This window comes from Rutidosis leptorrhynchoides, chromosome 5 (genome assembly GCF_046630445.1).
Source record: "Rutidosis leptorrhynchoides isolate AG116_Rl617_1_P2 chromosome 5, CSIRO_AGI_Rlap_v1, whole genome shotgun sequence".
Classification (NCBI taxonomy): domain Eukaryota; kingdom Viridiplantae; phylum Streptophyta; class Magnoliopsida; order Asterales; family Asteraceae; genus Rutidosis; species Rutidosis leptorrhynchoides.
Window position 1 is genome coordinate 44772172 of NC_092337.1, and position 72089 is coordinate 44844260.

The 72089-nt window shown below is 34.0% G+C and overlaps 2 protein-coding genes and 2 long non-coding RNA genes across 5 annotated transcripts; 1 reads left to right on the forward strand and 3 right to left on the reverse strand.

The window, feature by feature from the left end:
* Positions 1 to 11048: 11048 nt before the first annotated feature.
* Positions 11049 to 14374, forward strand: LOC139846530 (histone deacetylase 6-like). Of its 2 annotated transcripts, none has more exons than XM_071836012.1 (6): positions 11049 to 11707; positions 12245 to 12685; positions 12778 to 12920; positions 13214 to 13304; positions 13399 to 13536; positions 14032 to 14374. In XM_071836012.1, exons 1-5 carry the CDS (start codon positions 11174 to 11176, stop codon positions 13525 to 13527), a joined length of 1338 nt encoding a protein of 445 aa, XP_071692113.1. In that variant the 5' UTR covers positions 11049 to 11173; the 3' UTR covers positions 13528 to 13536; positions 14032 to 14374. The 2 variants fall into 2 exon arrangements, with proteins under 2 accessions (XP_071692113.1, XP_071692112.1); XM_071836011.1 differs by having other exon boundaries at positions 13399 to 13523.
* Positions 14375 to 16570: 2196 nt separating this feature from the next.
* Positions 16571 to 21526, reverse strand: LOC139846954 (ATP-dependent Clp protease ATP-binding subunit ClpA homolog CD4B, chloroplastic). Its single transcript, XM_071836541.1, has 10 exons — positions 21379 to 21526; positions 20103 to 20685; positions 19899 to 20014; positions 19696 to 19818; positions 19427 to 19612; positions 19131 to 19346; positions 18807 to 19024; positions 18603 to 18678; positions 18436 to 18525; positions 16571 to 17945 (listed from the first exon to the last, which is right to left on the reverse strand). The coding sequence occupies exons 2-10, from the start codon at positions 20665 to 20667 to the stop codon at positions 16764 to 16766; spliced, it is 2772 nt and encodes a 923-aa protein (XP_071692642.1). The 5' UTR covers positions 20668 to 20685; positions 21379 to 21526; the 3' UTR covers positions 16571 to 16763.
* Positions 21527 to 23060: 1534 nt separating this feature from the next.
* LOC139848409 (uncharacterized) lies at positions 23061 to 26517 on the reverse strand. Its single transcript, XR_011759946.1, has 4 exons — positions 26418 to 26517; positions 25942 to 26175; positions 24895 to 25095; positions 23061 to 24752 (listed from the first exon to the last, which is right to left on the reverse strand). It is a non-coding gene; the product is annotated as an uncharacterized lncRNA (long non-coding RNA).
* A 73-nt stretch (positions 26518 to 26590) lies between these two features.
* Positions 26591 to 27803, reverse strand: LOC139848410 (uncharacterized). Its single transcript, XR_011759947.1, has 3 exons — positions 27616 to 27803; positions 27218 to 27280; positions 26591 to 26894 (listed from the first exon to the last, which is right to left on the reverse strand). It is a non-coding gene; the product is annotated as an uncharacterized lncRNA (long non-coding RNA).
* Positions 27804 to 72089: the final 44286 nt, after the last annotated feature.

The window sequence follows — 72089 nt, forward strand, 5'->3', positions numbered from 1 at the left end:
TTGTTATAAAGAAAAAAAAAGATCCTTAAGTTTGTTTTTATCTCATTAGTCATACAAGTTGTTAAATAATGGTTCCACATGTTTTTGACTCTAAGATGGCTGCTAAGAATGAATGATTAAAGGTGTATATACCAATAGTAAATACATCTAGAAGCTGTGTATTGTACCAGTACAAATACGGGTGTACACGAGTAGAATTGTTGATGGAAACGAATGAGAATGTAATTTTGAGCATTTTTGCTAAGTAGAAATACTTTGATATATGTCTTGAAGTATTTCAAAAGTGTATTAATACATCTTAATACACTACATGTATATACATTTTAACTGAGTCGTTAAGTCACCGTTAGTCATTACATGTAAGTGTTGTTTTAAGACCTTTAAGTTAACGATCTTGTTAAATGTAATTAATTCATTATTATTATACTTAAATGAGATATTAAATTATTAAATTATCATTATATTATAATGTATTAATATATCTTAATATGATATATATACATTAAAATGTCGTTACAACGATAATCGTTACATATATGCCTCGTTTCGAAATTCTTAAGTTAGTAGTCTTGTTTTACATATGTAGTTCATTGTTAACACACTTAATGATATAATTAATTATCATTTTATCATGTTAAACATAGTGTATCAATATCTTAATATGATTCATATGTATTTAGTAAGACGTTGTTATAACGATAATCGTTATAAATATCGTTTCGAGTTTCTTAATTCAATAAACTCATTTTTATGTATATCACTCATTGTTAATATACTTAGTGAGATACTTACTTATCATAATCTCATGTTAACCATATATATATCATCATGTAGTTTTTACAAATTTTTAACGTTCGTGAATCGCCGGTCAACTTGGGTGATCAATTGTCTATATGAAGCACATTTCAAATAATCAAGTCTTAACAAGTTTGATTGTTTAACATGTTGGAAACATTTAATCAAACAAATATAGTTTTCATTTAATATATAACATGGAAAAGTTCGGGTCACTACAAGTTCAAGTCACTCGGATTTCGAAATGGAATCTCACTCAAGCTCCGAAAATAGTGTGACCGGAATGGATCAACCAATCAGCCACAATCTATTCTGGATGAATTGGGGATGGGTTTGTAGCCTCCTCAATCATTGGAGATAAGAAGAAGGTGATCCATTCCATCCACCACATTGCCCTCTTGGTGATGAACCTGAAGCACTTACCGGCGAACCTGTTCGAGACACCATTTTCTCTCTCATTTTCAGGGTATCTCGTCACGATTACATACTACATCAAATTCTAGATTTTATTTATCCACTCGTCTGAACTGACAATCACCCGGGTGTAATAGAAGAAGTCAACGAGCTTCGCGCTCGGGTAGTGGCTTTGGAGAATATGGTGCAGAGATTACAAACACCAGTAGCATAACCAGTACCACCATCATCAACGCCAACAGTACCATTACCACCTCCAACCACAACCGCGTCGTAAACCTCAACTTCACAATCTGTCCCACGAGCATCAATGTCATACGCACCATAGATACCAAGGAGTACCAACAACAATAACTGACGAAGTATTAACTCATAACTTCATTGGAGAAACATTCCACGGCAATTATGTAATCTCTAAAGTCTTAGAGATTATCTAATCTAGCCCTAACCATAAATCAGATGAATGAACCAATATGATAGGAGGAAGAATAGAAACTCTAACAAGAATGGTGAGTGATTTACAAGCTAGACTTATTTTACCAACAGTATCAACAGTAACGTTAGCATCACCAGTGCCGTCAGCAACATCAGAATCAGCAGTACCTATAACATCACAAACTCCGTCAGATCAAGAATCACCGTGAACACCATTACTAATCAACAACAAGTATGTCATATCAACAAGTTATGAAGTATTAACTCATTCCCTGTGAAGAAATTATATGTATATTTTATATATATAAAAATTTTGAGATCAAAATAAATCTTTCCGTACTAAGCTATTATGTATGGATCTTAACTACTCGGTTAATTCATATTACTAATATGCTATGATGTACATCTTTCGTCCGCAACTTAACTATCGTTAATTACAATCTCTGTTTTAATTCAATGAATTCTATTCCATAATGAATCAAGTGTATTATTCAACTATATGTTTGATTTTACACTTTCATCATCGATGTACCCGAACTTTTTCAGATAACATCATTCGCACTTTGCAAAGTTCACAAGAATTTAACAAAAACCAACATCACACCTCAACAAATAACGAAGTATTGATTCATAATTTCTATATTATTGAAGAAATACTTATGTAATCTCTAAAGCCTTCAAGGGATTATTCAATTCTAGTTCCAACCGTAAATTGAATGAGTTTAATTTAGTATTAACTCATTAAAATCTATGTTACATCTGAGGAGAATATATACATACATATTTTCATAAAGACTGCAATAAAATTCTTATGTACAAAATATTAATTGTGAAATTTTTTTAACGGGTAGGTAATACCCGAGGGATATATATATTCACAATTAATATGTTACATTCTTCGAATCAGATTAAGTAAATTATCAACTATACTTCCTACTTTCACAATAATATACATTCCTTTATAGAAATCAAAACAACCATACTAATTCAAACCCAATTACATATTCTGATTTTGAAACCTCAAAATTCAATTCAAGATATAACTGGTACCATCACTTTTAGATTCCTACATCTTTCAAAGCTATACTTTGACTTCAAAACTATGTTAGAACATCAAATGTATATTAACGATTACAATCTGTGTTCAAACCCTTCGAAAATTTCTGAAGACACTTCAAATAATGAGCAATCGAGATGATGATCCAACCACATATTACCCACAGTTATGTACTTAAAAAGCTCTCGAAACCAAAGTCATAATTCAACACATATCTGTGTCAGATCTTTTGGCATTTATTAGCAAAAATAACTTTGCAATTCCTTTTCAAAGTAGCAACTTCTATCACAGCTCCAGCAAGACAACTTCGATTTTTCATTCGGAGTAGCCTTATCATAATCTTGATATATATGATTACCCTTTTGTTACCGGAGAACCTTTCATGTTCCACCACATTAACAATAAACTTATTCACAACTTCACTGATCTTTGACCTTCCGAAGAATCATTATATTTACCGAAACCCCATCATTTACTCATTCGCATCTTGTAACGAGAATTGTCATACGAATCATCGGGAATTAGCAATCAGTATTTTGAAATCTCGCAGCATGTCTACGCCCACAGTTATATGTATATATATAACGTCTATCTTCTGGACTTAATTTGAATGTGAAGTTTCTGAAAAACACTCCGAACTACGAATTGGTTCTCTAAAAATGAAAAAAAAAAATTGCTGATGAAGCAGCAAAAACTATAAACGACTTTAACAGTAAAAGTTTGATGATAATGAATAAGTGTGCTGGCAAAGCGCAGAAAAAGAGAAGTCTTGGAACTGGAAACCGGATTGAGCAAAGTATGAAGGAGGCTGTGGACAAATCACAAAGACTTAACCTGACTTCAAAGGATCCAAATGATTCAGTACCTGCTGAAGTCATTAACGAATACCTTGCTCCTGACTCTAAACTCCTGCGGACAATATTCTTCATCATCCTCTGATATTAGAAATTCTAAGATATCATTGTATCTTTCATTATAAATATCCTCCATATTTCTGAAGATATTTTCTTAATTATTCTTATCTGAAATCATTTACCTCTTCGCGCTATCTATTTTACATCATAAAAGAAACTATTTTAGTTTCTAAATTCTGAAACATTCAAGTTTAAAATAGGAATATTTTTTTGAAGTAGTGTTGGGAGCTGAAGCATGAGTTAATATAATATAATGACACTTGATCAACGTGATTATATTACAGTAAGTCATGCTGAGTTTCTAAATGGAATGTGATGATTCACAGATCATAACATCATCATGTGCCATGTTATACGACTCTTGTATTTTATTTAACCTCTAAAATATCAAGAAAATATTTCTTGATGATTCGGCTTTTTTCGAGGTATTCTGGTAATTTGACAAGTCAAGATCGTGCCATTACAATTTCCTTCCTAGAACATTAACAATGTTCATTCCAAAATTCATATCTGCGAATTCTGGACCATTACAAGCGGTGCTTAATCGCAAGAAGAAGAAACGAAAGGACAAAATTCCGATATAGAAATTAGGGTATAAATCGCAGCAAATAAAAGAAAGCATTAACTGGAGATGACAATGATTATGGGAAACCGAAACAGGGACATCGAAATATAAGAGAAGATATAAAACCCAACAACCACCCAGAAATTATAAACCGTATATATCAATACATATAGCAATATAAAGACACGGGAGAACTAAAAACACTATAAAACTAAGTGTATAGTAGAAGTAAATAGATTCTTCCGGCGGTAGATGAAAAAGAAGAATGACCGATATGAAGGTTAGGAATATATTAAGAAGCAGAACTGGATGGAGCATAATGATGAATGCTTTAAAGTATGAGTTAGAAATAATGGAAGGTGTGAGTTAAAAGGAAACAAAGGAGGTGGATTTATAGTAAAACATCCGACAGAGCAATCAAAATTGATGATCGCATTTAAAGCGGATCCTAAGTTCCTTAATCAAATCTTATTACAAAGATTTTCTCCAAATCTCTTGAACTTAAAAATCAATCATATCTACGTCAAAAGATATGACGAATCTATACCTACTCATTTCACTCTTTTGGTGATAGCTTCACTCGTACTCTTCATAAAAATCAAAAGGTTTTATCCATATTACTCAATCATAATAATACCCTAATTTTCAGCCTATATGCGTCATGAAAACATATTTATTGTCAGCCATGACCATCCCAATCAAATTTCGGGACGAAATTTCTTTAACGGGTAGGTACTGTGACAACCCGGAAATTTCCGACCAAATTTAAACTTTAAATCTTTATATATTCCCGACACGATAAGCAAAGTTTGTAAGTTGAATCTCAAGAATTTTAAACTGTGTTCATACACTCATTTAACCACGACCAAATTCCAATGATTCACGAACCATTATATGAACGAACATGATTATATATGTATATGTGTATATATTATAACTTGAAAACATTAACAAAGTATTAGACGTATAATACTTTATATAAATGTATTTATTTCAAAATATATTCTAATAGTTATCAATGGAATTAAAAGATGATAACAAATGATTGAATTATTAGATACATTGAATTATAATTACGAGTCTCTTTTAAGAGGTCCACTATAATTTGAGAAATCTATTCTTTTTAACGGTATTCGAAATAATTGGTAAAGTAATTTATTAGAAGGAACAAAAGTGTCAATTAATGGGAACTAGACAAGGGTTAGTGGAGATTTTCGTTTGATTTTTCATTTTATACTTTACAATAATTGTCTCGTGACTTTTGATAAGATAAACTATTAAACTTGTATATTAATTAACGTGGAAGTAAAATTGTAGAATAAAGATAACTTAGAAGATGAATATCGACAAGTTAAGTAAATTAACGTTTTACATTAAAATGATTTTATATGTTTATCTAACTTTTAGACGTTATATCACGTTGCACCAACAAACGTTAAAAACTTGAAATCTATTAAAAGTATATTTAATCTTACTTTTCAAAAACATTTTTACGATATAACAGCTTCTTCTATTTTAACCTTTAATTAAATGATTATTTTATATATTTAGTTTTAGAAAAACAAAGTTATCATATTTGATTTAAATGTATAAAAACGATTCAGTTTAAAAAGAACTTTATTAATTAGGACGTTTTATAAGATAATTTGTATATGACTTTTGAAGAATTTAAATAAAGTTTATATTATAAATTACAAGTAGATAAAGCGTTTCAAAAATGTAAACGTGATTGATATAATATTTTTCTACTATCTAAACGATTCCAAAATAAACTTTAAAAATATAATTAGTTTTGAAAAACTAAATATTGTATTATTACATATTTCAATATGAACAAATATATATTTTAAATAAGGATATACATATATACATATATATACATATATATATATATATATACATATATATATATATATACATATATATATATATATATATACATATATATATATATATATATATATATATATATATATATATATATATATATATATATATATATATATATATATATATATATATATTATACAAGTGACAAAATATAATATTTTAACAGATGATTTAAAATGATACATTTTGATAAACTACGAGACTCTGATTTATTGAAGCAAATGACCACAACGCTCAATTTTATAGGTTACATTTATCATAAGGTAAATTTTTGATGAGTAAAGTCAAATTATTAATAAGTGTACATGTTGCATAACACAAAAGGCTAGTTTTCTAAACGTACGAAAGTGCGCTTGAAAAACAGAAAGTGGTACATGAGTCGAGTGACAACGTTCGTGTCATTTGAGTAAAAATTATATTTTTACCATGAACGTAAATATAATATAATATATAAGTAATTATATAAATTAAATATAATATATATATAATAATAATAAAAAGTGTCGGCAAGAAGTTGTAATGCATATTAGCTGGAGTGAAGAGCCATGCGATCGCATGGCATCCTCTCCCAATACCCATGCGATCGCATGGTGTGTTTGGTGAGGTGAAGTCCATTTAAAGGTTGAACGTTCCTGGTTTCTGATTCACTTCTCTTATCTATCTATCTCTAAATATTACTCCGTATATATTTATATTTATATTACTTTTATTATTATTATTATTATTATTATTATTAAGATTAATATTATAGTTAGGAGTATTATTATTAGTAGTATTATTATTATGTATTATACATAAAATACTACGACGAGGTTCTGCCCGCGTGATTTCAAAATGAGTTTTTCTAGTAGGATAGGGCTAAGGAAATTATGGGTTATAGCTATGGAGGTGATGGGTATGGTTCATGGGTATGCTCGTGAGGTCAAATTAGTGTTTATCATCTCCGTTGCGTCTACGTACCTTTTCTGCAATATTGAATCTCAATATTGATACGTGAGCACTCATAACTTAACTTTTACATACTAATAGTGTATCCCTACCTAGTGCTCGACTATATAGGATTATGCATGTTTGTACTTTTGATATTGCCCTTAGTTAGGTTATGTTGAATCCTGAATTAGTTATATATGCGGTTGAGATAAAGTATAAGATATGCATGTCGTTGGAAAGCTAGCGAAAAATTAAGAACTTCTCATTTAGAACTCGAATGGTTTCGATGAACAGATTAGAAATTATCGTCCATTGAATTTTAGTAGTGTTGTTAAAATGATTATTATTACTATCGTCATTATTATCGTCGTTACTATTTTTATCTATTAATTATTATTATTATTATGATTATTAATATTATCATTTTTAATATAAGCATAACTATTAAAAGAATTTTTATTGTTATTATTATTATTATTATTATTATTATTATTATTATTATTATTATTATCATTATTATTATTATTTTTATTATTATTATCATTAAAATAGTTATTAGTATTATCATTAATGTTATTATAATAATTATTATTATTAGTATTATTATCATTAAAAATTGATATTAGTATCATCTAACTATTATGACTAATATTATTATCATTTTTATGAATACGATATAAAAGGCGACTAAAAGATATTAAATAAATCAATTAGGAAATAATGAGTATGAGTATCATGATGAAATTAAAATATTGAATTAGATAAAATTATCGTTCTTATTATTTTTATCATTGTATTATTATTAAAAGTATTATTAATATTAAAACTATCATTTTTTCTAAAATTATCATTTTTAATAGAAATGTCATTGTTATTATAAAATATCATTATTTTTATCATTTTAAATAAAATTATTATTTTAAAGTTAATATTAAAAAGTATCGTAAATACTAAAGTTATCATAATTAGAATTATCGTTTTATCATAATATCACTTTTAGTAAATATAAATATTGATATTTTTATTAATAGAATAATAATAATTATTATTACAAAATAATACAACTTTTACTTATTATTATTATCAATGTTATTTTATCAAATAAATATGTAATACAAAGATATTTTACTATACGTAATATATTTACATTAATAATACCTATCATTATATTAAATGAACTTTATAAATTTATTTACTTAAGATATATAAAAGTATATCTTTATCATATACAAACTTTAAATATAAATTTTATTAACAAATGACTTATAAAAATATTAAATATATAAACGACGATATTCAGGTTATATAATAATCATGTATAAATTTTAGAAATCATTTTGAGTCAAATTGACTTTTGTTGACCTTTGCATATTAGTCTCGAGCATTAGGATTGTGGTACACTATGACTTGACCTAAATTGATAGACAAATATATAATTAATATATGTTCGTGAATCCGAGGCCAACATTGCACTTGTTCAATGACGTTATATGTATTTTTACTACGAAATACAATATGTGAGTTTCATTTGCCTTTTTACCCTTTATATTTTTGGGCTGAGAATACATGCGAAATTTTTATAAATGTTTTACGAAATAGACACAAGTAATTGAAACTACATTATATGGGTGAATGATCGAAGCCGAATATGCCCCTTTTGCTTGGTAACCTAAGAATTAGTAAATCGATCTACTCATTGACGCGAATCCTAAAGATAGATCTATTGGGCCTAACGAACCCCATCCAAAGTACCGGATGCTTTAGTACTTCGAATTCGTTTTTATCATGTCCGAAGGATTTCCCGGAATGATAGGGGATATTCTTATATGCATCTTGTTAATGTCAGTTACCAGGTGTTCACCATATGAATAATTTTTGTCTCTATGCATGGGACGTATATTTATGAGAACTGGAAATGAAATTCTTGTGGTCTATTAAAATGATGGAAACGAATGATTATGATAAACTAATGAACTCACCAACCTTTTGGTTGACACTTTAAAGCATGTTTATTATCAGGTGTTAAAGAAATCTTCCGTTGTGCATTTGCTCATTTTAAAGATATTACTTGGAGTCATTCATGGCATATTTCAAAAGACGTTGCATTCAAGTCGTTGAGTTCAGTAAAGATTATGATTAATTAAATGACAGATTAGATCATTTATAGATGAATATTATGAAATGGTATGCATGCCTGTCAACTTTCGATGTAATGAAAGTTTGTCTTTTAAAACGAATGCAATGTTTGTAAAATGTATCATATAGAGGTCAAATACCTCGCGATGTAATCAACTATTGTGAATCGTTTATAATGTATATGAACGGGTCCTTTCATCGTGCTCCATACAGACTCGCACCTAGCGAAATGAAGGATCTCCAAAGCCAATTACAAGAATTTTTAGAGCGTGGTTTCATTCGACCAAGCACATCACCATGGGGAGCTCCTGTTTTGTTTGTCAAAAAGAAAGATGGTACATTCAGGTCGTGTATCGACTATCGAGAGTTGAACAAACTTACCATCAAGAACCGTTATCCACTACTGAGAATCGACGACTTATTTGATCAACTACAAGGCTCGTCGGTTTATTCGAAGATCGATTTACGTTCTGGATATCATCAAATGCGGGTGAAGGAGGATGATATTCCGAAAACAGCTTTTAGGACGCGTTACGGTCATTACGAGTTTATGGTTATGCCAATTGGTTTAACTAACGCACCAACTGTGTTCATGGACCTTATGAACCGAGTGTGTGGACCATATCTTGACAAGTTTGTCATTGTTTTCATCGATGACATACTTATCTACTCAAAGAATGATCAAGAGCACGAAGAACATTTAAGAAAAGTGCTAAAGTTGTTGAGGAAAGAAAAACTATACGTTAAGTTTTCAAAGTGTGCATTTTGGTTGGAAGAAGTTCAATTCTTCGGTCATATAGTGAACAAAGAAGGTATTCAGGTGGATCCGGCAAAGATTGAAACCGTTGAAAAATGGGAAACCCCGAAAACTCCGAAACACATACGCCAATTTTTAGGATTACCTGGTTACTACAGAAGATTCATCCAAGATTTTTCCAAAATAGCAAAACCCTTGACTAAGGTCTCGCTCATATTGTCGTTATCTATTCATTGTGTGAAAATGGGTCTAATTTTCAACCGAAGATTTTTTAACACGCTTGCCACATAATTCAGCCATACTATGGGCCAAACATAATGTGCTCGAAATGTGTTTTGCGGCTATGAATTATATCGAAACAAAACTATAGTCAAATATATTTGCATTTAATATCAAATTTTAAAATAGAAACAATTATAGAGTTATGAATTGAGAGATATAAAAATGTGTAACAAAATAATCGAACCATTAAACCAAGATGTCACTAAACGTGTAATGATTTGTGGCTAGTGATGATATATTAACCCCAAAAATATTCTCAATGTACCTAAATACAGTGTTACACAAAAAAATAAGTATCAAAATGGTATTTAAATAAACAAAAGAATTCAAATGCAAAGGTAATTATTATTGTAAAATCAGAAAATTCAAAATTCACCTTAGAAATTTCAAAACGACTTTTTCGACGTCAAAAATATTTTGAATGGAAGCAAGCATTCGGAAAGTCTTGCTCATAGCATCGTTATCTATTCATCGTGCAAAAATGGGTTCAAATTTCAACCGAGGATTTTTTAACACGCTTGGCACATAATTTCAAATTTCAGTCGATTTGCAATTTTTGATGTAAAATTTTTGAATTTTTCAATTTTGCCTCCGGTAAATTTTTTTTGCCCCAATGTTTTCATATTTTGTCTCAAAACCTCTGTATTTTGCCCTAAAACCTCGTATATTGTCAAAAATCTTCACACTTTGCCCAAAAACCACCATATTTTTTCTTCAAAACCTCCTTATTTCTCTCAAAAAACTTTCTACGCTATCAAAAAAAGTTTCGCCACCAATAAAAAAATTTCTAGTTTCACCACTGGTTTACTCTATTTATATTCTTTATAACTTTCGAAAAATTGATGAAATGAAATTTAATTTATTGATGTTACAAACCTAATTTCCTTCTTTCTCAAAATTACAGTCCTTCATTACATCGTCCGTCCGGCCGACCGTCACAGCCCTACTCCGCCACTCACAATCACCACCACCGCCGCCGCCCCATTCCTACCACCACAATGGTCGAATCCGGCGCGTCTCTCGCCAGCGGACCCGACGGAAAAAAACGCCGCGTAACCTACTTCTACGAACCCTCAATCGGCGACTACTATTACGGTCAAGGCCACCCAATGAAACCCCACCGTATTCGTATGGCCCACAATCTCATCATCCACTACTCTCTTCACCGTCGTATGGAGATCGTACGGCCTTTTCCGGCCGCTTCTGAAGACATCCGTAAGTTTCATTCCGATGATTACGTCGATTTCTTAGCTTCTGTTCAACCAGACGCCGTACAAGATCATACACATACACGTCACTTGAAAAGATTCAATGTTGGTGAAGATTGTCCTGTTTTTGATGGAATTTTTGATTTCTGTCAAGCGTCTGCTGGTGGGTCGATTGGTGCGGCGGTTAAGTTGAATAGACAGGATGCTGATATTGCGATTAATTGGGCTGGTGGGTTGCATCATGCTAAAAAGTCTGAAGCTTCAGGGTTTTGTTATGTGAATGATATTGTTTTGGGGATACTTGAGTTGCTTAAAGTTCATAGGGTATGTATGCTTGTTTCTATCTTTGCTTATTACTCCTTTTTTGTAGGTTTATATTGCCCTAATTGTATACATATCCGTGTATAATTCATATGGTCAAATGTGTATAACTATAACCTTGTGTTGTAGCTTATGTGGTAGTGGCCTGTCTCTCTGAGCGCGAGGTCAGGAGTTCGACTCCCGTGTAGTGCAGCATTGCACACAAGGTTGCCCCTTAACCCTTGAATTCCACCCAAGGGTGCCTTCCGCACATCGCGTTGCGGGGGCAGTGGGGAGGGGGGTTTACCGCCATGCCCTCGGATTGGGCCGGCTTTGCTCCTGGGTTGCAGTTGGGGGCGGGTTATGCAATTGCGGGAGATGAACGCGTGGGTGGTTTAGTCCCCTTGGATGATTCATAAACTGCTGTTCATAAAAAAAAATGTATTATATAACTATTTTATGTGACTGTTCAGATATTGCTATCATGAAATACGGTGTAGATATTGTTATAATGCAAAATATGGTGTATGTGGTGTTTAACTTAATAATGGTATTATACAGCGAGTGTTATATGTGGATATTGATATTCACCATGGAGATGGGGTTGAAGAAGCTTTTTTTACTACCGACAGGGTGATGACGGTTTCTTTTCACAAATTTGGCGACTTTTTTCCTGGAACGGGTCATATTAAAGATATTGGTGCAAATCAGGGCAAGTATTATGCGTTGAACGTTCCGTTGAATGATGGTATGGATGATGATAGCTTCCGAAGTTTGTTTAGACCGATTATTCATAAGGTTATGGAAGTTTATCAGCCTGATGCTGTTGTGCTTCAGTGTGGGGCCGATTCGTTAGCTGGTGACAGACTTGGGTGCTTCAATTTATCTGTGAAAGGTCACGCTGATTGTCTTAGGTATCTCAGATCGTTTAATGTTCCTCTCATGGTTTTAGGTGGTGGTGGTTATACTATCCGTAATGTCGCACGGTGCTGGTGTTATGAGGTATCCTGTTCTTCATGTGTGCGTGTGTATATATGTATGTATATGAAGAAGCTGTATTGATGATTGAGTATTTTTTTATAAATAAATTACAGACAGCAGTTGCAGTGGGTGTTGAACCTGATAATAAGCTGCCTTATAACGAGTATTATGAGTATTTTGGGCCGGATTACACGCTACATGTTGAGCCGAGTCCCCTTGAAAACCAGAATACTCCGAAAGATTTGGAGAAAATCAGGTTAGATTGTATTGTGAAATGTGACTATTGTTTGCTCATTTAGGGCTTGTGCATATATCGTTTGTTTGGTGTATATATTATAGGTTACACTTAAGTTTTATATTATTCATTGAAGTTTGAAGTTTTATCCTTTTATGAATGTATCAATTTTCGTCTTGTCTCAAGTGGGTCAAATGGGTTGAAAGTCGCATGAAGTTTTTACTAATGTATACGAGCTTAATTATTATTTTATTTTTTATGTATGATCATTATCATTATCATTATGGTTTAATGAAAATGTGTTATAATAACAGGAATATGCTGCTAGAGCAACTGTCTAGATTACCACATTCTCCGAGTGTGCCATTTCAGACGACGCCACCTGTCACAGAAGTCCCTGAAGAGGCAAGTTTTTCTACAATTTCAGTTATATTCACGCTAGTGTTGATAGATTGTTAATGTGTAATATATATCTATCTATTTATAATATATAATATAGGCGGAGGAGCCAATGGAGAAACGGCCAAAACCACGCATATGGAGTGGTCAGGAATATGATTCGGATGTTGATGAAGATGACAAGCCTAGACGTCAAAGTTTCAGTGCAAATCATAATGGTACAAGGTAGTGTAAGACTGTAAGTATTTCACAAAATCTAGACACTGCAGTTCTTGACCCTTTTACTTCTCTGATTGGGCGGATTAGGCTTATCATGTTTTATTTGTAACAGGTCAAATGGGTACGGTATAATTATTTTGATCGCATGACACAGTTTGTTCATGGGAAAGATTAATTCATTGAACTAGACTGTACTAAAAAAATAGCCATTTTGATTCATGACCCAACCCACCAATGTGACTATTTGGCCATCACTAGTATAAAGAGTATAAGATATGGACTCGGGGTGCTGGAACCACTTTATAGACTTCATGTCCAAAGATTTAATTGTCAGCTTTTTGAAAGGAAAAAAAAATTCAAAATGTTATGACATGCAGTCTCAAGAAAAAAAACATTTCAAATAAACAGTAACATAGAGGTAACTTGTTTAGAATTTTAGTATGATGTATATAGCCGTAATAATCCATTTTTTTATGTAATTTAACTTTGGATTGAAAACTAAAAACATTGTCAGGGACCATGCGAGGGGTAACATGAAGGAAGAAGACATGATAGATGGAGATGCTGCTCGCTCATAAGTCTCTGCTTCGTTATTGGTCGACGTTGTTTTATGCTACAAAATGTTCTGAAATGGTTTTCCTTTTCTTAAATTAGAACAACTAGAAGAGTAAAATTCAAAATTCGCGTGTCTTGTAAATCTTTGGTCTAATTGTCTAAGGAAGCGTACATGGATGAATTGTATTAGACTGGTTTTAGTACTTGGAATTTATGTTTCATACATGGATTTTAGTTTACATCAGTTGGTTCAAAATCCAATATGTTATATGTATTGCTTATGGGGATGCCTTATCTTATTCTAGTCATTATCTACCTACGTCGTTGATTTTTATTTTTTTTTTTTTTTTTTTTTTTTTTTTTTTTTTTTTTTTTTTTTTGTTTTAGGGAGCATTAGTCACCATTTTCCATCAACAATATTTGATTTGATTCGACATATAAAAAGTGAGTCTATTCAATTCACATATTTATATTTATATAAGTAATTAAAAATTTAGTAATTAATGATTTAAGAGTAATAATAATAATTATTATTATATTATGCCTTCAACTTTATAGTTACAGGGATTTAGTTTGTCGGCAGGTGTTTGTTCTCGTGTTTAGATGCGCTCTCGAGTTGTTTTAGTGCCTTTTATGTTTTTGATTGGTGGTTTTTGTTGGCCTTCGTCGTCTGTGTGAGTTGTTTTCGCCCATGTTTAGGTTTTTATGATGGTTTTGGTTGGTTTCATTTCGCCTTTTTGGTTTGGTAGATGTGTGAACTGTTTTCGCCCATGTTTAGGTTTTTATGATGGTTTTGGTTGGTTTCGTTTCGCCTTTTTGATTTAGTAGCTTTGTGTGCCTGTTTTGTTTGTTAGTTAGATCCTGCTCGTCTTTAGATAGTTTTTCTAGGTTTTTTGTTTTTCTAGTGTTGTTTTCTAGTGGGGAGGCGGTTCGGAACTTGTCATATGTCGTTTTGTAATTGGTTCTTTCATCAGTTGATGAAAGTTCATGGTTCGCCAAAAAAAAAGAGAAGTTACAGGAGAATTACAAGTTTTTGCTAGATTATAGATAAAAGGTTTTTACTTGAGAATTCAACATTTGTATTAATAAGCAATTCATTAACAGAAAAAACATAAAAAGAAAAGAAAAGTAATATTAAGCTTGGTAGATCATCCTAACAAATCCCATCCAGTTTTAATTTTAAAAATATTAAAATAAAATGGTTTAACCACTTGATATGTTATGAAACTTATCTCATGCCATATTTGGAAGTAACATTTTGTTTTAACAAACATTAAGTCAATCCATGTCACTTTGTTGCAAAAGGCTCGGACCTACACCCAAATTTGGGTGGAATGAAGAGAAAATGGTGCATTAAAAAGAAAAAATTTATTATAGTAGTGTCCACCTTGTTTATAATATCCAGATTCGAGATATAGTACGTATGTGTTGCAAGCTTTAAGAGTTCAAGGAAGAAGATTTAAGGACACATTAGTGAAAACATCCACACTCTAATTAGTAAATTCCTTATTCCTTAAATATGTTACCCTAATGAGTAAGGGAGATGATACATTCACCACTATTTTTAATACATCCACCATCACAGTGTATTATTTACATGTACTGTACAACTATGCGATGCATATTTTTTGATGGATGAATAAAAAATGATGGTGGATTTATCATTGTCCAATGAGTAATGGAATTCTAGCTGTTTACTAGACGGCTGAATAAGCAATCTGTCCTACGTCATCCAACTAGAATTCTGCCACTTGTCACTTTCCATCACACGTGTGTACACAACCCTTTCCCTTCATCCATCTAAATCTAATGTAACTTGTTTCTCTCGAACATAATAACACAAACCAACGTCATCCTACGGTCAGATCACACACACCAGCATCTTGCCAACTGCTGGATCCTTTTGATCATTGCAGCCACCTCACCGGAGTTACCATCACCACACCCACTTTGTCCACATCATCATCATCATTAGCCCAGCCCAGCCCAGCCCAGCCCAGCCCAGGCCGGTTGTTGTCTAGGTGGGTGATGTTCACCATAGGATTGACGGTGACCGGATTTAGACATATAAAAATATCTAAAAAAAGGGCCTTGCAACACTAACCTATATCAGCATGATGAAGGTGGTGGTGAGAGCTTCAAAGGGTAGCCTAATGATACTGCAAATGTTTTGGGGCCATAGAGTGAAGAATGTAGCCGCTAGGACTTGATATGGGCTTCTGTAAATTGGGTTTTTGACGATCCTTTAATAAATTCAGTTTCTTATTCTTATTTCAAAAAAAATTTGGTGTTTCCGTGTTTGTACTTGTTACTCCATGGCACAGTTTACTTTTATTTTCTTATTACTACAACATAAACATTATACATACATCATAAGTTTTATGAAACCACACTAAAACATATGCTCTACTAACCTGTGAAAACAACAGAAAAACAGTTACTGTGTACAAGCACAAACACAATATACAAACAAACAAACAAACAAACAAAAAAAGAGGAAAACCGGAATGCTTTTAGGTTTTATTAGAGGAAGATATTGGGCAGGACCATAAGTTCACTACCTCAATAAAAAGACTTATGTTTTACATCTATATATGCTACATACATATATTAATTGAAATGGACCACAAACAGCACAAACAACATCTCCGCCTTATAACTTTAAACATCAGATACTGGCCTGACCTTTGTTTACACCGATATCGGCTCGGGCAACGACTCTGGTGGAGCTCCACTGCTACCATTGAGGACGGTAACATTTCCGTCTGAATCGACATCAACAATGACCGAATCGCCCTCCTTAATATCGCGTGAAAGCATCTTTTCCGCCATGCTGTCTTCCAACAGCCTCATAATCGCTCGTCTTAATGGCCTTGCACCGTAGCTAGGGTTATAACCCTCTTCCACTACCCGGTCCCTGAACCTCTCAGTCACTTGAAGCTCGATTTCTTTAACTTTTAACCTCTCGAAAACTTCCTTCAACATTATATCGGCTATCTCTTTGACTTCAAGTTTAGTCAACTGTCGGAAAACAATCATTTCGTCTAACCTGTTCAAGAACTCAGGTCTGAAATACTGTTTGAGTTCTTCAGTGACTAAACTTTTGATTCTTGTGTAGCTACTGTCCTTCTCATCGTAGTCAAGGTCAAACCCGATTCTCCGGCCACCTTTCTCAATTACGCTACTTCCGACGTTCGAAGTCATGATTAGGAGTGTGTTTTTGAAGTCAACGGTTCTTCCCTTGCTGTCGGTCAACCTTCCGTCTTCAAGAATTTGAAGCATCATGTTGAACACATCAGGGTGGGCTTTTTCAATTTCGTCGAATAGGACAACGGTGTACGGCCGACGACGGACCGCTTCGGTTAACTGACCACCTTCGGTGTACCCAACGTAACCGGGAGGGGAACCGATGAGTTTCGAGACGGTGTGTCTCTCCATGAACTCACTCATGTCGAGCCGAATCATGGCTTCTTCTGAACCGAAGTAGTAAGCGGCTAAGGCTTTAGCGAGTTCTGATTTTCCTACACCGGTTGGCCCGGAGAAGATGAAACTGGCTATGGGACGGTTAGGGTTTTTGAGACCGACACGGGCTCGGCGGATGGCGCGACTTATGGCTTTGACGGCTTCATCTTGACCGATGATTCGGGTGTGAAGGGTTTCTTCCATTTTGAGGAGACGGTCGGATTCATCGGTTGAGACTTTCTCAACTGGTATGCCGGTCCAAGATGAGACGATATGCTGAATGTCGGCTTCGGTTACAGTCGGGCCTTCCTCTCCCGCCTCGGTTTCGGCCTTGCTCATCTCTTTGTTCTTGTCAACAAGAGCTGATATTTGAGTCTTTAGATCCATTTCTCGATCCCTTAACTCCCCGGCCTGTCAAATCAACAAGTTAATTAATGCGTGCAGATGATAACTAAACGAAGCATGTTTATTTACTTATAAATGTGTTGATTTACATTGATACATTATGTTTTATCTCAAACAGGGAAAACTGGAACAGAACCAGCCTAAACATAACACCTAAACGATCAAGTTTAACAGGCGGAAAGGTGCCAAGAGTCCATAAGGCATCCCAACTCAATTTATTTGAACATAGAGAGTATTACTAGTTATTATTAGGATAACATGATATTAGTAAACCATATTTGACACATAATCGTTTAGAGAATTTAAACTGGTTGGACATATATGCATTCGGCGAACGTAACCTGACCCATTTTGACCTACAACAAAATTTATTATATGCATATATGCAGCCGGTCAACGTAACCTGTCCCATTTTGACCTAGAACAAAACATAATATATATTCGCCCATTTTGCCACCTGTCGAATGAACACTAGAAAAATCAAAAAACGAAGTACCTTTTCAAAGTCCTGGCCACGAACTGCTTCATTCTTCTCTTTTGTTAACTGTCTAAGTTCTTTCTCGAGCTCTCTGGCTTCTTCTGGGAGCTGAAAAACAGAGATTATTAATTGATGGTCGATTAAAGTAAAGTAACCAATACAAAGATATGCAACAGAAGACATACTTGTGCATGACGAAGTCTAACACGAGAACCGGCTTCATCGATTAGATCAATAGCTTTATCTGGCAAAAAGCGGTCACTGCAGGTATAAAGAAACACATCAGACACGTACCAAAAAAAAAAAAAAAAAAATAGTGGTTTTAAGATATTAAGCTTAAAAGCAAATGGGTCAGATTGGTCAAATGAGAAAGTACTAGATCCATCAACCTTATGTACTGATATGACAACTGGGCTGCAGCTACCAGCGATTCATCGGTGTACCGGAGCTTGTGGTGAATCTCATATCGTTCTCGAAGCCCCTTTAAGATCTGTATGGTCTCGTCAACCGTCGGCTCAGGCACCTTTACAGGCTGGAATCGTCTCTCGAGTGCTGGATCCTTCTCAATATGCTTCCTGTACTCATCAATTGTTGTTGCCCCAATACACTGTACCAAAAGTAACATTACAAAATCAGAAAGGGAGAACGCAAAATCAGCATGCTGATTTAACATATCCGATTGTCATTATACAAAAATCATAACTTTCACTTGCCTGCAATTCACCTCTAGCAAGAGCAGGTTTCAAGATGTTAGCAGCATCAATAGCCCCTTCTGCTGCTCCTGCTCCAATTAACGTGTGAACCTCATCAATAAACAGAATAATCTCATCACTTTGCTTAATTTCCTCCATCAGCTTCTTTAATCTCTCCTCAAATTCTCCACGATACTTTGTGCCAGCAACAAGTAAACCCATATCCAAAGTAATCACCTGCAAAATCAAGAGTATTAAAATTTGCCCGTGTGTTTGCAAAACATTACGACACCAACCTATACAAAAGACGGACCCACCTTCTTCCCCTCAATTGTTTCTGGAACATCACCATTTGCAATTCTTTGTGCCAGACCTTCTGCAATAGCGGTCTTTCCAACACCGGGTTCTCCAATGAGGCAGGGATTGTTTTTTGTACGTCGTCCAAGAATTTGTGTTACTCTCTCAATTTGTGGTTGCCTTCCAACAACAGGATCCAGCTTACCCTACAAAAGCACATAGCAGAAGAAAAAATATTGTAAAAGACTGATTAAAAAAATAATTTAGTCAAATATAAGATAAAAGTTACCTCCTCTGCTAGCTTTGTCAAGTTAGTACCGTACTCTTCCAAAGTTGGCATCTTGTTACCGGAGGTCCCACCACCAACTCCGGCCCCCACAGCTTCCGCACTCTCGCCGACCATTCTGATCACCTACTGAGTAACACGACGATTGGATATAATGGAAGTACGAATTTGGTTAAGGTAGAGCAGATGTAATGATGATAACTTGCCTGTGTGCGAATGTTGTTAGGGTCTGCACCTAAATTTTCAAGAACACGAGCAGCTACACCTTCACCCTCACGAAGCAAACCAAGAAGCAAGTGCTCTGATCCAATATAATTATGACCTGAAACATTAATCCATGGTAGAAAATTAGTAATCACTGATTTGATTTATCACAGCTCAACCAGAAATCGACAAGAAAAAGGGGTTACCAAGTTGTCGGGCCTCCTCTAACGAGAGTTCAAGTACACGTTTTGCACGAGGAGTAAATGGAATTTCTACAGCAACAAATCCACTACCCCTACCAATAATTTTTTCTACTTCAACACGTGCATCTTTCAAATTAATACCCATTGATTTCAACACCTTTGCAGCAATACCAGTGCCCTCACCAATAAGACCTAATAAAATCTGCTCTGTCCCAACGAAATTGTGACCAAGCCGTCTTGCCTCCTCTTGTGCAAGCATAATTACTTTAATAGCCTTCTCAGTGAAGCGTTCAAACATAGCCTTGGGGACAATTCGACTAGGCTTTGCTTTACGAACTGAGGTAGCTGCTGCAACCTTCGAGTGGAAATCCTGGCCTCTATTGACCATGTTGTCTAAGGCATTGACACCGCGCAGACCAGAGAAACCCCTAACCGTCACTGACGAAGCTTGTAAGCTGTACATCATCTTAACAGCTCTTTTCGTATTACCAGATCGCTTTGTACGTACATTGCTTTCACTGGAAACTGCAGAAGGAAAACTGGTAGATTGCACCAAAGCCCCCGCCATGACTGCAACCAGAATGTTCTGCAAACAAACAAAAGAAAAATAAGTTATAATCTTGTTAATACTCTCCATATTTGAAGTAGCATCATGACAAATTTAACCCAAACTTGCAACAGTTCTTCGCAAGGAATAGCATGAAGACATAAACAGCATATGTATGAATGAATACAAAAAAGGTATGTGATTTATATGCATCAAAATAATGCGACAGTACAAGATTATAGAAATCGATATCTTACATAAGTTTCCAATATTAATACACTAGGACATGACATCTAAATAGATTAAATCAGTAACTCGGCCTTTTTTGTGTGAACCAACAGCCAAGAACACATGGAATTGCATTCAATTATTAAACGTTCTTCTAGAAAGCATCATTATTTCAGCTTGTTTCAGATGTCTTAACCATTTTGTGTTGAAGTACTAAAAGGAAAACATTAAGAGATGGATTCAAACAGTATGATATTAGAAAACTGCAGGTTATACAATCATATATATACACTGATACACAGCTAAACATATATAATGTCTTATCAGCATAATTACAAACCTATAATAAGTTCTGAAAGCCCTAATTCATACATACGCAGCTCAAAACTAACAAACACATAATTAAGAGAAATTGAATTACAAACCCTAAGTTAATTTGAAGATATAGATACAGATACTTAGAAGATTAAAGACAGAAAGGATTAAGATTAATTAATTTTGTACCTAAGTAAGTAGAACACGAAATAGATAGAAGGATTTTGATTCTTCAGGTTAATCGGCGATTGAAGGTCCACCGGATTGAAGAGATGTGGATGATAACGGACGGTGTGTATCTATATATCTTGTTTAACTAATTTAATTTAATGTATGTATTGATTGATTGAATTGATGATTATTATTTGTACACGCAATTTCATGTTTGATGGATTCTCATCCACTGTAAATTGGGGATAAAATTATACAGATTGCTAACGTTACGGTGCTATTCAATATTGGTGCATCACGGACCGTTGATTTGATTTACTGATTATATGATTATATGATCAAGATCAAGGTTGCAAACAAAAAAAACAAAAAAACAAAAAAAAAATTAAAAATATTGGGGGTTGTAGGCGGTAAGTCAGATTCATCAAGCTGTCAAAAATTGGGGGGAGTTATCGGTCAACTTCTCGATCAAATTCTCGGTCGACGGCCAATTTCTCGATCAATATCGAATTTATTGAGTTTGGCGGTCAATTTTTCGTTCAACATAATTTTTGTAGCTATATATTATTTATATTATATTATGTATCATAATAAAGTATATAAATGCTTGTTTGTAGCTATATATTATATTATATACTAGATTTATCGAGCCCGTGCGTTGCACGGGGACTCTTTCGAACACTTTATATTGTACATAGCCAACGTATATTAAATATCAATATTATAGGATAATTGTCATATATTATTCTGTGTCTTGAAGTATTATTGTAAAAACCATACACATGATTAAAATTTATAATATATATGTTAAAAAGTTTATTCATATCAAAAGTTCAATTTATTAATTGTCTACATCACGAAAAAGATAAAAACAACACTCTGTGTAGCAGTAATTGAATAAATATTTGGTGCCAGGCTTTAGAGAATTTTTTTTTCGAAAACGTGTAAATCCATAAGACACACATAGATTTGGTGTCCTCTTTGATTTCTCTTCTTTCAACCTCCATTTATATATATTTTTTAACTAAATTTAAGCACGACACTGTTCTTCCGCTGCGAAGTCCAGGCAGAAACATCATTTCGTTTGGCAGACGCTACAAAAAAAATGGATAAAAAGTTATATAAATTAAAACAACGAACAACTTTGAGATATATGTGATACAACCATTGTTGTATAATATCGATATTATACAAATGTATATATTGCAAAAGTTATATTGCAAATATATATGAAATAACGATATTATACAGCCATTGTTGTAAGTACTGTTGTCGGTTGAATTTGTAAAGTATAAAGAATACACATCATCAAAGTGTTGATAATATTTGTTCATAAATTTATTCATAACACAAGTTTAAGTTATTGATTGTTGTAAACATGAAATAGATAAAAAGTACGCTCTTTATAGCGGTAATTGAATAAACATTTTGTGTTAGACTTTAGCCGATTTTCTTTTTGAAAACGGGTAAATCCATAAGACTTGGTGTGCAATCAAAATTAGCATTCATCAAAAGAACTTATATTAAATCTCAATTTACAATAATCAAAAATAAATACAAAATTAGCATTCATCAAAAGAACTTATATTAAATCTCAATTTACATGCGAGTCGGCACCTGCCTAATCAGACCTTGTTGATCTTTTCCTTTTAGTCTCCTTAAGTTTTTAGTCTCCTTAAGTTTGAAGCAATACCCAACGTGTTTGACCCATCAAATTCCTCGGCTCTAAATTCTCATCTTGAAGGTTATATTTGAGAATGAAAAAATCAGGGATCTATTTCCTTTTACAACGTGTACTTTCAACATAAGGGCAGAGGTAAGAATGCACATAAAATCATTATGTACTTTTTATTTTTATGCAACAAAGTCTAAACAACTGCATAGGTCCTGAATGCCATCTATGTTGTTGAATATACTTGACTTGACTGGCAAATTTACTAAACTTTTCCAATCAATTCTCATCAAAAATAAGCTCAATAAATTCCAAAAATCCATACTATTAATCCAAATGTTAAGATCTGGACAATAAATCTTTATCACCCCAAAACAAAACAAAGTTTCCTAAGAACTATAAACTGACTTTTGTCGTTTGACCATCAAAAGTCAATCACGACTTGAAGCACACTAACTCAGCATTCTCATCACCAACAACCTATCCATCTTTATATTTGTAATCATCTTCTCTTCCAAACTTTGTAATAATACATCTTCCACAACAATTACAATACCAATTACACAAGAGACTGCATCGATTATGACATCACACCTAAAGAGAATGATGCTTGACATTAAAAGGCTCACTATTTATGTCCTGTTGATAAAAAAAATTGAGACGAAAACAATACGACCATTGTAACATACTTTGTAGGTGTTTCACATGTCACTCGTTTTCTCTTTAAGATTTTGTATCAATTGTTCAATTTGTAATACGTTTTTGTCGAATGCATTATCTAACTCATTTGGCATTTGCCACTTACGTTACTGCACCTTAATGATGAAAGAACAAAAGAACTTCCGTTGTAGCAAGATTGGTATGAGCTTATAACACAAATAAACATTATGCTAAGCCAATTTACTTTAAAAATTAGGTAACATATCATAAATAAATCATGTGATTAAATCATCTCTCTTCTAGTCTAAAATAAAAAACTTTGCATATGTTAGTCAATAATGATTTATTGTACCTTCCAATATTTCCATTCTCCGACTGATGCATTGTAGTAAACCTGAAAGTCTCTGAACTACATGGAAGTCCCCAAAGAATTTTCTTCCAATCCCTACATCATACAAATTAAATACATATACATTAACAATATATGTTAATATATACCTACAATGCTTTGTTGGACCTTAAAGATTGTAAGGCAATAGGATAACTATTACAAAGTTATTGTGTATTATAAAGTCAATGAAAGACAATTAAACAACTTTCTCATCACCAACAAACATTAGGTTACAGTTTTAGCTTTTTACATAGAGTTTGGATGGTACCTACACTGTCTTGAAGTTTAAACATCTCAAATCTATAGACTAAAAGCCCTGAACCAAATATTATTGTGCAACACATCATGGTTCTAACTATATTTGCTTAGTGTTTGACAAAATTTAATATCTTAGGTCACAACTAAAAAAATCTTAGGTGTGTACCTTTCTCCCTTAATATTGACCATATAAGACGCAAGTTTCTTGTAAAACAGAACTTTAATTCTAAATTACGGAACAAACCTTCGCCGTTTATAATAACTGCAGCCACCATTGAAAAAATACTCATACCTTTAGTTTATCGAATACCATACTAATGTCAATTTCATTTCGTCTACTTGACTATAAAACCCGTTAACTGCAGCCACCATCTCACTTAGAAAAACCAACTAAAAGTCAACAATTAGAACCTGTGAAAAACCAATAATCACTCTTTAAATAATAATCATCATTAATGACTCACTTTTACCCATCTGCCATTTCAACAGGTAAACGTATGCCTCATAAGTAAAATAAGAAAATAAGAAAAGTAGAAAAGAAAAGTGGACTTACTATTAAGTTCAGAAATCCATCATTTAATACTATCGAAAGTACCACGTCAACTAATATCATAAACAATGAGTGCATCAACAACACCACGATAATAAGCGGGATGTAACTGCGCGAAATCTTTCTTGACGATCTTAAAAACAGCGGATAATAAGAAAATGTTTCAGGGCCAACCAAACTCGAACGACCCGTCCATTTTGACACCTTCAATAATTTTTGCTATAACCAAATTATTTTTCTTGTGAAATACTACTGTCAATGGTACTATTTTTTTATAGCAGTAGTCAAGGACAATACTGCCACGTAGTCAACTACCATGTACTTTTTTGTATCCAAAATTTTGATATTCTTCAAAATCGTGCATTCTTCAAAACTAAATAACAGTATTATTAATCAATGAAAATGTCCTAGAATACTTACCCAGGAGGGTTTAATTTTAATCGGAAGGTAAGTAATCATTCAATCACACAATCATGTATAGGTTGTACAAAGTAAGCAATCTATCGGTTTGTATAAATTCTTGCTTAAAAGATAAATAGATTAAGAAAAAAAACAGCTGGACACATATATGAATGTTAAAATCATCATCTTACTGAATGACTTACCCAAATACCACTGTAAAGTTGCATTCAACAAAACCAGTTATCACTTGAAACACGAAGATATGAAATCACTGAAGCCATATCTTTTTCAACAATATTATATGTCCATTCCATTCATATAATTCGAACCAAAATCGGTAATATAATAAGTATAGAAACCCATTTAGTTGCCATTTACCGGTAAACACCTAAAAATCATAATTTACCAAAAACATAATACATTCATACAGCCCGTTTAATTTCAGCAGAGTACCCTAATCTCAGTTAACATATAACATTAGTACTTTTAGCACATACAGTATTAATTTAAGGTTAAGGTAACAGCATATTGATTTGAATATCAGCTAACAAATTTGCAACACAAATAGAAGCTCACCTCGACTAATTTTTATAATATATTATAAACAAATATTAACATAAAAATGCACGAAAGTAACAAATGAAATACCTATCAGTTGTACACGTAATGATTGACCTCAAACGCTTATTATCTTCCACCACCGCCACCGGTATTAAATGCAGATCCATTTCATCTAATGACCGTTAATACATTATGAAAAAAATCACCATTTAATCACCGTAATATCTCGAGACATGTTAATGAATGATCTCTGAGTTAGTTAGTGTATTGAGTTTCCTCCACCACCCAGCTTTACTCCATTCAATTTGTCTTATGCCCGTTCTATAACGATAAGAGAAAATAATAGCCTTTAATTTGTGAAGTATTACATTTATGATTTGTAGATAAATACATCTACTGTATTTATGTATAAATATTATCTGATATTGGATGTATCAGTTATATAATTATATTTGTCACAAACATTTTATCAAACACCTTTGATGCACCCACTATTACCTAGCTTAATGACCATCACCATAAAATATTTCTTATTAGAAGTTTAAAGATTAGTATAACAAAACCTGTATATCAGATAATTGTATGAGACATGAACCGATTGATTATTAAAAATGGTTCCGAGTGACTACAAAAACAAAACACAAACACAATATTAGATATTAAGTAATGAAATCGTGACGAAGTACAGTATCATAGTAATTACAATAAACATTTTGTTGATAGAGTACTTTGGATGATTAAACAACTAACAAATAGTGTACATGTATCTTGTAGTGTTAAATGGTAATTGGAACGGGTAAGACATATGTTATTAAAAACTGCAATAGCAGATAGTGCACAGGTAACGAAAAGTTAATGCGAATCAGGGTACCATAACGAATAATACATCAGCAATAGCAGAAGAGATAATGGTAACCGGGTTGACCTAAAACATTTAGTCCATTGTTCCTTAGCTCCTTACACCAGAAGAGATAATGTTAAGTCTTCGAGTTTGAGCTCCCAAAACATTCCCAGCACATAAAGGTACCACTTCCTGGAAACTGTAAAAGTAATTCTAGATTCAGACCAAGAAAGTGCTTTGGCTAATAAAGTCAATCCAGTTTCTTTCTAGTTTCAGATTACTCATATACATATGCAAATTCTTTCCTTTCATATTCAAAGATGCAAATTTTTCAGAAAATAGATCTTAAATCTATCTAACTTATTCATCTCATATCACTTTTGAAGTCTGAACATTTTTAATTTACATAAAAAGTCAAATTGTAAGGTTTATGAAATGGATTATTACCTAAATAAAGACAACACGATATACACCCAATGAATATATATCAGATTCCTAAACATTCATATACACTGGTAGTACCTGTTCGATAACACCTGCTCGGTAGTACCTGTTCGGTAGCAACAACCGACATATAACCTACATCTGCAAATGTCAGACAACAAAAACACAAAGTAATAAACATTGTACATAAAAAAACATATAGAAACATCTTGCTCACGTACATCATAGCTATTACAACATCAAACAACCTAATTTTGAAATAAATCGCTGGAAACCCTAATTTATACCCCAAATGTTCACTCTATTATAAAAATCTGGAATTTGGTTGCAATTATGCAAAATTGAAATTTGGAAATTAGGTTGTTGAATAATCACTCTAATTTGGTTACTGAATTCACGCTTTCAGATTAATTTTAAGTAATTGAAACCATAAAATTAAAAATATAAGATAAAACAAAACAATTATTTAAAGCTACCTGCAATCCAATCTAGGCATACAACCAGGTTCGGTCTAGAGTGCCACTATAACAATGCATTTTAGACACCCGTCCCCCAGTTGCATCGGGAGCATTCTATTCTGTAAACCAGCTATAGCTACCTGCAATCCCAACTATATCAGCCTCACCTGCAAGAGCACACACAAAGCTATATTATTGCAATGACATAATACTTTGCCAAAAAATAAACAGGTTTCGAACACAATCGACCATTTATGTTCACGACATTAATTAATGTTACACCTTACACATATATATATTTTATAAATAATACCCGAGTCAACTTTAGACCTGATGAACTCATAATAGTAAAACCCCTGCAGTAAAATACATGCCATGACATTCAAAAGCTGATGCTTACATATACATAATCGAAAAAATCGATTCAAATACAAACAACAAAATTTACCAACAATCATATATTTTCAAAATTCGTTTACTGATAAAAACTTTAAAGGAATTATTCAATAACATATTATGTCAACAGAACCAAGACAGTGTACCTTGAAAAATCTGCTATTTATTCAAAAAAAAAAAAAAAAAAGTAACCCAAGTATCGTGTTTTGATTGAAATGGAGGTTGTCTAAGATAATCAGAATCATTAGCTTAATCATCAAAACAAATTCCACAGTTTCATATATGGTCGAATTAATAATAATAATAAAATCAATAAATAATAATAATAATAATAATAATAATAATAATAATAATAATAATAATAAACTTAAAAGTATTAAAACTTACAAAAAATTAGTGGGAAGCCTAGAGATGATAATAATAATAATAATAATAATAATAATAATAATAATAATAATAATAATAATAAAAAACACGCGGTGTCTTGTGCTGATATGGTGGGTATTAAGCATCGACATAATGTTGTTCGGGATTCCCTTGTTGATGTTTGTTATCGATCTGGGATTTCAGCGAGAAAGGAGGTTGACATTGAGTTGTCTGGAGGGAACGACAGGGCCCTCAGACCTGCAGATGTGTTACTTTATTCCTGGGATTGTGGTCGCGATGTTTGTGTTGACTTGACAGGGTCTTCTCCTTTGACACAGTCTGGGCTTTCTGACTTTGTCCCTGGACGTGCTGTGGTTGATGCGGCTCGTCGGAAGCGGGTCAAGTACGAATCTAGCTGTCAGGCAATTGGTTATGGTTTCATTCCTTTCTCATTTTCTTCCCTTGGGGAATTAGAAAAGGATGCTGTTTCTTTGCTAAAGCGGGTTCAGAAGAGTTCGATGGCGCAAGATATTGGTGCCGGTGCTGCTGCTCATATTTTTACTAGGATAGGTTTTGCTATTGCTAGAGGTGTGGGGGCCCAGATTGTCTCTAGGCTTCCCACTAATTTTTTGTAAGTTTTAATACTTTTAAGTTTTTTATTATAATAATAATAATAATAATAATAATAATAATAATAATAATAATATAATTCATGAAAGTACCTGTATCCGATGATAAGTGGTATGAATTGATTTCCTTAGCCGTTCTATTGAGACAAATTTACCTTCCAAAAAGCAAAAGATATACAACCGATTAGATAGATTTCAGTCTTCCAAATCGCATATTCACCAAATAATTGAAAACCCTAATCATTTAGGGTAAAAGTTTTCACAATCAGAAGGGTGCAAAGGAAGAATAAACCCTAAACGTATTACTTCAAAATTGATTCCGAAGGATATGATTATTTAAACTGCAAATCAGATCGTTAAACATGAAGGCAATGAACATACCTGTTTCCAAAAATATCGATTGCAGATTTAGCGTATAAAGGGTTCGTCGCCGCCGAGTATTATGCCGATAACATATAAAAGTTGTACGGTTCTGTAGCGAAAAGTATGACGGATTAATTGGTGGCAACGACGTGCTCAATTGCAGCATCATCTGATCATAATCGCGATTGGAATGGATTTTGGGAGCTCTGATTTTTGAAGAAAGAGAGGACGGTTTATGAACCGTATAATAATATAATACGGAGAATTAAAAAAAAGCGCCGATTTAATTGATTTTGAATTCAAAATTTGTTTTAGCGGGATTCCATGTCATCAGACATTAAAAAAATAACCAATTAAACAATGCCACATCGGATGACTCGTGGACAGGAAAAAGGAGGAGGTGACACGTTGGATACATGTTCACGATTTATAATATTGTATAGATATAGATCATAAAATTTATCTCAAAAGTCTAAATTTCATACATATATATTCGAAAATTTATATTTATATTAAAAAGTCAACGTTAGTCAACAACTGATTTCTCCCCGAATTCTCCGTGAACTCCCAAAATTTTTCCGACCGAGTTCACCTCGAGTTCCGATTTATGCAACCTTGATCAAGATAACAGAGAGCTTATGCGTGTGCTTCGATTATTTCCATAATAATAAAATAATTTCGTAAAGTTCACAAAATTTATAGATTTGAAATTTGTACCATACAAATTAAAAAGGCAATAATGATATATCTATTACCAATGAACGTTTGCTTCAACAGTATCAAGTCTCAGTGTGGAAGGGCCCGCGATTAGTCCAAGCAACCTGGGTTCAATTCCTGGGGGCGGAAGGTTTTCTCTCCAATTTTCTGCGATTAGTTGTCAAGCAACGCAGGTCCCGTGATTAGTTGTCAAGCAATCCGGTAGGAGTTTTCTTCTAGCGTGTGTGAGTGCAAATGATGAGGGGTCGTTGAAATAAATTGTTGGGAAAATGAAAATAATAATCTGATGAGTCAAAAGTATTTTGCAGATTTTAGAGTCTGGAGATTTAGAGTCTGAAGTTGCAGACTCTGGATTTGCTGAAGTCAACGTTTAAAGATTTCTTGAAGCCAAAGCTAAAGATTATTCTGGAGATATGTTTGCAGATTAAGAAGATTTGTTTTGAAGATTCAGTTTTATCTCCAGAGTTGACTTTCGATTTATTAGCAAATTAGTTTGGTTTTTAGTTTATCTTTTCCATTTTTATAGCTAAGTAGTTTTGGAAACCAAATCTCCAGATTTGGTCTTTATCTGTATAAATAGGGACGTATGGTTCATTTGAAAGATGTACTTGACACGATTAATATTATCAATCCTTTATTCCAATATCGTGTTCTCTCATTTTCTGTACTTAAATTCTTATTTATTGTATAAATTGAGAGTCTGGTGTTCATAGTTGTATTACTGTGAACTAATAACTGGTATCAGAGTGGGTAAGGTGTAAATCATATTACGGTGATCTTTACAAACGATCCATATTTTTATCAAAATGTCTACCAGTACCATTCCTACCCCGGTTATGGCTGGAAAAGGTGTGCCAATATTCGATGGCACAGACTTTGCAACTTGGAAATTGAAAGTCCTATGGTTTTTAGGATCTATTCATGAAGAAGCTGAGCATGTTCTTACAACAGGACCCATTATTCCTTGTTCAATGATAGCTGCTGTTCCTGCCACAGATACTGTTGCTGCACAGCCTGCCTATTTTCGTGAAACACAAGAGAAAGGTGGACCGAAGCAGAAGCCATAAAGTTCAAACTGGATAGCAAGATAAGGAGTATTATTGGAAATGCTGTTACTGTTCCAATTCTCAGAAAGATCAGTCATGCCAAGACTGCTAAAGCTATGTGGGATCTATTGCTTAATGACTATGAAGGAGTCACTGTTGTTAAGACTCAGAAGAAGAAGAATCTGATTAGATGCTATGAAAATTTTGCTGCTGAGCCTAAAGAATCTTTAAGTGATCTCCATTCAAGATTTCAGGTTCTGATAAATGATCTTGAAAGTGTTGGTGTAGAGAAAACACAACAAGTGTTATGTCAAAAGTTCATTGAATTGTTACCTTCGAACTTTGAGTCTGTAATTACATCTATGGTAATTAGTGAGAAGATAGATAACTATGAGTTGAGTGAATTGTTTGGTATACTATCAAACTTTGAGGAAACACAACTGAAGAACAAGATCAATGCTAAGAAAACTGCTAAAGATCCAGAAGCTGCATTGGTGGCTACCACAAAGAAGAATAAGCAGTTATTCTCTAGTTACTCTAGCAAGGTTGAATCTGAGAGTGATGAAACTTCTGATGATGATAGTGAATCTGATGAAGATGAGGAGATTACAGATCTGGAAGTCCAGATGGCTCTTTTGACTCAAAGGATTGAGCAGAAAAAGTTTGGTTATAAGAAGGGTAAAGGCAAGGGTACTTTTGATCCAAAGAAAGCTAAATGCTTTAAGTGTGGCAAGTTAGGACACATAGCTGCTGACTGCTGGTCTAAGGGTGAAGGAGGTGCTAACTCCAACAAGTCTGTTGACAAAGCAAGAAAGTACAAACTTAAGTACATGAAGTTAAAGAGTGAAGCAGAAAGATCTAAGAACAAAGAACAAGAGAAAGCTTTGTACACAGAAGCAAGGGAAGATGAAGACTCATCATCTGATGAGGAGGAGGAGGATAAGTGTCTTATGGTTATAATTGATGGTGGTTCTAGCAAGTTTGAGGAAGATCTGAAAGCTATTGAGAAGATGGATAAAGACTCTACTTGTAATAAAGTTTTTGCTTATAAGTTACCACACTTTGTGAACTATCTTGATAATGAAAAAGTGAAAATGTTTCAGTACTTGCTGCTTGACTTTCAATGGTGTTTAGATGATATTGATAGGTTAAGAACACAAATTTTTGATCTTAAAAACTTTATCAAAGACAAAGAAGCTGAAATTAAAGTTTTAAAAAAATGTGAGGTAGAACTTGACACATATAAAATGGCATACACAGAAGAAACTAAAAGGTTAAATATTGAATCAGGAAGATCAATTAAAAGGTCAAAACATTATGGATCAATTTGTAAATCATGGTGTGTATCTTCCAAAAAGAATTCTGATGCTATTGCCAAATAAATTCCAAATGATGTCAAAGCTATACTAGGTGAAAACTACATATTAAATAATAATGTGGAAGTTGATCCAAGTGTATTCAAACCTGACATTTTACCAAACACATTTGTAAAATTTGATGTGACAAAAAGATTTTAACCAATGCTTTCGTAAGATCATTAGATCCTGTTAAGCCTTCTGAGACTATAATACTTGAAAGTAGGAATCCACTAGAGTCTGAACTTTTGAAACCTTCAGACTCTAACATTTTAGTCTCTCAAAATAATAGTGTATGTTCTGACCTAGAGTCTGACACTCAAGAGTCAAGTTGCAAGAACAACTCTTAATCATCCTCTGACACTGATACTTGTCCAGATCCAAAAGGGTTAACTAAAAGAAGATCAAAGTCAAAACAAGCTAAGACTATTCAAAAACTCAAAAAGGAAATTTCAAAGCTCAATGAAAAAATCAAGAGTCAAGAAAAACCTTCAGTTAAAAGAACATCTTTTTTTTCTAAGGAAATTAAGAAGGTATGGAAACCCAAAGCTTGTGAAAATAAAAGTGTCTTAAAATCTGTCAAGGACAAGTTGATCTGGATTGGAAACAAAGCTTTTGTCTGGAGAGTGAAGGGTACTCCAGTTGAACCCACTGAAAAGTGGGTTCCCCTTAAAAACTAAACATTCTCTTTTGTTTGTGTCTTGTGTAGTAGGGTAATATGTGGTATCTGGATAGTGGCTGCTCAAGACACATGACTGGATGCAAAGAGCATCTAGTAGGGTTTGTTGAAGAAAAGGGTCCTTCTGTAAGATATGGGGATAATTCTGTTGCAGAGACTATTGGTTATGGTACTGTTAAAGCTGGAAGTGTTACATTTAAGAAAGTTGCTTTAGTTGAAGGGCTGAAATATAATCTGCTGAGTGTGAGCCAAATTGCTGATGAAGACTGTGAAATCAGAATTAGGAAGAAAGCTGGTATTATTTATGATCCTAAAGGAAGGCCAACACTTGTGGCCTGGAGATTTCAAAATGTGTATATGTTGGATCTAGAATCTATTGATGTTGGAATTGAGACATATCTGTACTCTCATACTGTCCCAGAACTCAATTGGCTTTGGCACAAAAGGCTTTCTCATCTTAATTTCAAAAATATCAATGAGCTTTCCAAAAAGAAGCTTGTAAGAGGTCTTCCACAACAACCTTTCAAGAAAGATAAACCTTGTTCTGCTTGTATTATGGGTAAACAGACCAAAACAAAGTTTCCCTCAAAAACCCTAGCTACCATTAGTGTTCCACTTCACATGCTTCACATGGATCTGTTTGGTCCAATGAACACTAGTAGTCTGGGTGGAAAAAGATATACTTTGGTAATTGTTGATGAGTATTCTAGATTTACATGGGTTATTTTCTTAGCTGCAAAGAGTGATGCTCCTGAAGAAATCATCAACTTGATCAAGAGAGAGCAGGTGCAAAAGGGTGTTCTTGTCAAACAGTTGAGAAGTGATCATGGTACTGAAATGTCCCGTTCTTATTGATTAAAAACGTTCCATATTAATTGATTTCGTTGCGAGGTTTTGACCTCTATATGAGACGTTTTTCAAAGACTGCATTCATTTTAAAACAAACCATAACCTTTATTTCATCAATAAAGGTTTAAAAAGCTTTACGTAGATTATCAAATAATGATAATCTAAAATATCCTGTTTACACACGACCATTACATAATGGTTTACAATACAAATATGTTACAACAAAATAAGTTTCTTGAATGCAGTTTTTACACAATATCATACAAGCGTGGACTCCAAATCTCGTCCTTATTTAAGTATGCGACAGCGAAAGCTCTTAATAATCACCTGAGAATAAACATGCTTAAAACGTCAACAAAAATGTTGGTGAGTTATAGGTTTAACCTATATATATCAAATCATAATAATAGACCACAAGATTTCATATTTCAATACACATCCCATACATAGAGATAAAAATCATTCATATGGTGAACACCTGGTAACCGACAATAACAAGATGCATATATAAGAATATCCCCATCATTCTGGGACACCCTTCGGATATGATATAAATTTTGAAGTACTAAAGCATCCGGTACTTTGGATGGGGTTTGTTAGGCCCAATATGAAATGTCCCGTTCTTATTGATTAAAAACGTTTCATATTAATTGATTTCGTTGCGAGGTTTTGACCTCTATATGAGACATTTTTCAAAGACTGCATTCATTTTTAAAATAAACCATAACCTTTATTTCATAAATAAAGGTTTAAAAAGCTTTACGTAGATTATCAAATAATGATAATCTAAAATATCCTATTTACACGCGACCATTACATAATGGTTTACAATACAAATATGTTACATCGAAATCAGTTTCTTGAATGCAGTTTTTACACAGTATCATACAAACATGGACTCCAAATCTTGTCCTTATTTTAGTATGCAACAGCGGAAGCTCTTAGTATTCACCTGAGAATAAACATGCTTTAAACATCAACAAAAATATTGGTGAGTTATAGGTTTAACCTATATATATCAAATTGTAACAATAGACCACAAGATTTCATATTTCAATATACATCCCATACATAGAGATAAAAATCATTCATATGGTGAACACCTGGTAACCGACATTAACAAGATGCATATATAAGAATATCCCCATCATTCCGGGACACCCTTCGGATATGATATAAATTTCGAAGTACTAAAGCATCCGATACTTTGGATGGGGTTTGTTAGGCCCAATAGATCTATCTTTAGGATTCGCGTCAATTAGGGTGTCTGTTCCCTAATTCTTAGATTACCAGACTTAATAAAAAGGGGCATATTCGATTTCGATAATTCAACCATAGAATGTAGTTTCACGTACTTGTGTCTATTTTGTAAATCATTTATAAAACATGCATGTATTCTCATCCCAAAAATATTAGATTTTAAAAGTGGGACTATAACTCACTTTCACAGATTTTTACTTCGTCGAGAAGTAAGACTTGGCCACTGTTGATTCACGAACCTATAACAATATATACATGTATATTAAAGTATGTTCAAAATATATTTACAACACTTTTAATATATTTTGATGTTTTAAGTTTATTAAGTCGGCTGTCCTCGTTAGTAACCTACAACTAGTTGTCCACAGTTAGATGTACAGAAATAAATCGATAAATATTATCTTGAATCAATCCACGACCCGGTGTATACGTATCTCAGTATTGATCACAACTCAAACTATATATATTTTAGAATCAACCTCAACCCTGTATAGCTAACTCCAACATTCACATATAAAGTGTCTATGGTTGTTCCGAAATATATATAGATGTGTCGACATGATAGGTCGAAACATTGTATACGTGTCTATGGTATCTCAAGATTACATAATATACAATACAAGTTGATTAAGTTATGGTTGGAATAGATTTGTTACCAATTTTCACGTAGCTAAAATGAGAAAAATTATCCAATCTTGTTTTACCCATAACTTCTTCATTTTAAATCCGTTTTGAGTGAATCAAATTGCTATGGTTTCATATTGAACTCTATTTTATGAATATAAACAGAAAAAGTATAGGTTTATAGTCGGAAAAATAAGTTACAAGTCATTTTTGTAAAGGTAGTCATTTCAGTCGAAAGAACGACGTCTAGATGACCATTTTAGAAAACATACTTCCACTTTGAGTTTAACCATAATTTTTGGATATAGTTTCATGTTCATAATAAAAATCATTTTCTCAGAATAACAACTTTTAAATCAAAGTTTATCATAGTTTTTAATTAACTAACCCAAAACAGCCCGCGGTGTTACTACGACGGCGTAAATCCGGTTTTACGGTGTTTTTCGTGTTTCCAGGTTTTAAATCATTAAGTTAGCATATCATATAGATATAGAACATGTGTTTAGTTAATTTTAAAAGTCAATTTAGAAGGATTAACTTTTGTTTGCGAACAAGTTTAGAATTAACTAAACTATGTTCTAGTGATTACGAGTTTAAACCTTCGAATAAGATAGTTTTATATATATGAATCGAATGATGTTATGAACATCATTACTACCTCAAGTTTAGTAGGTAAACCTACTGGAAGTGACAAGAAATGATCTAGCTTCAAAGGATCTTGGATGGCTTGAAAGTTCTTGAAGTAGGATCATGACACAAAAACAAGTTCAAGTAAGATTTTTACTCGAATTAAGATAGTTTATAGTTATAGAAATTGAATCAAAGTTTGAATATGAATATTACCTTGAATAAGAAATATAACCTACTGTATATAACAAAGGTTTCTTGATCTTAGATGATTACTTGGAATGGATTAGAAAGCTTGGAAGTAAATTAGTAAACTTGAAGGGATTTTTGAAGTGTTCTTCCTATGATGATTATAGCTTGATTCTTGAAGTGATTTTTGATGAAGATGATGATTAACTACTGGAAAAATACGTTCATAATAGTGTGTGTGTGTGTTGAGAGAGAATTAGAAAGAGAATTGGAAGTGAAATGGAGTGAATGATGAGTGGTAATTGGTGAGTGGTGAGTGGGGTTAAAAGGAGTTCTAGTTAGTTGACTAGCTCATGGTAGAAGTTAAAATTGATTAGTCATACATGACATAATCAAGAGTGGAATCACATGCTAGTTCCTATTGGTATATACCCATAGTAAGTACGTTTTGAAGCTGTGTATAATACGGGTAAGAATACGACTAGAATTCTTGATGAAAGAAAAGAATGGGAAAGTAACTGTAACCATTTTCGTTAAGTATGAGTGTTTTGATATATGTCTTGAAGTCTTCCAAAAGTATTTTAATACATCTAAATACACTACATGTATATACATTTTAACTGAGTCGTTAAGTCATCGTTAGTCGTTACATGTAAGTGTTGTTTTGAAACCTTTAAGTTAACGATCTCAATTAATGTTGTTAACCCATTGTTTATTATATCTAATGAGATGTTAAATTATTATATTATCATGATATTATGATATATTAATATATCTTAATATGATATATATACATTTAAATGTCGTTACAACGATAATCGTTACATATATGTCTCATTTCGAAATCCTTAAGTTAGTAGTCTTGTTTATATGTATATAACTCATTGTTAATATACTTATGGAGATACTTACTTATCATAATCTCATGTTAACCATATGTATATCCATATATATATATCGTCATGTCGTTTTTACAAGTTTTAACGTTCGTGAATCGCCGGTCAACTTGGGTGGTCAATTGTCTATATGAAACATATTTCAATTAATCAAGTCTTAACAAGTTTGATTGCTTAACATGTTGGAAACATTTAATCATGTAAATATCAATCTCAATTAATATATATAAACATGGAAAAGTTCGGATCACTACACAATAGATCTATCTTTAGGATTCGCGTCAATTAGGGTGTCTGTTCCCTAATTCTTAGATTACCAGACTTAATAAAAAGGGGCATATTCGATTTCGATAATTCAACCATAGAATGTAGTTTCACGTTAAATCATTTATAAAACCTGCATGTATTCTCATCCCAAAAATATTAGATTTTAAAAGTGGGACTATAACTCACTTTCAAAGATTTTTACTTCGTCGGGATGTAAGACTTGGCCACTGGTTGATTCACGAACCTATAACAATATATACATATATATCAAAGTATGTTCAAAATATATTTACAACACTTTTAATATATTTTGATGTTTTAAGTTTATTAAGTCAGCTGTCCTCGTTAGTAACCTACAACTAGTTGTCCACAGTTAGATGTACAAAAATAAATCGATAAATATTATCTTGAATCAATCCACGACCCAGTGTATACGTATCTCAGTATTGATCACAACTCAAACTATATATATTTTGGAATAAACCTCAACCCTGTATAGCTAACTCCAACATTCACATATAGAGTGTCTATGGTTGTTCCGAAATATATATAGATGTGTCGACATGATAGGTCAAAACATTGTATACGTGTCTATGGTATCTCAAGATTACATAATATACAATACAAGTTGATTAAGTTATGGTTGGAATAGATTTGTTACCAATTTTCACGTAGCTAAAATGAGAAAAATTATCCAATCTTGTTTTACCCATAACTTCTTCATTTTAATTCCATTTCGAGTGAATCAAATTGCTATGGTTTCATATTGAACTCTATTTTATGAATCTAAACAGAAAAGTATAGGTTTATAGTCGGAAAAATAAGTTACAAGTCGTTTTTGTAAAGGTAGTCATTTCAGTCGAAAGAACGACGTCTAGATGACCATTTTAGAAAACATACTCCCACTTTGAGTTTAACCATAATTTTTGGATATAGTTTCATGTTCATAATAAAAATCATTTTCTCAGAATAACAACTTTTAAATCAAAGTTTATCATAGTTTTTAATTAACTAACCCAAAACAGCCCGCGGTGTTACTACGACGGCGTAAATCCGGTTTTACGGTGTTTTTCGTGTTTCCAGGTTTTAAATCATTAAGTTAGCATATCATATAGATATAGAACATGTGTTTAGTTGATTTTAAAAGTCAAGTTAGAAGGATTAACTTTTGTTTGCGAACAAGTTTAGAATTAACTAAACTATGATCTAGTGATTACAAGTTTAAACCTTTGGATAAGATAGCTTTATATGTATGAATTGAATGATGTTATGAACATCATTACTACCTTAAGTTCCTTGGATAAACCTACTGGAAAATAGAAAAATAGATCTAGCTTCAACGGATCCTTGGATGACTCGAAGTTCTTGAAGTAGAATCATGACACGAAAACAAGTTCAAGTAAGATCATCACTTGAAATAAGATTGTTATAGTTATAAAAATTGAACCAAAGTTTGAATATGATTATTACCTTGTATTAGAATGATAACCTACTGTAGAAACAAAGATTTCTTGAGGTTGGATGATCACCTTACAAGATTGGAAGTGAGCTAGCAAACTTGAAAGTATTCTTGATTTTATGTAACTAGAACTTGTAGAATTTATGAAGAACACTTAGAACTTGAAGATAGAACTTGAGAGAGATCAATTAGATGAAGAAAATTGAAGAATGAAAGTGTTTGTAGGTGTTTTTGGTCGTTGGTGTATGGATTAGATATAAAGGATATGTAATTTTGTTTTCATGTAAATAAGTTATGAATGATTACTCATATTTTTGTAATTTTATGAGATATTTCATGCTAGTTGCCAAATGATGGTTCCCACATGTGTTAGGTGACTCACATGGGCTGCTAAGAGCTGATCATTGGAGTGTATATACCAATAGTACATACATCTAAAAGCTGTGTATTGTACGAGTACGAATACGGGTGCATACGAGTAGAATTGTTGATGAAACTGAACGAGGATGTAATTGTAAGCATTTTTGTTAAGTAGAAGTATTTTGATAAGTGTATTGAAGTCTTTCAAAAGTGTATAAATACATATTAAAACACTACATGTATATACATTTTAACTGAGTCGTTAAGTCATCGTTAGTCGTTACATGTAAGTGTTGTTTTGAAACCTTTAGGTTAACGATCTTGTTAAATGTTGTTAACCCAATGTTTATAATATCAAATGAGATTTTAAATTATTATATTATCATGATATTATCATGTATGAATGATGTCGTAGGGGGTGTATACAAAATATTATTATTTTTAGTGCGAAATACTATTAAATACGATACAATTTTACACAAGATATTTATTTATTTAGAGAACGGATATACTTAAATCTTGCTACAACATTATAGGCAGTGTACCTAATCGTACAGTAGTGTAGTTTTTAGTAAGTCCGGTTCGTTCCACGGAGAATCTTTTTAAACAAAGCTTAACGCTATTTTAGTTTACTTTTATAAAAATACAAATATATATATAAGTAATATTATTATTATAAAGGGGAGGTTTTTACCGTTTAATGACCGGTTTATCGATTTTAAAACTTTAGTCGCAGTTAAAACCAAATGTAAAATATTAAAAATAAATACAAGACTTAAATTAAAGCATAAAGTAAATAACGATAATGAAATTGCGAATAATAAAAGTGCGATAAAATAAACTTGCGATAATTAAAAAGTACGATAATTAAAAGTGCAATTAAATACAATAACAATAAATAAAGTGCGATAATTAGAAGTGCAATTAAATATAAAATAAAGGAAATTAAATATGAAATAAAAGAATTATGCTTATTTAAACTTCCGTAATCATGATGTTTGACGTGTTGATTTTAGTTTTATGCCCATGGGTTAATTGTCCTTTGTCCTGGATTATTTAATATGTCCGTCTGGTTTTTGTCCATAACAGTCCATCAGTCATAAATATAAAGTGCGAGTGTCCTCGTCAAATTAACCTTATACCCGAAGTTAAATATTCCAACTAATTGGGGATTTAAACTGTAACAAGATTTTAATACTTTGTTTAATAATTACACCAGGTTGTCGACTGAGTGTAATCCAAGGTTTTAATATTTTGTTATCAATTATACCAAGTGTCCTTGTACATAATTTCACCCCTGTTTTAATTATTCTAGTGGCTATTAATCCATTCCCGTGTCCGGTTAAATGAACGATTATTCATACATATAAATACCCCGCCCATCGTGTCCGATTGAGTGTATATGGTAATTTATAGGGACGCCCAATTGTAAATCGTTATATTAACATTAACAAACTATCATTTAGTTAAACAAATATAAAGCCCATTAATAGCTCATAGTCTAATTTCCACAAGTGTCGTTCTTTTGTCCAAACCCCAATTATGGTACAAAGCCCAATTACCCAATTTTAGTAATTAGCCCAACATCATGATTACTTCGGATTAAATAAGCATAATAATAACTTAGCTACGAGACATTAATGTAAAAAGGTTGAACATAACTTACAATGATTAAAAATAGCGTAGCGTTACACGGACAGAATTTTGACTTACACCCTTACAACATTCGCTAACATATCCTTATTATTAGAATTATAATTAAAATGAAAATTAAAATATAAATTATATATATATATTTTACGTATATATGAGAGAAGAAGAAAAAGATGATATTTTACGATCAGAATGCGCGAGCTTTATAGGGGGTTTCTGAATTTGGGGCTCCGCGACTCGCGGTGAAATACCCTTCAAACTCCGCGAGTCGCGGAGAATGAAATTACAGCTCAGTCCCTTTGGAGTCTTTCTTGCCGACGGTTTTTATTATTTATTATAATATATAAATAATTATAAGAATTATTTAAATATTATATTATATTTATGTGCATAGTTGACTTGTAATTTTTAGTCCGTTGCGTCGAGCGTTGAGAGTTGACTCTGGTCCCGGTTCCGAATTTTCGAACGTCCTTGCGTACAATTTAATATCTTGTACTTTGCGTTTTGAATCTTGTACTCTTGTAATTTCGAGACGTTTCTTATCAATAATTGGAACCTTTTTGATTGTCTTTTGTACTTTTGAGCTTTTTGGTCTTTTGCGTCTTCAATTCGTCGAATCTGTCTTTTGTCTTCACCTTTTATTATTTAAACGAATATCACTTGTAAATAGAACAATTGCAACTAAAAGCTTGTCTTTCTTGAGGAATAATGCTATGAAATATATGTTCGTTTTTAGCATTATCAATGAATATCTCTTAATATGATATATATACATTAAATGTCTTTACAATGATAATCGTTACATATATGTCTCGTTTAAAAATCATTAAGTTAGTAGTCTTGTTTTTACATATGTAGTTCATTGTTAATATACTTAATGATATGTTTACTTATCATAGTATCATGTTAACTATATATATATATCCGTATATATGTCATCATATAGTTTTTACAAGTTTTAACGTTCGTGAATCACCGGTCAACTTGGGTGGTCAATTGTCTATATGAAACATATTTCAATTAATCAAGTCTTATCAAGTTTGATTGCTTAACATGTTGGAAACATTTAATCATGTAAATATCAATCTCAATTAATATATATAAACATGGAAAAGTTCGGGTCACTACAGTACCTACCCGTTAAATAAATTTCGTCCCGAAATTTTAAGCTGTTGAAGGTGTTGACGAATCTTCTGGAAATAGATGCGGGTATTTCTTCTTCATCTGATCTTCACGCTCCCAGGTGAACTCGAGTCCTCTACGAGCATTCCATCGAACCTTAACAATTGGTATCTTGTTTTGCTTAAGTCTTTTAACCTCACGATCCATTATTTCGACGGGTTCTTCGATGAATTGGAATTTTTCGTTGATTTGGATTTCATCTAACGGAATAGTGAGATCTTCTTTAGCAAAATATTTCTTCAAATTCGAGACGTGGAAAGTGTTATGTACAGTCGCGAGTTGTTGAGGTAACTCAAGTCGGTAAGCTACTGGTCCGACACGATCAATAATCTTGAATGGTCCAATATACCTTGGATTTAATTTCCCTCGTTTACCAAATCGAACAACGCCTTTCCAAGGTGCAACTTTAAGCATGACCATCTCTCCAATTTCAAATTCTATATCTTTTCTTTTAATGTCAGCGTAGCTCTTTTGTCGACTTTGGGCATTTTTCAACCGTTGTTGAATTTGGATGATCTTCTCGGTAGTTTCTTGTATAATCTCCGGACCCGTAATCTGTCTATCCCCCACTTCACTCCAATAAATTGGAGACCTGCACTTTCTACCATAAAGTGCTTCAAACGGCGCCATCTCAATGCTTGAATGGTAGCTGTTGTTGTAGGAAAATTCTGCTAACGGTAGATGTCGATCCCAACTGTTTTCGAAATCAATAACACATGCTCGTAGCATGTCTTCAAGCGTTTGTATCGTCCTTTCGCTCTGCCCATCAGTTTGTGGATGATAGACAGTACTCATGTCTAGACGATTTCCTAATGCTTGCTGTAATGTCTGCCAGAATCTTGAAATAAATCTGCCATCCCTATCAGAGATAATAGAGATTGGTATTCCATGTCTGGAGACGACTTCCTTCAAATACAGTCGTGCTAACTTCTCCATCTTGTCATCTTATCTTATTGGCAGGAAGTGTGCTGATTTGGTGAGACGATCAACTATTACCCAAATAGTATCAAAACCACTTACAGTCCTTGGCAATTTAGTGATGAAATCCATGGTAATGTTTTCCCATTTCCATTCCGGGATTTCGGGTCGTTGAAGTAGACTTGATGGTTTCTGATGCTCAGCTTTGACCTTAGAACACGTCAAACATTCTCCTACGTATTTAGCAACATCGGCTTTCATACCCGGCCACCAAAAATGTTTCTTAAGATCCTTGTACATCTTCCCCGTTCCAGGATGTATTGAGTATCTGGTTTTATGAGCTTCTCTAAGTACCATTTCTCTCATATCTCCAAATTTTGGTACCCAAATTCTTTCAGCCCTATACCGGGTTCCGTCTTCCCGAATATTAAGATGCTTCTCCGATCCTTTGTGTATTTCATCCTTTAAATTTCCCTCTTTTAAAACTCCTTGTTGCGCCTCCTTTATTTGAGTAGTAAGGTTATTGTGAATCATTATATTCATAGATTTTACTCCAATGGGTTTGATGTGCGAAAAGTGGTATATGAATTATCGTATGGAAAATACCGGTTTTAGAGATTGCTACACACTAACGGGCAGTGTACCCGATCGTGTAGTAGTATAGAAACTGGTTTAGTTCCGTGTATCGTTCCAAGGACAGTTATATCAGTCAAACTAGAATTAAAAACTATATTATGATTAACTAAGTGAATTAAAGTAAAAGTACAAGTTTTATGTTTTGTGGCTGTTTTAACGATTTAGCCAAATCAAAGAAGGTTAAATGTAAAAACAATATTTTTAGTCTTTTGGTTTATAAGATACAAATAAATGCAAATAAAGCAAGTAAGATAGTTTTGAATTAAATCAAAGAGATGAAATGTTTATCTAGATATTTTACCCTCGGTATTGGATGTAAATTAGATATTAAGCCCTGATTGAATAATTATGTGTGTAGTTATCTAATAGGTTCACTAAGAGTTCTCTCGGATAAACACGCAAATACAATAACAAGATCAAGGGTTCCCTTTTCACTATAGTTCTTGTATTTGTAATCAAATAATTATAAGTATGCTAATCACCTAAATCGACTCGCCAAGAGTTCTCTTTAGCAAGTACTCAAACTAGAATTACTAAGCGAGGGTTCCCTATTACTTAGACCTTTTCGTTTGTGACTAGTTGATCAACAAGATCAAAGACTTGAATAACAATTGTCTTTGAGTTCGCTCTACACAATTCATTCCTATTTTGTTTAACCGTTTTAATCTAGTTTACCCCCTTGGTCCGGTTTAGCAAACAATCAATCTAAGACAAGTTGATTGTAAATCAATATGATACATCAACAAGAGTTCTCTTTATCAACAACATATCAATTAACTAGATACAAATGGTTTTAACAACAATAAGCATGGTTCTCAATTCAAGCTTCAATCTATCACGCATAATACATTCAATCAATAAGATTACATCCAATACCTTGGTTATTAATCTAGACAAACATTATAGAAACTAGCCAACAATCATGGTAACAGACAACAATACAATCAAATTATAAACTGAAATCATTTCTGAGAACAAGTGAATAACCTACAAGAACAAGAGTTCTTGGATGAAGAAGATGTTGATGGATGATGCTTTGATGTTGAGCCTCTTCAAAGAAGTTGGAATTCTCCAAATAGCTCCTGAAAATCGCCTCTAAAACTCTCTGGTGCGTAACTCTTATGAAACAGTCCTTAAAATGAGGTTTTAAGGTGGAGAAATTAGGTAAAAAGCAGAAAAGTCGGGTACACCTACTTTGGGACGTCGTCCTAAAAGGCAGGACGGCGTCCCACTTTACAGAGCTAGACGGCGTCCCAAAGGACCGAGACGGCGTCTCGATGTGAAGATCAGGACGTCGTCCTAAGAACCAAGACGGCGTCCTGATGTGCTTTTAGGAACTGTTTCGTTTTCTTTTTAATATTAGTTCATTTGGACGAACCCTAACATATCGGAAGCCTTGTTTTATCATTTTAGAGTGCTATCTTGACCCTAACTCGTATCGGGATCAACCAATGTCATAAATCATCGAAATTCTTTGTAAATCATTCTTCCGATACAAATTTGCGCATCTTGTCTTATCACTTGTAGATTACCTTCATTATCTTCGATTATAGAGCGTTTTAGGTGATATTGCGATAGATAAATATGATGTTATTGAGCAATATCAAAACACCCCACACTTAAACCTTGCTTGTCCTCAAGCAATTCTTTCGTTACAAAGTAGAACAATATCAAACATAATCACACAATATAGATTACAAACATTACATGAATTACCCGAAACACACGAAACACATACGTTGATACAAAACACAACTCACACTATATGAAACAGACACTTTAAGTAACACACTCACGCTATATACATTATGGAAACACACGCTTTAAGTATAGTACACTTTTATTGAAATCACACGCACGCTTTATACACAATGGAAACACACACACATTTTTGGTAGATTAGAGCCAAGTATCCGAAAAAATTGATCCTAGGGAAATCAGGACCTTGATGAAAACGTTTTATGGTTTTGAAGATATCATGCTAGTTTTTTAATACTAGACACGTTTTTCGATTTTGTCGGATTTTCTGAATTTTTTTTTTTAAAAATGAGTGCGGGTTTCCCGCTATTGGTCAAGCCAATCCCTCCCACGGTACCTAACATCATGAGATGTCGGTAGAAAATAATGTGCTTAGGAGGATACACATTACGTCCGGATATCATTGATAATCATGAGGTAATCATCTAATCCGTTAAGTCAATCATAAAGATTGAAGTTTATCAGGCTTAAAAGCTGATATATTACCTTTCTGGAGGTTATCCTTCCGGGGATCTGATAAATCACTAACATTTTGTGTATACATGGTGCCCCCCCGTTTTACTAGTTAATCCCCCTCATTGAGACAAACCTTGACTACCAGTTTCCCTGTTTGACGTTGAGGCCTGGTAGATTTCCAGTCGATGTTAGTAATGACTTTTCAAGAGTTTTTGTCACCCTACAACTGGTCTGGACTACATCTTCTGAATTGAATCAGTAAGTGTGTCATTCGGAAGACTTTACTTCCTTGAGGATGGAACAGATACATCCTATTGGTTAAAATAGGTGGTCGGACGCAACATTGTCCTTGTTAGGAGAAACAATGAGGATCGTCCTTAAGGTTTTCGATCTGGCGCGAGATCCGGTTTCCGACCACGCTATACAATCACCGCTCTCTCACGGTTTACACTCGTTTTGGTACAAGTGACCTACAAGTTAGCTTACTAAACTAGTAGGATTTTCATTCAAATAATTGAATGATAGTGCAACTTCAAAGACTATTAATAATTTAAAATGTAAACCAACATTTATTTTCTAGATTTTAAGACCATAATGTGTATAACGTGGTTTTTGGACTTTTAATCGTTTTTAAGGCTTACATGAAAATTTTTAAAATTTTATAATAAACGCCTTAATTTTTTGTGAAACGTGTTCCCGATAAATTACGAGTTCCCGATAAATTTCTATTCCCCACCCCACACTAGAGATCATGCAAGGCCCTCATTGCATGAAATCACAAAAAGGATTAAATTTAGAGGGCAAAGTGATAGGGTGATTGTAGAAATTTTCAATTTTTAACCTGTAAATCGTGGAATATGTAGACGGATGCCGCTGAACTTACTGCCAGCATAAGAGCATCGTCTAGTCCGCGATTATCATCATACACACATCATAATATCAAATGTCGCTGAACTTAATGCCAGTCTTTGAAGTTCAATCATGCTGCACAAAATAAACAAACCACACAAAGCATAATAAAAATAACGGTGTTTTTACAACCACATCCGTTTATCAAACCACACATTAGTATATTATTACAAACCATAATTGTATCAAAATACATCACACAAATAAAATAGTTTAAAAACAAGGTACAAAATGATCCAATAGGCACGCAGGCCTAGTTATCAAACGGCCAAAAATAATTACCCGAACCATCTCTGTACGGGCGTCCCTGTGGATATTGCTGCTCAAATCTGTTCCGAGCATCCTGCAACGCAGCGGTATTATCATAAATCGGGTGAGGCGGAGGTGGGTTTTGAGGATCCGTGTAATATTAGGGTGTCAGACGTGTCGTCCCATAGTACTGCTCGGGGTTGGAATAAAACAACTCTGAGTTATGGTTATTCCAATCAATACCATAACTCATCCATCCCTGATCGTGCACTTGAGCAATCTGTCGTTGCTCCATTCGCTGCTGACTATCCCACATTCGATCGTTGTGCATCCTTTGTTCGTTCGGGCTTAACCTCATGTTATTAACACTACCAACCAAACTGTCCCAACTTGATTGGGACGGATGCCACGGAACCTGTTCACCAACATTAGTTTGTGCCTCCATTTCCGCCTCCTCTTCCTGTTGCTGCTCTTGCTGAACACCGTTGCCACTTGCGCCACCTGCACCAGCTGCCACAAAGGGTACCAAATGCCCATTTCTGTCTTTCATAATGATTTCGGCATTAATATAAAAAACCTTTTTCAATGGTTTCATCACACTCGTAAATTCCTGTAATCTGTCGAAATCAATGTTAAAGTATCGGGCAAATCGGGTTATGTAGTGCCCCCCCAGAAGTGGCTTCCGTAGCCGTGTCTCAGTCGCAATGGCAAGGAAATAATTACCGATTAGCCCAGGAATGTCGGTATAGGAACCCCGCTTGATTTGATCCATAATCCACAAATCTAATGTTTTCACCTTCTCATTACCCTCAATCCTCGCATTAAACGTGCATGCGATGAGTCGATGAAGCAGCCTATCATCCCGGGCTGCGATTTCGTTGTACCGGTGTTTGCTTGATCGAAAATGTGCAGGCGCATTATTTGGCTTACAAATTCTGCGCCAATAAGAAGTGTCATCAAACTGATGTCGGCCAACATAATCAGAAGCCCTCAAGTATTCACCTAACTGTGTGTCGGTGAGTTCCTCAAAAATACCCAGAATTCGACAAAGCTGAAAACTGCTCAAACCCCTGTCTTGGCCTCCTAGACGAAATCGTAGAAACTCAGTTGACAAATAATCACTTACATTGCTAAACCGCATAGTAGAGTAGAATTCTTTAAGAAGCACCGGGTAGATTGGTTCATTGATGCTAAAAACATGTTCCCAGGCGTGGGCTACTACTCTACCGTAAGGAATGGCGAGTAAATTAGTAACATGTCGGTGCATGCCCGCCTCCTCCAATGGCCCCCAGAAAAAATACCAAGTGGCATTAATCGGCCTACGGTTTATTCTCTCAAAAGTTTCGGTGTAGTCTTCGTCATTCTGTACCTGTGTTAACCAAACTCGAGGATCGTTTAGATCCTCCTCCGCTTCTTCTCCGGAAGATGATGATGAATGATGTTGTTGTTGTGGTGGTGGTGGTTGTCGTGGAGGAGCCAAACCTGCTGTCCTTCCTCTTTTTGCCGGTCCTCCTCTGCTTGATTGTCCCTGCAAAACATTATACACCAAACCAAAAGAACATAGAAACCGTTGTGTTAATGTTAGCTAAAAACATAACCGAGTAGTAGGAGAACTTCATCATTCAATTCCTAGTTCAAAAGCATTATGATTCATTTACACCAAAAGTGCATGTTCACAAGTTTATACCAGAGTCAACCAAAGTCAACTTGAATTCATTAACACACTTTCAAAAACGAAAATCACAACTTAACAAAGTAGCACAAACTTAGGACCTAAAGGATTCAAGTATGTTGTGTCATAGGTCATAGCATTTAACCTTGCATACTAATCATATTCATCACAAATCATAATACAATTTTCACAACTTTTAGCTCAAATGACCTTATAACATCATACATTATGGCATTCCACTCCCTTATTTTGATTCAACAGGCCCTTACAAATGAAAAACAAGCATACACATTTCATAAATTCATTACAATTCAACAATATGCTTAGAAATTCACTAACATTCAAATATGACCCGGCCAAGTTGACATCAACATCACCAACACAATCATATACTTCATAAGAATCATAAACATCATACATAAACTCAACATCATAAATTAAGCATCCCAAATTCGGATTTAATTTCTACAAACCCTAGAATCATGAACAAACCCTTAAAAACATGTAATCTTTGCAAAATAAACACATTAAGGGCAATTAAACTACTAAGGTATGTTAATCTTAACAATAATCATGCAAATCAAACACCCCACACTTATCCTTCACCAATTTATAGATATAGACATACAATTCAAGTAATGGATAAAGAAAAGTGTAAAAATGGAGTATCCATACCAAAAAGTTCATGATTTGAAGCTTGAATTTGAAGAAGGAAACGCGAAATTGAAGTAGAAATTAGGGTTTTTGGAGAGTGGTTCGGGTTAGGGCAGAGAAAAATAGAGAAGAGTGTATTTTGTGGATGAAAAATGAGTGGGTAGGTCTATAAAACGCGTATTATTTTTCTGACTCGGGGTTCGGGATGGCGTCTTGTGAACCTAGACGGCGTCTAGACTTTTAAAGTGGGACGGCGTCTAGGTCAGGAGGACGGCGTCCCGGTTTGTATAATGGGACGGCGTCTAGGTCAGGAGGACGGCGTCCTGTAACACTAAAACTCACTGACCTAATTTTCTGAGTCGTTTGCGTTTCGGGGTCATACGTTAATCATTTTGTACCAAACAAAAATTTATAGCACACACAATACAAACCTAATTACAAATGTGAACCAATTTTTTACGAGTCGTTCACCAAACTCGTCCCCGTTTTGATTTAGGCGTTTTTCTTGAAGTTGAGGCTAACCTCATCCTCAATTTCCGGGGGACCATCAACGTCGTGTTTGACCCGGTGGCCATTCACTTTAAAAATATCACCTTTCCCGTTCTCCATTTTGACTGTACCATAAGGGTACACCTTTCTAACAACAAACGGTCCCGTCCACCGGGACTTAAGCTTTCCGGGTGATAACTTGAAACGGGAATTATAAACAAGGACACGATCGCCTTCCATGAATTCCTTTGGACGTTTCAATCTTTTGTCGTGCCATTGTTTGGTTTTTTTCTTGTAAATTAGAGAGTTGTCATAGGCTTCAAGCCTCAACTCGTCTAATTCATTTAGTTGGGTCAAACGTAACCGACCCGCTTCTTGGTAATCCAAATTGCATGCCCTTAGCGCCCAATGTGCTTTATGTTCAATCTCCAACGGGAGATGGCATGCTTTTCCGTATACCATACGGAAAGGAGTTGTTCCAATCGGTGTTTTGTAGGCCGTGCGAAAAGCCCACAATGCATCATATAACTTGTTTGACCACTCTTTGGGATTGGCACCAACGGTCTTTTCAAGTATGCGTTTTAATGACCGGTTGGTGTTTTCTACTTGCCCACTCGTTTGGGGATGATAAGATGTCGAAATTTTATGGATTACTCCATATCTTTTCAACACCTTTTCCAATTGCTTATTGCAAAAGTGGGTGCCCCGGTCACTTATAAGAGCTTTTGGTGTGCCGAACCTAGAGAAAAGTTCCATCAAAAAGTTTACCACTACTCGGCCATCATTTGTTGGTAGAGGTTTTGCCTCCGCCCATTTAGAAACATAATCTATGGCGACAAGTATGTAGAGGTAAGAATGAGATTTTGGAAAGGGGCCCATAAAGTCAATTCCCCAAACATCGAACACCTCGCATACTTGGATGCTTTGTTGAGGCATTTCATCCCGTTTAGTTATTTGACCGGCCCGTTGGCACGCGTCACAAGCTGTACAGACAGCGTAGGCATCTTTGAATATGGTAGGCCAATAGAAACCGGCTGATAATGCTAAAAACGAACATATATTTCATAGCATTATTCCTCAAGAAAGACAAGCTTTTAGTTGCAATTGTTCTATTTACAAGTGATATTCGTTTAAATAATAAAAGGTGAAGACAAAAGACAGATTCGACGATTTGAAGACGCAAACGACCAAAAAGCTCAAAAGAACAAAAGACAATCAAAAAGGTTCCAATTATTGATAAGAAACGTCTCGAAATCACAAGAGTACAAGATTCAAAACGCAAAGTACAAGATATTAAATTGTACGCGAGGACGTTCGAAAATCCGGAACCGGGACTAGAGTCAACTCTTAACGCTTGACGCAACGGACTAAAAATTACAAGTTAACTATATATATAAATATAATATAATATATAATTAATTATATTAATTATATATATATTATATATATATATTTAAAACCGTCGGCAGCAGGAAACTCCAAGGGTGTAAAGTGAAAATACCTCTCCGCGACTCGCGGAGTTTGAAGGCTATTTGGCCGCGAGTCGCGGAGCCCCAAAAATCATTCCTGGCTATAAATCAACCCGAATTCTGATCAAAATATCATCATTTTTTCTTCTCATTCATACGAAGTAATATATATTTATATTTTATATTTTAATTTTAATTATAATTCTAATAATAAGGGTATGTTAGCGAATGTTGTAAGGGTGTAAGTCGAAATTCTGTCCGTGTAACGCTACGCTATTTTTAATCATTGTAAGTTATGTTCAACCTTTTTATATTAATGTCTCGTAGCTAAGTTATTATTATGCTTATTTAAAACGAAGTAATCATGATGTTGGGCTAATTACTAAAATTGGGTAATTGGGCTTTGTACCATAATTTGGGTTTGGATAAAAGAACGACACTTGTGGAAACTAGACTATGGGCTATTAATGGGCTTTATATTTGTTTAACTAAATGAAAGTTTGTTAATGTTAATATAAAGATTTACAATTGGGCGTCCCTATAAATTACCATATACACTCGATCGGACACGATGGGCGGGGTATTTATATGTACGAATAATCGTTCATTTAACCGGACACGGGAATGGATTAATAGCCACTAGAATAATTAAAACAGGGGTGAAATTACATTCAAGGGTAATTGGTGTAATTGTTAACAAAGTAGTAAAACCTTGGTTTACACGCAGTCGATAACCTGGTGTATTCATTAAACAAAGTATTAAAACCTTGTTACAATTCGAATCCCCAATTAGTTGGAATATTTATCTTCGGGTATAATAATAATTTGACAAGGACACTTGCAATTTATATTTATGACTGATGGACTGTTATGGACAAAAACCAGACGGACATATTGAATAAACCAGGACAAAGGACAATTAACCCATGGGCATAAAACTAAAATCAACACGTCAAACATCATGATTACGGAAGTTTAAATAAGCATAATTCTTTTATTTCATATTTAATTTCCTTTATTTTATATTTAATTGCACTTCTAATTATCGCACTTTTATTTATTGTTATTTTATTTTCTCGCACTTTTAATTATCGTACTTTTAATTATCGCAATTTTATTTTATCGCATTTTTATTATTCGCAATTTCATTATCGTTATTTACTTTACGCTTTAATTTAAAGTCTTGTATTTATTTTATATTTTACATTAGGTTTTAACTGCGACTAAAGTTTTAAAATCGACAAACCGGTCATTAAACGGTAAAAACCCCCCCTTTATAATAATAATATTACTTATATATATATTTGTAATTTTAATAAAAGTAAACTAATATAGCGTTGAGCTTTGCTTAAAGATCTCCATGTGGAACGAACCGGACTTACTAAAAACTACACTACTGTACGATTAGGTACACTGCCTATAAGTGTTGTAGCAAGGTTTAAGTATATCCATTCTATAAATAAATAAATATCTTGTGTAAAATTGTATCGTATTTAATAGTATTTCCTAGAAAAATAATAGCTATTTTATATACACCTCGCGAAACATCAAGTATTTTTTTGGCGCCGCTGCCGGGGAAATTACTCTTAAAAGCCGGAAGCGCAACGCTAATAAAAAAAAAAAAAAAAGATTTTTATTTACTTTTATTAAAAGTCGTTTTTGTAAAAATTACGTTTTAATCATTCAAAAATATAAAAAGAAAAACAAAAATATAAGTATTTTTAGGATTTTGTTAAATATTTAAGTTTTATAAGTTTCTTTATCTTTATTTTAATTATAAAAATATAAATTTTATTAAAAATCGTTTATTTAAACTAAAAATAGAAAAAAAGAAAATAAAAAAAAAAAAATAAAGAAAAACGCGTAAAAAGTGAAACCTGTCAACTGTTTTTCTGAACCCCGCGACTCGCGGGGTTTTCCTCTTTATTAGCCGCGACTCGCGGAGGTCTTCTGACACACGGACAAAACCCTAAAGTTGCATTAATTACGGAGTTTTAATTTATTATTATTATTATTTAACTTAATTATTATTATTATTATTATTAATTTTAGTTTTATTTTTACTTTTTACTTTATATATGTATTTTGTTTAATTAGTTTTATTAAAATTGTAAAATTAGTAGTTTTTATTAAATAAATAATATAAAAATAATATTTTTATAAAAATTGTACTTTTTACAACTTTTTGTATATTTTTATATTTTGTCCCTTTTTAATCGTTGTAGCGTAATATTTGTATTTTTTAGCTCATAATTAATTTTAAACTTAGTTTTTACTATAGTTATTTTTACTCCTAGATTTTTAGGCTTTGCCGTAGAATTCCTTAAGTGCTTTTTCTTTAGACTAAGATTTAGGTGCTTTAGAATTTTGCGACGCCTTTTTAAGTTTTAGTTTCTTTTTAAGTTATTTCCATTTGGGATTTAGTTTTTCCTGTAAGCTTTAATATTTTTAGACCTTTTACTATGTATCAATTATCATTCCAATTAGTAATTTCAATTTGCGATTATAATTTTAAGTTAGTTGTAGTAATAAGGTTAAATTAGTTAAGTATTTTTAAGTTTTTATAAGTTTCTTTTATTTTTCCGTCACCTTTTATTTTTCAATCATTTTTCTTTTTCGACCTTTTGCGACGAACTCTTTGTCTTTCTTATTTCTCGCTATTCTAGTTTTAGGACTTAGATTTTTTTTCTACTTCTTATCTAAAATTCTTAAAATTACGAAAATTTATTTTAAGTGGTTAAATTGATAGACATCAAAATTTTCTGGTTCGTAGTAATAGTTGGATTTGTACGTGGACCGGGTTATTGGAGCCAAACAGTCCTCAATTATATTGAGACCAAACGAATCCTGCCCCTCTGCTGCATCTTTTGGCTATTCGAAACGTGGGCAAAATCAGAAAAGTCTATTGATTGGATAACTTATTATAATTTTTCTTTCCTTTTAAAAACTAATAGGATATTCTGTGAATGCACCGAGCAAGACGTTCATCACCTTTTGTACGTTCACCACCTGTAACTCGATCAAGACATCGTTTAACAAATATAACCGCCGTTGATTTTTCTTTAGAATCGTCATCCAGTCGACCAAGTACTTCAGTTCAAATTTCCGATAATCCATTTTTTGAAACAAACCTCACAATTGAGAATCCAGAAAATATTCAGGAACGGTTCATAGATCCTGAACCATTAAACTTTCCTCCGGAACCACCAATCATTCAAACAGAGATTGTTGAGGAACGAACTATTAAATCAGAACCATCTAGTGATACCGATTCAACAAATTCAATTATGGAGAATCTGGAACCTTTAAGTATGGAAGACCGAATGAGAGCTAAACGCACTGGCCAAGGTCACGCAATTACTCATCCAGACATTAATGCGCCAGATTATGAAATCAAAGGACAAATTCTACACATGGTGACTAATCAATGCCAATTTAGTGGTGCGCCGAAGGAAGATCCAAATGAACATCTACGTACCTTTAATAGGATCTGCACACTATTTAAAATACGAGAAGTGGAGGATGAACAGATATATCTCATGTTATTTCCCTGGACTTTAAAGGGAGAAGCCAAAGATTGGTTGGAATCGTTACCTGAAGGGGCGATTGATACATGGGACGTTTTAATTGATAAATTTCTTAAACAATTCTTTCCTGCATCTAAAGCAGTAAGACTTCAAGCAGAAATTGTTACGTTCACACAGAAGCCAAATGAAACTCTATATGAGGCATGGACAAGATATGGAAAGTTATTAAGAGGATGTCCGCAACATGGTTTAGACACCTGTCAAATAGTACAAATATTTTACCGAGGATGCGACATCACTACAAGAAAAGACATAGATATAGCAGCCGGTGGCTCTATTATGAAGAAAACCGAAACTGATGCTTACAAAATTATTGATAATACTGCTTCCCACTCACATGAGTGGCACCAAGAAAAAGATATCATTAGATCATCTAAAGCAGCTAGAGCCGATTCTAGCCATGACTTAGATTCCATTTCCGCAAAGATAGATGCTTTCGAGAGACGAATGGAAAAGATGACTAAGGATATTCATGCTATACGAATTAGTTGTGAGCAGTGTGGAGGACCACATTTGACAAAAGATTGTCTCAGCATTGAATTAACAATGGAACAAAGAGAGAATATTTCATACATAAACCAAAGGCCTGGAAATAATTATCAGAATAATTATCAACCGCCAAGACCGATTTACAATCAAAACCAGAATTATAACCGAAATATTCCATACAACAACCAACAAGGTCCTAGCAATCAACAAGTATCCAATAATACTTACAATCAGCAAAGACCGAATTTTCAAAACAAACCACCACAACAAACCGATGATAAAAAGCCGAATTTAGAAGATATGATGACGAAGCTAGTTGAAACTCAAACGCAGTTTTTCACATCTCAAAAACAAACCAATGAACAAAATGCTCAAGCATTTAGAAATCAACAAGCTTCTATTCAAAATCTGGAACAAGAAGTGAGTAACCTAGTAAGGTTAATAGGTGAAAGAAAACCGGGAAGTTTACCTAGTGATACAAATGCTAACCCCCGGAATGAAACAGCTAAAGCTATTACCACAAGAAGTGGTACAACACTTAAACCACCTGAAATACCTGTAACTTCTGATGAAACTATTCCTACTCCACAAGAACCACAACCTGATCAAGATAAGGAAAAAGAACCGGTAGTTGAAAAGGTTAATGAAGATAACACAGTTAAAGATAAACCTTATGTTAAACCATACCAACCACCACTTCCTTACCCGAGTAAAATGAAGAAAGAAAAACTTGAAGCCGAGCAATCCAAATTCTTGGATATGTTTAAACAGATAAATGTAAATCTTCCTTTCATTGATGTAATTTCAGGAATGCCAAGATATGCTAAATTCTTGAAAGATCTAATCACGAATAGAAAGAAAATGGAAGAACTCTCGGCTGTCACTATGAATGCTAATTGTTCAGCAGTGCTGTTGAATAAGATACCAGAAAAACTATCTGATCCAGGAAGTTTCACAATTCCATGTTTTCTGGGTAGTCTTAGTTCAATAGAAGCATTGGCTGATTTAGGTGCTAGTATAAATCTAATGCCGTATTCACTATACGTTAAACTAGACCTCGGAGAATTGAAACCAACAAGAATAAGCATACAACTAGCCGATAGATCAATAAAATATCCTAGAGGGATAATGGAGAACATGCTAGTTAAAGTTGGTACTTTAGTATTTCCAGTAGACTTTGTTGTTTTGGACATGGAAGAAGATTCTCAAGTTCCTCTCATATTAGGAAGACCATTCTTAAACACGGCTAAAGCAATGATAGACGTGTTCGGTAAGAAACTGACCCTAAGTATAGAGGATGAGAGTGTTACCTTTTCAGTTGATAGAGCAATGCAACAACCACAATCTGCAGATGATACATGTTATTATATTAAAACTATAGATGCACATGCAGAATTATTAGAAGAATTTCCAGAATTACAAGGAACAGGAGAATGTTCTTTAGGAGAAGGAAATGAACCAATTGATGAAGCTGAAATGTTAGCTACACTTATAGCTAATGGATATGAACCAACAACAGAAGAAATTCAAATGCTAAAAGAAGAAGACAGATATCGATATAAATCATCGATAGAAGAACCTCCGAAATTAGAGTTAAAGCCACTTCCAAACCATTTGGAATACGCTTATTTACATGGTGAATCTGAATTACCTGTAATAATATCGTCTTCTCTTACTGAAAATGAGAAATCACAACTCATTTCTGTGTTGAAAGCTCATAAACCAGCCATTGCATGGAAGATTCATGATATTAAAGGAATAAGTCCTTCGTATTGCACACATAAAATCCTTATGGAAGAAGGTCATAAAACGTATGTGCAACGCCAACGAAGACTAAATCCTAATATGCAAGATGTAGTTAAGAAAGAGATTATTAAACTGCTAGATGCAGGTTTAATATATCCAATCTCTGATAGTCCATGGGTAAGCCCAGTTCAATGCGTGCCTAAGAAGGGTGGCATGACTGTTATCACAAATGAGAAAAATGAGCTTATTCCTACTAGGACTGTAACAGGATGGCGTGTATGTATTGATTATAGAAAATTAAATGACGCCACCAGAAAAGATCATTTTCCCTTACCTTTCATTGATCAAATGTTGGAAAGATTAGCCGGAAATAGTTACTATTGTTTTCTAGATGGATTTTCCGGATATTTTCAAATTCCAATAGCACCCGAAGATCAAGAGAAAACCACATTCACGTGCCCTTATGGTACTTTTGCTTACAAACGCATGCCATTTGGACTTTGCAACGCCCCTGCAACCTTTCAAAGGTGCATGATGGCGATTTTTCACGACATGATAGAAGAATGCATGGAAGTATTCATGGATGACTTTTCAGTCTTCGGTGATACATTTAAATCATGTCTAGTTAATCTGGAACGAATGCTAATTAGATGCGAAAAATCAAATCTAGTACTTAATTGGGAGAAATGCCATTTCATGGTTAAAGAAGGCATCGTTCTTGGACATAAAATTTCAAAAGAAGGAATTGAAGTGGATAGAGCTAAAGTAGATGTAATTGCTAAACTTCCACATCCCACCAATGTTAGAGGAGTTAGGAGTTTTCTAGGGCATGCCGGTTTTTACCGACGTTTCATAAAAGATTTTTCTAAAATTGCCACTCCTATGAATAAACTCCTAGAAAAGGATGCGCCATTCATCTTTTCAGATGAGTGTATCAAATCTTTTAATATTCTTAAAGAAAAACTCACTAATGCACCGATCATGATAACACCAAATTGGAATCTACCATTTGAACTAATGTGCGATGCAAGTGATTTTGCAATGGGAGCCGTTTTAGGACAAAGGATTGAAAAACGATTTCAACCTATATATTATGCTAGTAAGACGTTACAAGGAGCACAAACGAACTATACAACTACTGAAAAAGAACTCCTTGCTATTGTCTTTGCTTTTGACAAATTTCGATCATATCTCGTTCTAGCAAAAACGGTGGTCTATACCGACCATTCTGCTCTTAGATACCTATTTTCAAAACAAGATGCTAAACCAAGATTAATCCGTTGGATCTTACTCTTACAAGAGTTTGATATTGAAATCCGAGATAAAAAAGGAGCAGAAAATCTCGCCGCTGATCATCTTTCTCGTCTTGAAAATCCCGAATTAGAAGTTCTGAATGAATCGGCCATACAAGACAACTTTCCTGATGAATATCTATTGAAGATAGATTATAAAGAAATCCCATGGTTTGCGGACTATGCAAACTACTTAGTTTGTGGATTCCTTGAAAAAGGATTATCGTACCAAAGACGAAAGAAATTCTTCAGTAATATAAAACACTATTTCTGGGAAGATCCACATCTGTTTAAAAGTTGTCCCGATGAAATAATACGCCGATGTGTATTTGGAGATGAAGCGAGTAAAATTTTAAACCATTGTCACACAGGACCAACAGGAGGGCATTATGGGCCTCAACTAACAGCAAGAAAAGTTTATGAAGCTGGATTCTATTGGCCTACAATTTACAAAGACGCACACCTTCTTTGCAAATCCTGTGATGCATGTCAAAGGGCCGGAAAAATAAGTCAACGTGATGAAATGCCACAAAATGTCATCCAAGTATGTGAAGTATTTGACATTTGGGGTATTGACTTTATGGGTCCATTTCCAAAATCTCATAATAATCTATATATACTCGTAGCCATTGATTATGTATCTAAATGGGCGGAAGCACAAGCTCTCCCAACTAACGATGCACGAGTTGTAGTCAACTTTTTGAAACGTCTTTTTGCAAGGTTTGGAACACCGAAAGCTTTAATAAGTGATCGGGGTACTCATTTCTGTAATAATCAACTTGAGAAAGTTCTTAAAAGATATGGAGTAACTCATAAAATCTCCACCGCATATCATCCACAAACAAGTGGACAAGTTGAAAATACAAACCGAGCTTTAAAACGTATTCTAGAGAAAACCGTAGGATCAAATCCGAAGGAATGGTCCATTAAATTGGAGGATGCACTCTGGGCTTTTAGAACAGCCTACAAAACTCCAATTGGAACCACACCTTTTAGACTTGTTTATGGAAAAGCATGTCATCTTCCAGTAGAAATTGAACACAAAGCATTTTGGGCTTTGAAGACATGTAATCTTGATTTACATGAAGCCGGACGTCTACGATTAAGTCAACTAAACGAATTAGAAGAATTAAGACATGAAGCATACGAAAATTCGTTAATCTATAAAGAAAGAACGAAGAAATGGCATGATAAAAAAATCAGAAGTTCAAAAGAATTCAAAGAAGGAGACAGAGTTCTTCTTTTCAATTCACGATTCAAGCTATTTCCTGGAAAATTGAAATCAAGATGGTCTGGACCATTCATAGTCAAAAGAGTTTTCCCATACGGAACGATAGAATTAATAAATTCAAATGGGATTGAATTTAAAGTTAATGGTCACAGAGTTAAACATTACATACATGGTCCGATGGAAGTCGACAACGAAGTTAATCACAATTTCGACACCACAGCTAACTAAGTGTGGGGAGAATCAAGTCTTTAAAAGATAATATGTATTTCTGTTAGAGTTAGATTGTCTGTTTTCGTGTAGTTCTCGAAAATGGAACACGTATGGTCTTTCCCTAGCAGACCCTAAAGAACTAGTCTTCTCCCCCCATTCTGAATTTTTATTTTTTTAGGTTTTTACAAAATGAAGACTGCCTGTGAACTAAACCATGGTCTAATGCTACACGCTTTGATCACTAAAAGAAATAATGACATACTACCGAGTGAAATAGTATCAGTAATCAGAGAAAGAATGGACGGAGTTAGAAAAGGATCCAGATGTGAAGATAATAAGTTACAATTTGGTAAAGGAAAATCAAAATCCGCAGCGAAAAGAAGAGCACGACACCTAGAAAAATGTCACAAATGCGGAAAATGGTCACATGGAGGTAAATGTTCAAATAATCAAACCTATTCAAATACCGAATTTGTTACTTTATGCAGAGACGGACCGTTCATATGTATAGAAGAAAAGACAATGAATGCTCGAGGTTACGCCTATGCAGCCATGGAAGACCAATTAAACCGACTATCTTATGAATATAATAGATCATATAACTAAGAAATTTATTTCACAGGTATGTCTGTACAGTTTTTATTTTTATTTTTATTTTTAACCTTTTGATAATAAACGCTAATTTGTTCGCTAAAAAGTATTAAATTGGTATTAAATAAAATTAGGTTTGGCGACCGAAATTATTGATATCATTCAAAAATTTATTACATCACTGCGAAATTTAACGTTTATTCTTAAGGTATAAATATCTTTAATCAATCAACCTAAAATATTTCAAAAATTCGTCATGAGTTAAATTAGGTCTTGGAACCGAAATTACTTTACCGAAAAGAGGGGCGCATATTTTTGATAATATTTGATTGATTAAAGTGGGATAAAAAGACAAAAAGATTTTTAATTTTATTTTTACTATGTTTTTAAAATTAATATTTAAATCTTAAATTAATATTGTAAACTTTGTAAAAACAATATATTTAAAATTGTAAATATTTGAAAAATTAATATAAGTTTGGTATGAATTTATAATATGAATTTTTAAATTAATTTTGGTGTGAATTTTTAATTTTTAATTTTTAATTTTGAATTTTATATTTAAGTTGTGTGAATTTAAAAACAAAAATTTACTTTATCTCATTAAGTTAAGAATATGATTTTTAAAATTCGTCGTAAGTTGAAGACTAGGTCTTTGAACCGAAATTGCTTTACCCGAGGGAGGGACGAGAACTTTTATTATCATTATTTTTAATCTTATTGATTTAAAGTATGCAAACACATTAAAAAACCCAAAAATCTTAGCTTTTAAAAACAATCGCTACAAAAAGACAAATTTTAAAATTTTGTCGAAGGACGGACTAGGACATCGATCCGAAACGACCTCGTCCTAAATAACAAGGGAAACAAAATTTTAAAATTAATTTCTTAATTGTTTTATAAGTTAAAGATTATAAAGATTATAAAAAAAAAAAAAAAAAAAAAAAAAAAAAAAAAAAAAAAAATATAATAAACTCCGCGACTCGCGGAGTTTTCAGTGAAAACCTCCGCGACTCGCGGAGGGTCCAAAACCCAGAAAAAAAAAATAAAAGAGCTGCTCGACTGATCACTCACACACACACAAAAACACCCAAATACAGCTCGAAAAAACCCAAGAAAACCCACGAAAATCATCCCAAAAACTCGATTTTTCACCGTTAATCTTCAAATTTTTCACTACAATCATGTTGAGAAGGATGATATCTAGGAACTACTCAAGAAAACAGGTACAATTACACCCCAAATCACCTTTAAATCCGAATTTTAGTGTGTTCTTGAGCATATTTTCATAATTTGAATTTTGTTAATTTTTAGTGTAATTAGTGTTAAATTGTTAGTATATTATGCATGTATAACCTAGATTGATGCTTGTTAACATGATTTGAAGCCAAAAACTTCAAAATCTTTAGAATCTAGGGTTTGTGTTCTTGAGCAATTTGGGGCTTTTTGATATAAACAGGTTATGGCCGATTTTTGTCATAAATTGTTGCTAAATTGAGTAGTGTAACATGTCTAGGTAGTTAAATGATCAAAACTTTGAGCCTAAACATGATTTTGAGAATTAAAGTGGACTTTTTCAAGTCCAAAATTCATGAACTTGATTTTTGAAAGATAATGCCATTTGAGACTTGTTTATTTGCTAGTAATGATTATTTTGACATGTTATTTGAATTGAATGCTTATGAACTTGGCGAAAATTTTCATATATGATTATTTGAAAAAGTGTAGATTTGATAAAAATGTGAAAATAAGCTTAAGTTTGATATAAATTAATAATGTCATTGTAATTATTTTGATTGATGATTTTGCTGACACTAATGCATATTTGGATGCACAAAATTTGTGTTTGATGTGTTTTGCAGAATGAAAGGGGTGAATCTTCATCCCAAGCCCGCCATGCTCCTGCTGAGAACTTGGAACAACAGGAGGTAGATAACTACTACAAGCAGGATGTACCTCATCCAGTCATGACCTTTTCAGATATGCACTTGGAACAGTTGCACCCGAACTTGCGATTTGACAGACTTTGGATAGATTATCCAAAATATCAACGGGGTTTGCATACTCTTCACTCTAAGGTTGTTGAGGTACCGAGGGTCATAGAATGGGGACCCTTGGAAGCTGTAGAATTGGCCGGGCCAATTAGGGAATTACTGGTACAGAGGTATGGTAATTCTTATTTTAATGACTGGATATGTTTATTCACCATACGCAGACCTGTATATAAAGTATGGTGTGAAGAGTTGTTATGTAGTATAGAGTTGAATGATCGGGTAGCTAGTTTAACCGATCGTTCTTTTATTAGATTTTTGTTAGGCGGTTCGATGCGCCACATGTCTTTACTGGACATGGCTCAGGCTTTACGTATATATACGCCTGAGGAATTAGCGTCTGCCGATTGTAGAGGATTGATACTAAACGGTAGGAAAATAGATGAAAATTTTGATACACACGGTGTGTGGAGTCAAATGACAAGCCATCACCGTTTTAAAGGGGGAAACTACTCTTATTTGGATATAGATAGAGCCGAATTAAGAGTAATACATAGGTTTTTAGCTAATTCGATTACACAAAGGGGTAAAAACAAAGAAAAGGTAAATGAACAAGATTTGTTTTACCATATGTGTATTCGAGACCCACACAGCGCTGTAAGTATACCATATTGTGTGGGTTATTATTTATCAGCTATGGTTCGAGGGATGCGTCCACATAGCATAATAGGAGGTGGTATTTTTATTACTTTGATTGGTGAATATCTCGGTGTGGATATAAGTCGGGGGGAATTATTAGTAGAAGAGCCGGAACCCCGCGACACTATAGGTTTAAATGTATACCATGGTGCGAAAGTGTTGAAGCGGCGAAATAACGCCGCAGTACGATACAATGGTAGACATCCACAGGTAGAGAGAAACCAAGAACAAGGTAATGTAGGAGGGGGGAACCAGATGCAAGAAATGCATAGGTTTATAGCTTCTCAGGAATACGAAAATGCTAGACAGAGAGCATTTGAAGATTGGCAAGTTCATCAGAACCAGATCATAGCGCATTGCCAACACATAGGTAGAAACTATATTCCTACACCGAAACCCGTCTTCCCTCCTTGGTCGATAGAGATGCAGCCACCATATCCTACGTATGACCCTGCCGAGGCATTCTATAGCACTTATGGTTATGCGTGGAACCCCTATTGGTACCAATATCATCCTTAGTTTACTTTTTATTTTTATTATTTTGTAATATGTAATTATTGATATGTTTAATACTTTTGTTAATATTGTAATCATTTTTATAATTATCTAACTTTTATTCTTAGATTTTAATAATTTTTGAATGTGGGGTAATATACCAAACTTCAAAAATATGTATATATGTTTGCAGTTTATCTTATGTACACAACAGGGTAAAACAACGCATTTTCAAAGACTGGCATTAAGTTCAGCAAAAGCAAGTAATTTTGACGACAATGATGCAAAATGTATGTGAAATAACAACAAGACGGAATGAACAAATGACGTGCACCATTTATCATTCAGCAAACAAACGCCAATATATTTGGAAACTTTGGTAAAAATTTAATCATTTTCACACAAATCACCCTCAATAATTTAAATTGTTACTGATTTCTTGCAAATGAGGGCATTGCAAGATCTTAAGTGTGGGAAGGGATTAAATTCTTTCGGATTTTAAAATTTTTTACTTTATACACTTGGTTACCATTAAAAATACTAGTAAAGCAGTAGTTGTATTAGAATCTAGTGCTCTCTGATAATAAAGAACAGCCCTGGTCTTATATACTGACTACCCAATTCTAGTAAAATTTTTCAAAATTTTCAATTAAATGAATTCAAAAACATGTTTATACATATTTATGAACGATGAAACTAGGTTTTAACACCGAAACTATTGTTACCTCAAAAAGGACATAAATTGAGAAACAAACTAAAACGTCAAAATTCATTTAAAATGGAATAGAGGACGATAAAAAGAAAAATAAAAAGCCAAGTGTGGGAAAATTTACCAAGTTATTTTAAACATATGCCACATATATTTGTAACAAATAACTGAAAATACTTTTGCTTTGAACTAAACTAAACTGTTTTACCCAATGAAAGAAAAGAAGAGATGGATCTACACGATGAATCAATTCCATCATTAAAAGGAAGTAAAGTCTTCCGAAAAAGACACGCGCTTCTTGATTTAGATCATGAAGTTGTCGTCCAGACCAGCTGTAGGTTGACGAAAAATCTAGAAAAGTCATCACTAAAATCAGCTGGAAATCCACGGACCTCAGCATTAAACAGGGTCGCCAAGTGGTCAGATTTATCCTAACCATGAGAAGGATTTATCTCGTACAATGGGGGGGCACCGTGCAAATTAGCTTGATAAGACTAATGAATCAGATCCCCAGAAAGGATAATCTCCTTAAAGATTAAAAATCAGCTTTTAAGACTGATATTACTCAATCCTTGAGATTGACCTTAAAGATTGAGAATTCAAACTCATGGAATTCAATGATATCTAAACTCGAGCTTGAACGAGAAAATATTTTGATCAAAAATACAAACCGATTTGTTTTCTGAAAACCCTATTTTCAATGCGTTCATTACCATTGAACGTAAAATCCTAGGAATTCACCTGGAATTCATTAGGTCACCTGAACTAAATCGGGTGTCAACCGTAAGAACGGTGGTTGCATAACATGGTCAAAGACAGAACCTTGTGCCAGACCGAAAAAATCATAGGATGAGCTTTACTATTGCTCCTACCAAGGATAGTAATTGCGTCCGACACGCTATAGACCATAATCAAAAGCATGTCACGGGACATTGCCTTAACAGTTGCTTGTTCAACGCTTTCCTTTACAACCGGACGGTAGTTTGCCGAAAGGTAATATACGGAACAAGTAAACTGGACGTGTTGCTTTCCAAATACAAGGTTAGCAAGTGGGTGACACAAAACCGCAAGTTTTGAGCTAAAATTTTCAAATCTGAAACCCACCAAACCCACAAAAATATTTTGCAAACACCGGTAAAGGGTTATTCCGGAAAATTTATCTAGGGTAAAAACTAGATTTAATTTTCAAAAGATCAAATGTTTTCATAAAGATCCAATTTCCTTAATGGATCTAAATTTTTATAGTCATGTGGGACTGTAAACCATATCGTTACTACCATTGTTTATACCGCCGTATAGAAATCACTGATGTACAAAGTGTGAAGAATAAAGAAGTGATTCTAGTATTTCAAGACAATATTGCTTGAGGACAAGCAACGCTCAAGTGTGGGAATATTTGATAATGCTAAAAACGAACATATATTTCATAGCATTATTCCTCAAGAAAGACAAGCTTTTAGTTGCAATTGTTCTATTTACAAGTGATATTCGTTTAAATAATAAAAGGTGAAGACAAAAGACAGATTCGACGATTTGAAGACGCAAACGACCAAAAAGCTCAAAAGAACAAAAGACAATCAAAAAGGTTCCAATTATTGATAAGAAACGTCTCGAAATCACAAGAGTACAAGATTCAAAACGCAAAGTACAAGATATTAAATTGTACGCGAGGACGTTCGAAAATCCGGAACCGGGACTAGAGTCAACTCTTAACGCTTGACGCAACGGACTAAAAATTACAAGTTAACTATATATATAAATATAATATAATATATAATTAATTATATTAATTATATATATATTATATATATATATTTAAAACCGTCGGCAGCAGGAAACTCCAAGGGTGTAAAGTGAAAATACCTCTCCGCGACTCGCGGAGTTTGAAGGCTATTTGGCCGCGAGTCGCGGAGCCCCAAAAATCATTCCTGGCTATAAATCAACCCGAATTCTGATCAAAATATCATCATTTTTTCTTCTCATTCATACGAAGTAATATATATTTATATTTTATATTTTAATTTTAATTATAATTCTAATAATAAGGGTATGTTAGCGAATGTTGTAAGGGTGTAAGTCGAAATTCTGTCCGTGTAACGCTACGCTATTTTTAATCATTGTAAGTTATGTTCAACCTTTTTATATTAATGTCTCGTAGCTAAGTTATTATTATGCTTATTTAAAACGAAGTAATCATGATGTTGGGCTAATTACTAAAATTGGGTAATTGGGCTTTGTACCATAATTTGGGTTTGGATAAAAGAACGACACTTGTGGAAACTAGACTATGGGCTATTAATGGGCTTTATATTTGTTTAACTAAATGAAAGTTTGTTAATGTTAATATAAAGATTTACAATTGGGCGTCCCTATAAATTACCATATACACTCGATCGGACACGATGGGCGGGGTATTTATATGTACGAATAATCGTTCATTTAACCGGACACGGGAATGGATTAATAGCCACTAGAATAATTAAAACAGGGGTGAAATTACATTCAAGGGTAATTGGTGTAATTGTTAACAAAGTAGTAAAACCTTGGTTTACACGCAGTCGATAACCTGGTGTATTCATTAAACAAAGTATTAAAACCTTGTTACAATTCGAATCCCCAATTAGTTGGAATATTTATCTTCGGGTATAATAATAATTTGACAAGGACACTTGCAATTTATATTTATGACTGATGGACTGTTATGGACAAAAACCAGACGGACATATTGAATAAACCAGGACAAAGGACAATTAACCCATGGGCATAAAACTAAAATCAACACGTCAAACATCATGATTACGGAAGTTTAAATAAGCATAATTCTTTTATTTCATATTTAATTTCCTTTATTTTATATTTAATTGCACTTCTAATTATCGCACTTTTATTTATTGTTATTTTATTTTCTCGCACTTTTAATTATCGTACTTTTAATTATCGCAATTTTATTTTATCGCATTTTTATTATTCGCAATTTCATTATCGTTATTTACTTTACGCTTTAATTTAAAGTCTTGTATTTATTTTATATTTTACATTAGGTTTTAACTGCGACTAAAGTTTTAAAATCGACAAACCGGTCATTAAACGGTAAAAACCCCCCCTTTATAATAATAATATTACTTATATATATATTTGTAATTTTAATAAAAGTAAACTAATATAGCGTTGAGCTTTGCTTAAAGATCTCCCTGTGGAACGAACCGGACTTACTAAAAACTACACTACTGTACGATTAGGTACACTGCCTATAAGTGTTGTAGCAAGGTTTAAGTATATCCATTCTATAAATAAATAAATATCTTGTGTAAAATTGTATCGTATTTAATAGTATTTCCTAGAAAAATAATAGCTATTTTATATACACCTCGCGAAACATCACCGGCCTCGTAAACTTTCTTCCCCGTGATTTGGGGACCAAAGTGCCCACCTGTTGGACCAAGGTGACAGTCAAGCAGAATTTCGGTGCATTCCTTCCCCGAAACACACCGACGGATTATCCCATCGGGACACTGTTTAAAGAGATATGGGTGTTCCCAAAAATAGTATTTTAAGTCACTAAAGAATTTCTTTCTTTTCTGGTGTGACATACCGGTTTCTAGGAATCCACCCGCAAGATAGTTGGCAATGTCTACAAACCATGGATCATTAATTTTCTCAACTCTCATGAGATTTTCATCAGGAAAATTATCTTGGATAACGGTCTCATGTAGAACCCCAAGATTCGGGTTCTCAAGTCGAGAAAGGTGATCGGCAGCTAGGTTTTTGGCACCCTTTTTATCTTTTATATCGATGTCGAATTCTTGCAAAAGCAAGACCCAACGTATTAAACGGGGTTTAGCATCTTGCTTAGAAAGCAAGTACTTTAATGCCGAGTGGTCTGTGTAGACAACCGTCTTTGCTAGCACTAAATAGGATCGGAATTTGTCAAACGAAAAGACGATTGCAAGGAGTTCCTTCTCGGTGGTAGTGTAATTAAGTTGGGCTCCTTGCAGTATCTTACTAGCATAGTAAATGGGCTTGAAATGTTTTTCTATTCTTTGCCCCAAGACGGCACCAATAGCAAAGTCACTGGCGTCACACATAAGTTCGAATGGTATTGACCAATTCGGTGATATGAGAATCGGTGACTGCGTGAGCTTTGCTTTAAGAAGATTAAAGGCGGTAAGACACTCGTCTGTAAAGACAAATGGAGCGTCCTTCTCAAGAAGTTTGTTCATGGGGGTTGCAATTTTGGAAAAATCTTTAATGAACCGCCGGTAAAAACCGGCGTGCCCCAGAAAACTTCTAACACCTTTCACATTCGTTGGTGGTGGTAATTTGGCTATTACTTCCACTTTAGCCCGATCCACCTCAAGACCTGCACAAGAAATTTTATGACCCAATACAATTCCCTTTTTTACCATAAAATGGCATTTTTCCCAGTTTAGTACAAGATTTGATTCTTCACACCTAATCAACATACGCTCAAGATTTTTAAGACATGAGTCAAAAGAATCACCGAAGACTGAGAAGTCATCCATGAATACTTCCATAAAATCTTCAATCATGTCATGAAAAATAGCCACCATACATCTTTGGAAGGTAGCAGGAGCATTGCATAAGCCAAAAGGCATACGCCGATAGGAGAAAGTACCATAAGGACATGTAAAGGTCGTTTTCTCTTGGTCCTCGGGTGCTATAGGGATTTGGAAATATCCCGAGAAACCGTCAAGAAAACAATAAAAATTCTTTCCCGCTAATCTTTCCAACATTTGATCAATGTAAGGAAGGGGAAAATGGTCTTTTCGGGTAGCATCATTTAATTTCCTGTAGTCAATGCATACCCTCCAACCCGTGATAGTCCTGGTAGAAATTAATTGGTCGTTTTCATTTGTGACAACGGTCATGCCACCCTTTTTGGGCACGCATTGGACCGGACTCACCCAAGGACTATCCGAAATTGGATAAATAAGACCCGCATCTAGGATTTTTACAATCTCCTTCTTAACAACTTCTTGCATATTGGGGTTGAGTCGCCTTTGTCTTTGTACACACGGCTTATAGTTATCTTCCATTAATATCTTATGTGTACAATAAGAGGGACTTATACCCTTGATGTCATGAATTTTCCATGCTAGAGCCGTTTTATGGGCTTTTAACATGGAAACAAGCTTCGATTTCTCACTTACAGAGAGTTCGGATGAAATGATCACCGGGAGAGCAGAACCTTCTTGTAGGTAAGCATATTCCAAGTGATTTGGAAGTGGCTTTAGTTCCAAAACGGGAGGTTCTTCAATCGATGTTTTACATCGGTATTCATTCCCTAAATCCAACTTTCTGTACTCTTCATCATTTGGCTCATATCCGTTAGCCATCAAAGTGGTCAACATCTCCACTTCTTCCACCATTGTTTCATCATCACCTTCCGCAAAAATGCATTCTCCTGTACCGTGCAATTCTGGAAATTCCTGAAATAACTCCGAATACGTGTCTACGGTTTGCAAATAATAACATTGATCATCAGTAGACTCGGGGTATTGCAAGGCATGGTCAACGGAAAAGGTAACCTTCATATCCTCAATACTAAGGGTCAATTTCTGCCCATGAACATCTATCATAGCTCTAGCGGTATTGAGGAAAGGTCGACCTAATATAAGAGGCACACGTGTGTCCTCCTCCATGTCTAGAATTACAAAATCAGCCGGAAATACTAGGGTACCTACTTTTACTAACATATTCTCTAAAATTCCACGAGGGAATTTAACAGAGCGGTCTGCTAGTTGGATTGCCATTCGAGTTGGTTTCAGTTCCCCGGGGTTTAGCTTAACATATAATGAATAAGGCATTAAATTTATGCTAGCCCCTAAATCCGCTAATGCTTTAATGCATTCCAAATCTCTCAGGAGACATGGTATGGTAAAACTTCCAGGATCAGCTAACTTTTTCGGTATTTTGTTCATCAAAATTGCTGAATAATTAGCATTCATGGTGACGGATGAAAGTTCCTCCATTTTCTTCCGATTAGTAAGTAAGTCTTTTAAAAACTTAGCATACTTGGGCATACCTGAGATTACATCAATGAAAGGCATGTTTATGTTAATTTGTTTAAACATATCTAGAAATTTCGACCTTTCGGCCTCTAGCCTCTCTTGTTGTTGTTTTCTTGGGTATGGGAGCGGTGGTTGATATGGTTTCACTACGGGTTTTTCCCGTTCTTCCTTTTCAACCACTTTTTCCGGCTCCTTAACCGGTTCATCATTTTGGTTCAATGGAACCCTGAAATCAGAATTTTCGGGCATTTTTGGAGCATCGTATGCTAGACCACTCCGTGTGGTGATAACATTTGCGTGCTCGTTTCGTGGGTTTTTACTGGTATCGCCCGGTAAACTACCTGGTTTCCTCTCACTCAGTAAATTGGCTAAACCACACATTTGTTTTTCTAAATTTTGAATTGATGCTTGTTGGTTTCTAAATTGATGTTCGTTTTTCTCGTTGGTTTGGTTTATATTTGTGACAAGCTGAGTTTGTGATGTAATTAACTTTTCCAACATACTCTCTAAATTTGACTTTTTCTCTTCCTGTTGGGGTTTTTGGTAAAAACCCGGAGTTTGTTGTTGGAACCCACTACCTGACCCTTGTTGAAAATTGGAAGTTTGACCTTGAGGGTTGTAGGGGTTGTTAAAGTTCTGGTTAAATTGGGCTCTTCCCTGAAACTGGTTATTATTTCTTTGGCTTATGAAAGCCACTTCTTCTTTTTGAGCCATGGTTAACCCGGCATCACAATCTTTTCCTAAGTGGAGACCTCCACAGTATTCACAACCTACTTTCATACTATGGATTTCCTTGGTGATTTTGTCCATGTTTCGGACAACACCATCTATTTTTACACCTAGGGAGCTTAAGTCATCATAAGCACCAGCGCTTTGGACTTGAGCATTTCGAGTAATTGGGCGTTCTTGATGCCACTCATGAGAATAATCGGCTAGTTTCTCGATTATCTCATAAGCCTCTTGCTCGGTTTTGTCCATAAGAGAACCACCGGCCGCTTGGTCAATTGAAATTCGGGTTGCTACATCACAACCTTTGTAAAAGATTTGGACCTTTTGAAAGGTATCCAAACCATGGTTTGGACAACCTCTTAGCATTTTGGAAAATCGATTCCATGCTTCGTACAGGGTTTCCATCGGCTTTTGACAGAATTGGGTAATTTCGTGTTGGAGTCTCGCGGACTTGGATGCTGGAAAATATTTCTTAAGAAATTTTTCCAACATACCATCCCACGTTTCTATCGTAGCCTCGGCCAATGAATCTAACCAACTTCGTGCTTCCCCTTGGAGTGTCCA

Coding starts and splice junctions, on each gene's coding strand:
- LOC139846530 (XM_071836011.1), top strand. CDS start 11,174: ATGGTCGAATCCGGCGCGTCTCTCGCCAGCGGACCCGACGGAAAAAAA. Junction 12,686..12,777: donor CACGGTGCTGGTGTTATGAG/GTATCCTGTTCT, acceptor AATAAATTACAG/ACAGCAGTTGCAGTGGGTGT. Junction 12,921..13,213: donor AAAGATTTGGAGAAAATCAG/GTTAGATTGTAT, acceptor TTATAATAACAG/GAATATGCTGCTAGAGCAAC.
- LOC139846954 (XM_071836541.1), bottom strand. CDS start 20,667: ATGGCGGGGGCTTTGGTGCAATCTACCAGTTTTCCTTCTGCAGTTTCC. Junction 20,015..20,102: donor AGAGGAGGCCCGACAACTTG/GTAACCCCTTTT, acceptor TTAATGTTTCAG/GTCATAATTATATTGGATCA. Junction 19,025..19,130: donor TTGCTAGAGGTGAATTGCAG/GCAAGTGAAAGT, acceptor CTTTTGGTACAG/TGTATTGGGGCAACAACAAT.